General features: G+C 43.9%; 1 long non-coding RNA gene across 1 annotated transcript; it reads left to right on the top strand.

The window, feature by feature from the left end:
- The first annotated feature begins 40128 nt into the window (after positions 1 to 40128).
- Positions 40129 to 70102, top strand: LOC136329045 (uncharacterized). The gene is made up of 3 exons (XR_010730142.1): positions 40129 to 40332; positions 67388 to 67601; positions 69454 to 70102. It is a non-coding gene; the product is annotated as an uncharacterized lncRNA (long non-coding RNA).
- The last annotated feature ends 1987 nt before the right edge of the window (positions 70103 to 72089 follow it).

Below are 72089 nucleotides of genomic sequence, written 5' to 3'. Positions count from 1 at the left end.
GCCCTGCCGACTCCTTCTCCAGGCTGAAGCCTCCCCCTTCCGGATGCCCTGTGCTCTTGGGCTGCTTTCAGCCGGCCTCCTGTGACTCTTCTCCCACGAGGCCACAGCAAAACTGCATTCAGTGCCTCCTCTCTGCACCCTTATAACCCCCGACTGCCACTTCCCCCCGTTATCATGCTCCATTGTCATCTGCCTCTCTGTATCCATTGTTAAATAGTTGTGTTTTAGGAGTAGGTTTTGTACAATAGTTTTTATTCCCAATATCTGGCCTGTTTTGAATGAATGAACAATCTCACAGCTACTGAAGGGCAGAGATGAGATTAAAACCCAGGTCAGTATAATTCTCAAACTCACCATTTCTCACCATCCCAGTTGAAACTTATCTAAGACCAGGGAGTGTTGTATCCCTCCACCCCAATTCATTCCCTCCTGCTAGACCCCACAAAGTCTACAGCCCCTCTGTTAACCACGGGCTTACTTTCTGCCGGGAATTCATATCACCCTTTCAGGCGGAGGCTCTATTTGTATTGTGCAAAATTTTTATTTTCAAGGAAACACTCAACCCATTGATTTTGGTGTAGACACTTTGGAGTGACTGTGATAAGCAGGGGGTTTTCCTGGGCTCAGGACACTGGCTTCAGGGAGTGGCAAAGACCATATTGCAGCTTAATTCAAGAGAAAATTTCTGGAAATTTCAGCAAACTGGTTTGGTTCTTACTCATTAAAGTGCATTGAGCCAACCTCATTCTTTTGTCAATATTTGGGGACTGAAAACTTCACAGACTGCCTCCTTTGTTGGTCAAGATGTGGACACTGAATTTGTGGGCTAGAGACAAAATCCCCAGGAACAAAAAGGACTGGCTATATAACTTTTTCCTATTTGGGGAATTTCTATCATATGAGGGGAAGACCACGAATATCAGCTAAACATAGAAGACTCCCCCTTCCCCTCTCCCACCCAGAGCTATTTGAGTCCAGAACATGAAGGGACTTATATGTCATACTAAGGAGTTTGGACACTAATAATAATGATAATACCACTTATTGAGGACCTAAATTGTGGAAGACACATTTAATGAATTTGTCAAATTCTGAAAGCTAAAATGTATAACCATATTAGGAGTAATAATAAAGCTAAGAATTATATAACGATATAAATTTGGAAAATGATATAGGGAATTTATGACACGTGCCATTGTCACTCAGCTGCTAAGTGACAGAAAAGGGGTTCAAATCTGTCCTTTTTGTTCTGTCTTCCCTTGCCTCCCCCGGGCCAGCCACAGCCTCCTCTCTTTGGTTCTCCTAATGGTTCTCCCTGCTCCCTCTTTTAACCTCTCCCAATCCAGACTGATCATGTAAAAATGCACATCGGGTTATATTAACATCTTCTGCTTGACATCTTCCCACGGTAATAGGCCTTGTTGCCACTTCCCAACATCCCTCCTGCCCACCCATCATCCTGTGGTTTGGGGCGCATCCACCCCTGCTCCAGAAGTGAGCTTGCCTGGCAATCCCGGGAGTCCCACTGGCCGTGGCACAGGGGTTGGTAATCTGGGCATTGCCTTCTCTTGGTCGCAGAGCTGGGGCTGCAGAAATTCAGAGGGTTTGAGGATACATTATTAGTCTCAAGCTCAGAATTGAATATCTTTAGCAGTTGTGGGGAATGATTTTCTGCTCTCCTGTTTGCTCGCTCTCTCTCTCTCTCTTTATCTCAGATATGAGTGAAGGTAGGCACACACAGACTCTGTCTGTGGACAGCCACTTTGTGACCTTGAGGGAAACTAGTGTGAGGAAGGCGCTGGCCCATGGGGAGGAGAACAGAGCCGGGGGATCACAGAGACACAAAGCTGGAGTCCCAAACACACCACATCTGAAGCCTCTCTACCTTTCAACCTTTCAGTTATGGTGAACCAATAAACCCTCTTTACTGTGCAAGCCAGGATGGGTTAGGTTCTCTGTGACTGGCCACAGAAAGTCTCCTGGGATATTCAAATGCCTCCTGGTGCCCTTTGAGCTACAACCAGATGCCCTACCTTGGTATTAAAGGCCCACAAAACTGGAGATCAATGAGTGGTGAGGGCAAAGGCTAAACTTTTCTTTATGCTGGTATTGCCAGCCCCTCACATCAATCTAACATATAGCAGGCACTGTGTCTGTGTGTGTGTGTGTCTGTGTGTGTGTACTTTTTTTTTTTTTAAATAAAGGCTCCAAATCGCTCTCTCTCATATGTGATCCACTCTCCCCAAAGGCAGGGCAACCTGCTGGAGTCCTGCTGGAGTCTCACTGCCTCATCTGCTGGACTCATCTCTCTGCAAGTCAGCTGCATTTCGCTGAACATCAGTGTTGTTAGACATCCAGGAAGCCAATCCTATCCTGGGAGACCACTAATAGGGAGGGCTTGGCAGTTCTTAATGGGAGATGTGTCCAGCAGTCGATCTGATTTCCAGACCTCCCAGTAGGAGGCAGCGGCCCAGCAATGCCCAGAAAGAAAGCCTCTGGAACAGGCTGGAATTCGGTTCAAGTAAATGAGTAAATGCTGTGGGGACTCAGAGCCATTGTGATCTGACCGATGAATATGACCAGGGTGGCATGGGGAACATGCAGGTGTGGGTCTGAGGAACATTTTATTCCTTTTGTTTCTCTAACCAGCAGGGCCCTTCCTGCCTCAGGCACTCCATCAAGTGTTGGGATTCAGCCTGTTCTCACTGGTTCAGCAGAACGGATTCCTAATTTCTTATTGAATTTAACAAACCAGTGGTTAAAGTGGCACTTGTAATCAGGGTTCTCTCTAAGGTGGGCACCTGAGCAGCCAGCCAATGTGGAGATCACAGATTTACATTCCTTATTCTTTTTTAATGTTCAGCTGCACAATAGGATATTCTAAGCACTCGTAGCAATGTTCATTCTGTCCATAGGTGAAAATATTGCATGTGAGAATGTCAATTAAGAAGCAATATGGAAATATCTTAAATAACAGTTTTATTGTTTTTTGTAAGGTATTATTTAATATTTTTCATTAATATTTTAAAGCTCTTTCTTATAACATAATCTAAATTTGTGTACCCCTTTTATTGTTCTTATTGAAGTATTAAATGCATGAAATAATAAACTACTTTTCGGTATATCATTTTTTTATATTTAAAATGGTCGTTAGAGCAGAGAACCGATTGTTAAATTATTTGAATCCCACCACTGCCTTCATCTACACTGTTACGTCCTCTGCCTGACCGACCAGTTTCAACCACTGTCTTAATTCTCTGCAGTGTTTATGAACAACTGATTTTATTTACTTATGTGCTTGTTTTTCTCTGTTTCCTGATCTAAAGTACAAGCTCCGAGAGAGCAAAGACCTTGACCATCTGGCTTACCACCACATCTCTCCTATCCAGAAGCCCCCAATAAATGCATGAAATCAATGAACAGTGGCCCTGATCCCTCAGAGACCCACCCCACTTAAAGGGCCAGCTCAGTCTCACCAATGAGGTACCATCCACAAGTGACCTTCTCAGGGAGAACTCCACCCCCTCATGGAGAGTAACCTCTCCTCCCCAACCACTTTCTGTCAAGCCATAGGCTTATTTCCTTCATAGCCCTGATCGCAATATAAAATTATTTCATGTATTTGTGTTGGCTTGTTTGCTATCTGCTTCCTCAAAGGAAGATAAACTCTATAACATCCCCTATTGAATCTCCAAGGCGAGACTACTTTCAGACATTAAGCAGGTGCTCAGTAAACTTTTATGGAAGGATTGAAGGAATGAAGAAGGGGTTAGGAAGGGAATCTCCAGGGTTCTGGAACCAGTGAGCATGAAAAGATAAAAGGAAGAAAAAATCCAGGTTGATTTCAGAGTCACTCTGCGAGAGCAACAGCATGAGCTTTGCTCCATGAAGAAGATTATGTTAGCCATGTTGTCTCATAACAGCATGTCTTGCTGAAGTTCAGATTTTTAACCCAGGTTCCTCTGATTCATTTTCCAGTTTCCTTTCTAATGAATCATAGAGGTTTCCTATTGAAAATTCATCTACATACATGCTTAAAGATCAACAATCTCCCGTATTCACACCAGGCCAGATTCCCATGAGGCAGAGACTGGATGTTTGAGAAACCATAACTAAATCTCTTGGTTTGTTTGTCTTCACATGCTTCAATTAAGCCACTTTAATGAGGCACCAGCAGTCAATACCAGCCTGATATTTTTAAAGTCTCTCTGCGTCTTTGTGCTGCAGCCGGGCCTCTGGCTTCTCTTTCTCTCAATTATTACCTTAACCGTGCCCCGGAGACCTAAGGAGCCAGTTTATTTTGACTGGGAGATTGTTAAACTGCAGGAGGCAGACCTGAGACACTGCCAGGCTGTGATTTCCACTGCTCCACAGGGCCACGGGGTGCTGAGAATAGCCCAGGCTGCTTCCTGCTGGAGGAGGAAATGGCAGTTTCCGCAACTCCCGGAAACATTACTTCCTCTCTGGTGCCTAGCTCTGTGTTAACCAATTAGACAGCCTCTTCCCACCTCGTACCCCCAGAGACCTGGCTCCAGCCTGTAGAAGACATCCTGTTTCCCCTGAGGAAGTGGCCCGGCTTGAAGGAACCTCTGGAGTATTAGAGTGAGGGGTGAGTAGGTAGTGGGGCAGGAAGGGGATGACCAGTAGTAATAATAATAGTGTTATCCAGTGTCAGCTAAGTACTATGCCTCCACCCCCACCCCCTGGCTCTGACACTCAGAGATCTAAGTAAACTTGACCTAAACTCATAGTGGCCTTTGATAGTCCAAAATCATCCAAGATAGAAAACTCAGTCCTTTTCTTGTGTCTAAAAAAAAAAAAGCACACACCACACATTCTAGGAGTTTATAAACATTGCAGAGGATGTGAGTGGTCACAGAGCACCATCATATTTCCTGGCAAGTAGCTTCGTGGAGATGGCTCTGGAGCCGTACTTCCTGGGTTCAAATTCTGCCTCTTACGCCCTGTCCCCTATTAGGTATAAGTTATTGGGCAGATCAAGTTCTCCTGGCCTCAGTTTTCCCTCTCTTTCCCTCTGTTGAGGGGAATAATGGTACCTCCCCCATCAAGATGGAATGAAATAAAGCACTTGGCAAATAATTCAGTACTCAGTAAATGTCCATTATTGTTTTATTCTGCTTCCTCTTCCCTCTCAGAAGGAAAGGGGGGAAACTTTTCTTTTGAAGAATAATGATCCCTCTTCTGTGGAGCCTTGGCATCTGCCATTATCCACGCCCATGGAACTCCAGCTTCTATGGGAACAGGTCTTCTCGGGGTATGACTCTGTGTACTCTTTTTAAGCCAATTGAGTGAATAAACATTTCTCAATCTCATTATCATTTATTACAATTTATTAGCAACCACTCACCAAATGATTTTTATAGTATTATCTCATTAAAAAAATAAACTTTATATTTCAGAATAGTGATAGATTTAGAGAAACATTGCAAAGATTGAGTTCCCCATACATGTCATGCCCAGATCCCCAGTTCTTAATACTGTACATTTGTTATAATTAATGAGCCAATACTGACACCTATTATAAATCGAAGTCCATATTTACTTAGGGATCTTCCATTTTTACTTTATATCCTTTCTCTGTTTCAGAATCCCAACTCAAATAACACATTACATTTAGTTGTAGTGTCTCCTAGGCTCCTCTTGGCAGTGACAGTTTCTCAGGCTTTCCTTGTTTTTGATGACCCTAACAGTTTTAAGGAGCACCAGTCAGGTATTTTCTAGACCAGGTGTGGCCAACAGTTTTTGCCCCCAGGGCCAGATTAGAAAGAAAACTTTTTTCACGGGCCAGACGAAATACTAAAATTAAAAAATGTTAAATACACCTGACCAGGCGGTAGCACAGTGGATAGAGCACCGGACTGGGATGCAGAGGACCCAGGTTCGAGACCCCGAGGTTGCCAGCTTGAGCGCGGGCTCATCTGGTTTGAGCAAAAGCTCACCAGCTTGGAGCCAAGGTCATTGGCTCGAGCAAGGGGTTATTCAGCCTGCTGAAGGCCCACGGTCAAGACACATATGAGAAAGCAATCAATGAACAACTAAGGTGTTGCAACGAAAAACTGATGATTGATGCTTGTCATCTCTCTCCCTTCCAGTCTATCTGTTCCTATCATCCCTCTCTCTGACTCTCCCTCTCTCTCTGTAAAAAAAAAAAAAAAAGTTAAATACAAAAATGATTCGTTTAAGTAAACAAAATTTTATTATGTAATTTGTTTATGAGTAAATGTAAGTGAGTGAAAAAATTTTAATATACAATATTATTTTAATTAAAATATATTTTAATAAAAATATAATTACAGCCTGACCTGTGGTGGCGCAGTGGATAAAGCGTGACCTGGAAATGCTGAGGTCACCGGTTCGAAACCCTGGGCTTGCCTGGTCAAGACACATATGGGAGTTGATGCTTCCAGCTCCTCCCCCCCTTCTCTCTCTCTGTCTCTCTTCTCTCTCTCTCTCTCTCTCTGTCTCTCCCTCTCCTCTCTAAAATGAATAAATAAAAAATAAAATAAAAATATATATAATTACATATCATATAAATATCCAAACTGTATCACAATCAATCAAAATAATATTTAATTAATAGAATGAGCTTGAAGGGATTATATGCAAATAAAAAATTATTTCGTTTTACAAACAGCCTGGACACGTTTTCAGTTACCAACTGTAGCCATGCTACAATGCCACTTGATTCAGCACACTTGATCACAAAAATGATGAATTGTTTGACCTTGGGTGTGCACTGGCAAATTCCGCCTAAAAGAATGTGGGTTTCACATCACCGCTAAACGTCAAACAGTTCATATCACGTACAGATGAGTACAAAAGTTGTAAATCTTTATAATGGAATTTTTTTAAAAAATTAAAAAGTAGCCTGACCAGGCAGTGGCGCAGTGGATAGTGCGTCAAACTGGGATGCGGAAGGACCCAGGTTTGAGACCCCAAGGTCGCCAGCTTGAGTGCGGGCTCATCTGGTTTGAGCAAAAAGCTCACCAGCTTGGACCCAAGGTCGCTGGCTCGAGCAAGGGGTTACTTGGTCTGCTGAGGGCCTGCAGTCAAGGCACATATGAGAAAGCAATCAATGAACAACTAAGGTGTTGCAACGAAAAACTGATGATTGATGCTTCTCATCTCTCTCCATTCCTGTCTGTCTGTCCCTATCTATCCCTCTCTTTGACTCTCTCTCTCTGTCCCTGTAAAAAAATAAAATTTAAAAAATAAATAAATATATATATAAATAAAATAAAATAAATAAATAAAAAAGTATCGCAAATCCATCCGACCAATTATTGGAAGTTACCCCTAGATTAGTCACATGTGGAATTCTTTTTCCACGTATCACTATCTTCTTAAATATCTCGACTTTCAATAACAAAGATGCTTCCGCTTCTGAGTAGCTGAGATTTTAAAGTAGTGGAGAATATCAAAAATTTAATTGCAGGCCGCATAAACTCATTACGCGGGCTGTATCCAGCCCGCGGGCCGTATGTTGGCCATGCCTGTTCTAAACTGTCCCTCAGTTAGGTTTGGTCTGATATTTTTATTATTAAATAGACCAGGGTTTGGGAAGTAAGACCACAGAGGTAAAGTGCCACTTTGATCATATCATGTCAAAGATACACACCACCAATTTGACTTACCATTGTTGATGTTGACCTTGATCACCGGCTGAGCTAGTGTTTGTCCAGTTTCTTCACTATAAAGTCACTTGTTTTTCTCTCTTTCCATACAACAGTTTTTGGAAGGAAATCACTGCATGGAGAGAAATGCTTTACCTACTAAAAGGCAGAGATTCTACATCAATTATCTAGAATTCTGTTATATGAAAATCTGTATATTCTCTCCCATTGATTTATTTAATTAATCATTTGTTTATATCAGTATGCACATATGAATATTTATTTTTATATTTTGTATTATAATCCAATATTAGCTTTTTTACTTTTTGCTCAAATTGTTCCAGCTTTGGCCACTGGGAGCTCTTTCAGTTGGTTCCTCCATCCCTTTGACATACCCCACCAATGTTTTGTTTTTCTAGTGCATCTTTATTTTCTGGTACCATGAGATCCTCTAAGATTGTCTTACAAACTTCCTGTCCTGGATTCTCCTTAGAGAACTGGTTCCTTTTGTTGTAGAATGGTATTAGAAACCAAGATCTGGACACTAGGTGTGCTCCTTGTGACTGGAGTGTCATTGCTTCTAGGCTCTCTCAACTCTGATAGAGGAAGGAAATATAGGAGTGTACATTCACTGGTAATACATGTATGTTTCCATATCTGTGAATATTCTTACATGTAATCATCTCTCTGTATATTAAGCTAAGCATAGTTTATACTGATGTCTCCAACTCTAATTCATGACCACATGGATCATTCTAACTTCTTCCTCTGGCTCAATTATGCATTCTCATAACAATTGTAGAAAGCTGGCTCCTACCATCCATTTATTTATTGTTCAGTTCCAGCACAATTGTATAGCAGTATCCATCCCATCCTCAAATTCTTCACCTCTTAAATGATTTTTTAAATTTGCATACATTAGGATTCACTGTGCCACCAAATACTACGTGTTTTGATAAACGCATAATGTCATGTATCCATAGTTACAATATCATACAGAATAGTTTCACCACCTCACTTCCCAAAAGAAATCCTCCACACTTCACCTATTTAACACCCCCCTAACCTCTGGCAACTACTGATCTTTTTACCCCCACCATAGTTCTACCTTTTCTAAGATGGCATATAACTGGAATGATAGAGGAAAGGTTACAGACAACCTTTCCTCTCTTAGCAATAGTAGTTAATATTACACACATCTTTTCATGATTTAATAACTCTTTATTTTTCTATCGTGGAACAATATTATGTTATTTTACATATGTGCCACATTCTATCCACCTATTAAGGAACATCTTGGATGTGTGGGGAGAGGGGGCCCAGTTTAAGGTAATTATGAATAAAGTTTCTATGAACACTAGGTTTTTGTTTGGACATTAGTTTTCAAATCAGTTAGAGAAATACCTAGGACTGTAATTGCTAGATGATGTGAGACTGTTCTGAGATTTATAAGAAACTGTCAAGCTGTCTTTTAAAGTGGCCATGCCGTTTTGCATTCACATCAGCAAAAATGAGAGTTCCTGTTGCTCCACATCCTTGCCAGCATTTGATATTAAGAGTGTTTTGGATTCGGGTGATTTTTATAGGTGTGTAGTGATGCCTCAATGTTGCTTTAACTTACAATTCTCTAATGACAAATGATCACTTTTTCATGTGATTATTTTCCTTCTTTGTAATTGCTTTGGTAAAGTGTCTGTTTAGATATTTTCCTCATTTTTTTATTGTTGAGTTTTAAGTATTCTTGTTACGTTTTAAAAACAAGTCTTTAATCAGACATGTTTTTGTAAATATTTTTTTCCACTCTGTGATATATCTTTTGGACTATCTTAGTAGAGTCACAGAGCAGAAGTTTCTAATTTAAGTCTAAATTACCAACTTTTTCTTTCATGAGAGTCATGTCTTTGGTGTTATATCAAAAAACTCATCACCGCCTGACCAGGCAGTGGCGCAGTGGATAGAGCGTTGGACTGGGATGTGGAAGACCCAGGTTCAAGACCCTGAGGTCGCCAGCTTGAGTGTGGGCTCATCTGGTTCGAGCTAAAGCTTACCGGCTTGAGCCCAAGGTCACTGGCTCGAGCAAGGGGTTACTCGGTCTGCTGAAGGCCCGTGGTCAAGGCACATATGAGAAAGCAATCAATGAACAACTAAGGTGTTGCATCAAAAAACTGAAGATTGATGCGTCTCATCTCTCTGTTCCTGTCTATCCCTCTCTCTGACTCTCTCTCCGTCTCTGTAAAAAAAAAAAAAAAAAAAAAAAAAATTTAATAAAAAAAAAATTTAAAAACTCATCATCAAGCCTCAAATGATTTTAAAGATGTTCTCTTTTGTAGTCATGATACCACTGCTCTTAAGCAAGGTATGTTACATCCATTGTTACAGAAATAGCTTCTTGTCACATTTGTCTCTGAAGTCTTTAAACAAGGTAAGAGAGAGAGAGAGAGAGAGGGAGAGAAAATAGGTAAGCACTAAGAGAGGATGTATAGACAAAACAGGCTAAAAAAAATATTAAATATCTTCAAAGTTCCCTGTTCAACCTTTAGTCCTGAGTATATGACTGCCTCCCTCTCTACCTAGCTGGATTGTTTTAATATAAATATTATATTATTGTTATGGAGTGCACACACACAAACACTGCCAATTGTTGATAAAAAATAAGTGCTTCACTAGGAAATTGCTCATTTAGGGACTGGGTGACTGTGTATCCCCCTGCATTGTGACATGATCCTTCTAGGAATATTTGCACCTCAGCTTGAGGAGCAAATTGGACTAAAGAAAGGAGCAAAGTTTAGTACATTTGTTCAGCATCACACAGCTAGCAAGGGACAGATCCAGGATTTGCCTTCTGAGTGAGCAGTCTCCTAAATCAGTGCTCCTGGGGGTCGGCAGGGTACATGAGCCCAGCATCCTTGGCCAGGGCTACTGACATCCTCTTCATTTCAATGAGGGACCCTTCCTCCCTTCCCTGTCAACCGGGCCTTCCATGGCCTTCACCGCCTCCAAAATCATCCCATATAATTTAGACTTCCCTGTCCTTCCAACACATAAACTAGAGGAAGGGATAAAGCAACCCCAGAATGTGCCTAGCATAGACACATGTGAATATGGGGAGAGAACCGGCCCTTAGGGGATGATTAAAAACTTTTTAAATTACTGTTTTTCTCAATAGTAATAATAAAAAAAAAAACACTTTTTATGTCCAAACTTTTTTTTTTTTTTTTTTTTTTGCTGAAACAACAATGCATATAATAAAACGTGCTGAGGAAACTTATAATTATGCCAAATTAAACTGTATAGAAGCGGCTTGCTGGCCGTGAGAACCATTTCTTTCCCGGTGCAGTTGCATTCACTGGCTGAGGCTGGGGAGCCATGGCTCTGAAAGAAGCAGCCCTGCAGAGAAAGAAGTCATTCTCTCAGCGAAATGGCCTTTGCCCTCCAGAACTGCGATCCTATTGGCTCCTCGGGAAAGAGTGGGAGCTGCGGCATCTCCCTGGGAGACCGTTTTCAGAGTCCAGTGCTGGGCACAGGGGCACAGGAGCCCAGCTCCCCACCCCACTACCTGAACTTTATGCACTCAGCCACATTACTGTATGTAGGCAGGGGCCCCCAACACCAAGCTCCTCCTCAGGGTTCAGTGACCCTGAAAATTCCCTAGGAGAGTCCCTCTTTTCCCACATTCTGCCCTGGGCTCCCCGACCTGAATTTAAGTCTCTGGTACCCATGACTAACTCAGTGACCCAGCTTGACCTCTTGGGGCACTTCTCTCTTGGGCTGGGAGGGGTGCTTTACCTATGTGATGTGAAGGAGATTGCCATTGTAGCAGAAAAACTGACTAGGAGGTGGCCATCGCATCAAAACTGGCCTGCTAAGCTTTAGATCCTGTGGGTAGCAAACGTGTCTTCTCAAGTGTATGTAAAGCATTTAGCAAAGTATGCTAGCTCCGTCAGCCCGGCCCTTTCCTTCCCTTTTCTTGTAACACTTCAAAGAGCACCCACCCACTTTTGCACGCCTCACTGCCTGGGACAAGACAGTTGCGGCTCACACCCCCTTAGCTGTAAGGATCTTCACGGAGAGCTCCAGGGCCAGGGCTGCCACTCACCGTCAAAGGGGACTCCACTCCGAGCCCATCTCCATCAGCATGATTGAGGGATGCAGCTAGAGCAGGAGGGTTTGGGGGATTACCCGGCTCTCCCACAGAGAGGCCAGGCAACCTGTGTTACTAAATCCTCCTACTGGATTAAGCCTGGGCCCACAGCTCACCCACAACCTTGAACAGATGTGACACGATGGGACACTTTCTGGGCCTTGGTCCAATGAAGGAGCTAAAAGTAGCCAGCCCCGGGGCACACGGCACTTGTCACTCTCTCCCTTGTGTTTGTAGAGGCAGCAGGGTGTCTTGACATGAATATGAGCCAAAAGCCTTGGGTTGTCCCCAGCTCTACTACTTGCCAGCTGTGAGGTCTTGGATGGGTTACTTCCCTTCTCTGGGCCTCAGGTCCCTCAACAGTAAAACAGAGCTCATTGTATAGATTTCTCAGACTCTTTGAAGGATTCTGAGATAATAGATCAAAAATTCACCTCCTCAGAGAACAGGTGCATGACCCAGGGATGTGACTGCCCGTGCCTGGGAGGAAGGCCTGGCTCAAATGTCCTCCCACTCTTCCTCCTTCCTCTGTGCATCATGGCGCTTGCACGTCCTTCCATCTTTATCCACGTCTTCTCAGAAACAGGGGCCCTGTAATATTTATCTCAGCTTCCCCACACCTGGACACACATGGGCTCCTAGAAATGTATGTCAAACTAAGAACACTTTGTAACTGATGCCCCCCCCCCCCCCCGGAATCATTAACTAAGATTATCAATCAGTAAGTCCCATCTCCTAGGCTGTAGATGCTCTGAGAGTAAGGGCCAGATCTGATTCACCCGTGTATCTACCATGGCAGAAACCTGGACACACAGTGGGGGTCCAGTGAGCATGTGTGGCAACGCCTTATCCCCAACAACAGCAGCAGCAGACCCAGCCAGTCCTCCTACCCCCTCAGCCACCGGACAGATCCACATCTAACTCCTCCCTCTGACAGCCAGGTCCAGACCATTTTTTTTTTAGTCCTCCTGGCCAAAAGTGGTAAATTCACAAAGCCCAGCTATGGTTTGCCTTTCCAACAGGACTTCCCTGTGTGGTATTTAATGACTCAACCAGTCACCCTATAGTCCCTGTGGGGTGTCAAAGTTATGAAACACTTCATCCCGGGCTCCATCATGCAGGAAGATTCCCTGTATAATCTCTCCCTAAAGATGAATGGGGAGGATTTCCCTTGCATTCATTTACCCTGCTTGAACACAACCTGCTGCTCTCAACCTCTCTACCTTTGCCCGTGCTGCTTCCTTTTATCTGAAATGACTTTACCTGTCTTTCAAACTATTCCATCTCAATCCATGATTCTATAACACCATCCTTGTAACAGCCAATTTGTTTGGTTGACTTATACTTATCCTTCAAAATACAGCTCAAGTGTAACCTGATTAGCCGGGAGGCAGTCTGTGCAGCAGGCATGCAGAGCAGTCATTAGGAGCCCAGCTGTGTGAGTTGGACCTCAGCACTAGCATGTATGAGCTGTGCGGCTTTAAGAAAGTCACCTCCCATATCTGAGCTTGAGTTTGCTCATCGGTAAAGTGGAAATGATAACACTTTCTTCAGGAGTTTATTATGAATTGGTTAATAATCGTAAAGAGCTTGGCACAGAATTTGGCCCATGGAAAACCTCACTGAATAGCAGCGGTGGTGTATGAAGCGTCCCTTGGGCCCCGGATTGGATTAGGTGCCCCTCTTCCATATTCTTAAAGCACTCTGTGCTTACTGCTACGGTTGCTATTTGCTTTTGTTTTGATATCTGCTCATTACTTGTGGTCCTATGAGACTATGAGCAATTCATGATCAGAAACTCTGTCTTGGTATCCCTAGGATCCAACACTAGGTCTGTCTGTTCTATGAGTGAATGAATGGGTAAAACGAATGAAAGCATGACTATATAAAGTGAATGAATAGACCTTCAGGCTACATTAGCAGCAATGCCTGTTCTAAGCCCACCAGAGCTATTGCTGAGGCTGCCCAGAGGTGCTTAGGTCTGAGCCATGCCTAGGATGTCACATGATGATATAGAGCAAGGGGGACAAGGAGAAATCAGAGGTGGACTCCATATACTTTGTTACTGCTAAGTTTATTCCTCTCACCTACTCCCATGACCCACCAGATAGCTGACCACTAATAAATATTTGCTTGGAATGTATGCATTTATTTATTCATTCAACAAATATTTTTTGAACCAGACACTGTTCCAAGCAATAGGGTACAGCAGTGGATAACGTGAGCACATTTTCAAGAGAGACAAAGGAGAAATGATTTTTTAGAGAGATAACAGCCACCATCACCTATGGCTCTGGAAGTAGGCAGGAGAAGGAGTGCACAGGAGTCAAGAAGCCTCACTTCATATTTTTGCTACTGGCACAGTTTTCCCAGCCAAGTCACTTAGCTTCTCTCCTCCCCTGTGACATGTTACTTATCCTGGTAGCCATATCCGCCCTGCTCACCACAAGGTCAGGTATTCCTGCTGGGAATGATTCTAGTTGACAACTTGTAGGCAAAAGAGCCTGACTGTGATTCTAAGCACACGGTCCCCCTCTCCAAGGCTCTACTTCTTCAAGTCTAAATGGGGATACCAAGGCCTGGCCGGATAGCTCAATTGGTTGCAGGGGTAGTCAACCTTTTTATACCTACCGCCCACTTTTGTATCTCTGTTAGTAGTAAAATTTTCTAACTGCCCACCGGTTCCACAGTAATGGTGATTTATAAAGTAGGGAAGTAACTTTACTTTATAAAATTTATAAAGCAGAGTTACAGCAAGTTAAAGCATATAATAATAATTACTTACCAAGTACTTTATGTCGGATTTTCACTAAGTTCGGCAGAATAAATCTTTATAAAACAACTTACTATAGTTAAATCTATCTTTTTATTTATATTTTGGTTGCTCTGCTCCTGCCCACTATGAAAGCTAGAACGCTCACTAGTGGGCGGTAGGGACCAGGTTGACTACCACTGGGTTACAGCATTGTCCCTATATACCAAGGTTGCAAGTTCGATCCCCAGTTAGAGCACATACAAGAATTAACCAATAAATGCATAAATAAGTGGAACAAATTGATGTTTCTCTCTCTTTTTCCCTTCCTCCTTCTCTTCCTAAAAGCAATAAATTCTTACAAAAAATACATTTTTTAACAGATAGCAATACTCACTTGGCCTACCTTGCAGAGTCTTGTGGGTCTTACCCCAGACCACAACAGCAGGAAACACGGTGCGGTGCACTCTGCTGTAGGCCTGTACTAATCCACTCACACCTCAGTTTCAAGGCCTGGATTTCCCTCAGCTGGGCTAGTTAGCCTTTCTAACCTTCAGGGTCCTCATCTATAAAATGGGATAATAATTCCTGTCCAGCCCACCCTATAGTGTTGTGAGAATCTAATAAAATTATGGATATAAAAACCTTAGCAAATGTTGACAAGCTCTATAAATGATAAAATACTCTATGCATTTGAGAAATGACTATTCCTTTTGTCATCATGAGGGACTATGTTTGTTATAGTAGAATTGGGCTTGATCCCATGTCTACGACTCCACATCTAGAAAGAAAGAGAAGAACTATTGAGACAGTATCCACATATCCCAAACACATATGCAATTTCACTTTATTCTTAAGATAACTCCATGTGTTATATAGGGCAAATTTTTTTGCCATTATTAGAGAGGAAGATGGGAGAATAAAATGCTAGGTTGCCATGGTTACACTACTGTGTGACCCTGGGAGAGTAGCTTTCCCTCTCTGAATCTCATCCCCTTTCTTCCTATTTGTCAAATAAAGAGATCAGATTCTACTTAAGTTAAGATGCCTATGACTGCAAGAAAAAAAAAGTGATGATCAATAATGCTATCTGTTATCTCCCATAGCAAGAAGTCCAGATGTAGAGGTCCCAAGTTGTGTATTCCAGCACCTCAAAGGTGTCAGGGACACAAGCCAGTTTCTATGTGATTCTTTAACAGTGTCAAGATGGTTCCTGCAGCTCCCAGCTCCACACCCTCACTCAGTAATGCTCAAAGCCAAGAGGAGGTTGATGTTTGCCTTGGGCTTCTCCTTAAGAAAAGAATAAGGAAAATTCTCCCAGATGTGCCCCTTGTGTTTCACGAAGAGGGAGGAAGATTGGAGCCAGGAGGACAATTACATGCCCCTCACCTAAGCAAGTCAGTAAAAGGGAAAGAGAATTAGCATAATAAACAACAAAGTCAGTGTTCTGACAGGAGAACCAAAGTGGAAATGGCTGCTGGGCAGGCAGCTGCTGTCTGACTTTGACTCTGGTTCTCTAAAGTCCATTCAGGCCAAAGTGCAATGAGCTGAGATCAACCCAAGGTCATAAACTGCCTTGAGAGGAACTGAGACACCAGCCACCCCACCTCCCAGCCTCCCGCCTCCCCCTGCTCCTCTTGGATGGGGAGGCAGGGCTGGGGGGCGCCAGGAGTGAACCAGGACCTCACAGCCCTGAACTGTGCTCTGACCTGCGGGACACCCGTTCATCCGGGCTTCACCTCTGGCAGCATTTTGGATTCTTTTTCAAAAACAGCCTAACCCACCAGGCCCCAGCAATGACCCTTCTTCTCCTTCCTGCATCTTCTGATAAACAAACAGGAACTGATAAGAGTGACGTAAACAAAATAGAAGTCGATTTTTTTTCCCAAGTGAGAAGTCTAGAAATAAGCATTTCAGGGATCCACAGTCTTTATGAACCCAACTTTCTTCTGATTTTCTGTTCCTTTATCCTCAAAAAAGAGAGAAAAAGGAAAGAAAGGAAGAAAGAGAAAGAAAGAAAGAAAGAAAGAAAGAAAGAAAGAAAGAAAGAAAGAAAGAAAGAAAGAAAGAAAAAGAGAGAGGGGGGGGGAGGGAGGGAGGGAGGGAGGGAGGGAGGGAGGGAGGGAGGGAGGGAGGAAGGAAGGAAGAAAGGAAGAAAGGAAGAAAGGAAAGGAAGAAAGAAAGAAAGAAAGAAAGAAAGAAAGAAAGAAAGAAAGAAAGAAAGAAAGAAAGAAAGAAAGAAAAGAAAAAGAAAAAGAAAAAGACATCCACCCTCAAGGTTGTCTCAGGGTCCAAGGTCCATGATAGCTACAGCAACTCTATCATTATCATTATGTCACATTTTAAAAGAAAAAAGGAAAAGTTCAAGTAGAAGAAGGAGGAGGAGGAGAACACTTGTATCTGCCATACTCTCCTCCTTTTTAAGGATCTTTCCTCCACCTCCCCACTCCAAAACTTCTTTATCTCATTAGCCAGAATTTGGGCACAGGGCACAGTGCACACCTTACTACTAAGAAGGCTGTCAAATATGCTTTTTAAACAGGGTATAATGCAACCCCCAATCCACGTAAATTAGTAAGCAAGACAAAGAGCTTGGGTAGACAGCCAGCAATCTCTGCTGCAATTCCAGAGCTGATCATTAGAGTAGCATGGGTTCTGGGCAATAAATCTGGGAGGTTGATCATTGCAAAGTGTTGGGGGTCAGGGGACATTTGGTGGTGGTGGTGGTGGTGGTGGTTATTGTTGCTATGTTTAGTTTTGTTTTGCTGGCTTTCATCTAGCTATCTTTGGGACTTTGGGCCTGTCACTTCATCTCTCTGAATCTTCTTAGGTGTAACATGGAGGGTGGGACGACTAGGTCAACTGTGGTGAAATAAATCTACAGACAAGATTCATTCATTTATTTAACAAGAATCTACTGACTTATCTCCTGTATGCCAAGTTCTGTTCTCAGCATTGAGTATTTGGAGACCCTTAAAAACTCTGCTTCTGGGGGTTTATAGTCAATTGAAAAGAAAACAAGGAAAGCATTCATTATAATAGGTTGTGCATTAAGGATAAGTACAAAGAAATGGGAGGTTGGAAGAGAGGCACCTAATGCAAGCAGAGGTCCTCAAAGGCATCATCAGGAAGCTTAAAAGATGAACAGGAGCCTGACCAGGCGGTGGCGCAGTGGATAGAGCGTCAGACTGGGATGCAGAGGACCCAGGTTTGAGACCCCAAGGTCACCAGCTTGAGCGCAGGCTCATCTGGTTTGAGCAAAAGTTCACTAGCTTGGACCCAAGGTCGCTGGCTCGAGCAAGGGGTTACTCGGTCTGCTGAAGGCCCGTGGTCAAGGCACATATGAGAAAGCAATCAATGAACAACTAAGGTGTCGCAACGAAAAGATGAACAGGAGCTGCTGAGCAGAGTTTGGAAGGTAAGGAAGGAGGCCAGCCTGTGAATAGGTATGAACCCATGGAAGAGTGGACCCTGTTCCAGGAACATATTCCCACCTCACACTGACCCGCAGGTAAGGCTCTGGGCTCTGAGCTTTTCTCCCAGCTGGCATATTTTTTTTCTGCTCACCTGAATTCAAACAGGTCTGAGGGAATCTCAGCTCCACCACCTCCCAGTGTGAGCTCAGGCAAGGGGCTCTACCCTGCTCAGCTTTGGTGTCTTTGTCTGCAGCACCATCAACCACTGGTGGCATGGACCCAGCGAGCAATCATGTATAAACGTACCTAGCACGGTCTTGACATGCAGCAAGTTTGGTCCCCATTTCTCCCTTCCCTCCCTTTCACTATGGTTATGGGGTGAACCTGCTGGGTTGCAGGGAACTCAGCTCAGTTTATCCTCAGTACCCTGGGCCGACACTCAGACCAATCAAGCCACTGGCTGCGAGAGGGAAAGAGGGGGAGAAGGAGGAGAGGAAGGGGAAGAGAGGAGGTGGTCATTTCTCATGTGTGCCCTGACCAGAGAACAAACCCAGGACGTCTGCAAGCCGGGCCAGTGTTCTATCCACTGAGCCAACCAGCCAGGGCTCTTCTATTCTTTTTTATTCTGCTGTAGTCTCACCTCACTCAGACAAGGACCATCTGGTCTCCCACTTCTATATCATCACTTTCAGAGGGTCCTCCCTCTGTGCCCACCTCTCCCCATTCCAGATCTTGCCTCACTTTCATGCCTGAGTCAGGGCCACCTCATCTGTGTGTTCTGCCATGACAATTTCAGCCCCCTGAATGGGCCATGCCCTGGCTCACTTTCCCTGCCTTCATCCTCCAGGCCTAGGTTTAGAAGTCACCTCCTTTGGAAGCCTTCTTTTGCTTCTTGCCTCCAACCCTGCTCAGATTAGGTACTGCTACTATGAGTCCATTTTGCACTCTGGTTCCCCCGTGATTCCTCTTACCAGTGCTGAATTGAACTACTTTATGCCTTTATTCCCATCTGACAATAAACTGTATGAGAGCCGGGATTATGCCTCTTGTTTTTCAGAGCTTTAGTCTCAGTACCCAGCATAGTGTCTACCCAGGGCAGGTGCTTAAATGACCTACCAATAATTGCCTTACTCTCCACTGGTTGCTCTGAACTCATAACAGATGTGCAACCAGCGTCATCACTAAAATATTCAGTCCACCTACTCTGTGTCAGGCACTGGGCTAGATCCCAGGATAGAATGATAAATAAGACCATCCCTGCTCTCAAGAAGATCCAGACTACAGGAAGCAAGAGATCACTGCAGTGTAGGGTGATGAAGCCATAAGGAGAGGTACAACCCCATTATTGCAAAAGTACAGGGAATGAAATAAAAACTTCATCTGGGAGAGTCCAGGGAGGCTTCTCAGAGGAGATGGCAGTTGAAGAGGGGAGTGGAGGCAACTAAGCTTGAGTTGAAGGCAGAGCTCAACTGGGATGCAATAGAGCCCTGATCCTGCAGGCAGTGGGAAGCCATGCAGACGTGTTAGTCATGTGCCCAAGTCTGAGTTTTAGAGAGATGACTATGAGCACAGAACAGTCTCATTCCCTTCCCCTTCTCCCAAACTTTCACTCAAACTTCCATCCTCCTTTCCTTCTTTCAATAATTCTCAAAGAGTAGCTCTAAACCAGTAGCATCACGTCACCTAGGGGCTTGTTAAAAATAAAAAATTCTCGCCTGACCAGGCGGTGGCGCAGTGGATAGAGCGTCGGACTGGGATGCGGATGACCCGGGTTCGAGACCCCGAGGTCGCCAGCTTGAGCACGGGCTCATCTGGTTTGAGCAAAAAGCTCACCAGCTTGGAGCCAAGGGCGCTGGCTCGAGCAAGGGGTTACTAGGTCTGCTGAAGGCCTGCGGTCAAGGCACATATGAGAAAGCAATCAATGAACAACTAAGGTGTTGCAACGAAAAACTGATTGATGCTTCTCATCTCCCTCCGTTCCTGACTGTCTGTCCCTATCTATCCCTCTCTCTGACTCTCTCTCTGTCTCTGAAAAAAAAAAATATCTGGCCCCACCAGTCACCCATGGGATCAGAAACAGTGACGGTGTGGCAGGCGAGTTGTGCTTTAACAAGTCCTCCAGGTGATTCTAAAGCACTCTCGAGTTCAAGAACCTGTGCTCTAGACAAGCCTATCTTCTAGGAGGGGAAAGGACAAAATAGCAACATTCTTCCTTTAGCTTCAGAGTTCTCCAGGAACACACCATGGTGAAGGTCCCCATCACAGTATACTTATTCTTTCCTCCACAAACATCGCAGCACACCTAACTGCACCTTCAGAGGAAAGGCAGAAGGGTTCATCCCCTGGTTCATTCTGTAATTTATCTCCCAGATACTACTGAGCACATGCAATGTATGTTTTCAGCTCGAACTCAGACATATCTGAATGTAAGTTTCAGCTCTACCATTCATTGTCAAGAATGGAAACATGTTGGGGCAGGGACTCTGGGGGAGGAGTGAGACACAAGAGCTCAGGAGCTGGGTCCTGACTCTTCCAGCAGGAAGGGGGCAGCTCTAGAATGTATGGTTCCATCCCCTGTACAGGGGCTGCAGAAGGGGCTCCCAGCTGTGCAGGGAAGGGCAGGGGTGGGGCACTCCTGCAAACACCAATGACACGTGTTTCATATTATATGCAACATTCTTTGTGGGAGCCCCGGTGAAAAATACACATGATCAACCATCCCTTTCTCAGAAGGAGGGGGCCCCAGGAAAGGGGACTTGGGGCTGCTGGTTTTACCAAGAGTTAGAGACAACGTGAAGTCTCTGAGGTTGTTAGAAAAACAGTTTGTGCTTGTGCTTTTTGTTGGAAGGATCAGGAGATAGGTCTGGATAAGTGGAGACCTGAGGAGCCCACCTGGGTCTCTAGAGAAGATTACAAAGCACATGGGCATGGGCATCTCTCCTGGCCCTCGACTGCCTTGCTGTGTGGCACTTGGGGACCCACTGTCTGGCTGAGCTTCTGTTTCCCTGTATGGAATATGAGGACAGTAACACTTCATCTCACAGGGGAGCCCCTGTGAAGACCCTGTGAAATGGCCTTGGCAAGAGTGCTTGGTAAGACATACTGCATAAAAGGGATTCTTATTATTATTATATATAGACAACTCTGAAGGAAATATTGTCCAAAAATTTAGCTGACAGCATTATATAGTGGGAGAACTATGAATTTAAAGACATGCAGAATTGAATATAAATCTCACCTTTATCACTGACGGTGACCTCAAGCAAGTGACTTCACTTCTCTAAGCCTCAGCTTTGTAGTCTATGAAACTGAAGCAGAAGTACTCCCCCACCAGGTAGGGTTGCCAGAGGACTAACTCATACTCCCTTGGAAGGGCCCTGGCCTGCGGAAGGTGCTCCCTCCAGGTGAGCGCTGCAGCCCAGTGATGCCCACAGCAGCCCCACCCACTGAGCGAAGAGTCAGCTCTGCTTTGCCATCCCCTCCCTTGAGGGATGGAGGCTGCCTCCTTCCCCCAACACGCCTCAGAAAAGCTATTCTTCACCCTCACAGCTCTGGCAGCCGCCCCTCCTGCCTCGATCAAGTTACAGGCGCAGTTGTTTTCCCTTACAAAGCGCTGCAGTCTGCGCGCTCCTCCCCCTTCCCCTGCCGGGGGAGCGGGGCCAAGAGTTCAGCTCGGAGCAGCACAGCGCCAGCACTTCCCTGAAGGCACACAGAAATGTCAGCTGGCCCCGCGTTCATTCCCTTGTCTGTTTCTTCATCAATTTCCGGGCCGCTAGAATCCGTTCCCAGTGTCCACTCCTTTACAGCTAAGTTGCCTGGAGGGGAGAGGGATTCCGGTAAACCAATGCAAACCCAGCAGGCGTTGGTAAGGGGTCTGATCCAAAGCGGAGGGGTCGGCAAGGACTCTGGCAGACCATCTGCCAGACCCAGGCTCTTTTTAGGAACCTCAGATCTAATCAGGAGCATCACCTTTCTGGGGGCCCTCCTCGCCTGACCCCCCCAAGATTCGAGGAGTCTGGTCACATGCTCCCTTAGCAATGTGCATTTCTTCTGGCAGGGCTCAAGTATCTGTTAGATCGGGGTCCCCAAACTTTTTACACAGGGGGCCAGTTCACTGTCCCTCAGACCGTTGGAGGGCCGGACTATAAAAAAAACTATGAACAAATCCCTATGCACACTGCACATATCTTATTTTAAAGTAAAAAAACAAAATGGGAACAAATACAATATTTAAAATAAAGAACAAGTAAATTTAAATCAACAAACTGACCAGTATTTCAATGGGAACTATGCTCCTCTCACTGACCACCAATGAAAGAGGTGCCTCTTCCAGAAGTGCGGTGGGGGCCGGATAAATGGCCTCAGGGGGCCGCATGTGGCCCTCCGGCCAGCGGTATTTTAGGGACCCCTGTGTTAGATGTCTTTCTCTCCTAGGAAGCTTCAACCTGAGCACCATCAAGCCTATCTCATTCTCCAGTGTTTATTTAGCACCTGCCACAGTGCCTGCCTGGCACATAGTAGGTGCTTAACAGATAGCTAGTCAACGAGTGAATAAAACTTTGTGGCAATGCTGTAGGGTAAATATTACCATTTTTCTGATTTTGCAGAGAGGCAACTGAGGCTCAGGGAAGTGAAATGTCTTACCCAAGCTGACACAGACAGTGAATGTCTGATGTAAGATTCAGACCCACATTGTCACCAGGCCTCGCACATTTGATTTCTATTAGGATCAGGCAAAAAAATGTCAACAAAGGCAGTTTTTAAAGCTAAAGAAGCTGAAACTGTTTGCCCAGAATTCCCTCTCCACCCCCAACCCAGCATGATTTGCAGCGGAGAGAATGCTGAGAGCTTTGTGCAACCCACGCTAGGCACAAGGCAGAGGAAGGGAGGTAGAAGGGGGAGGGCTCCTGTCCCTCAGCTGCCAGGGACTGGATCCTCCCAGGGAGCCCCTCCCCAGCCTGTCCCCACCAGGGCAGGACTGGTGTAAAAAGTCTCAGGAGAACAAAGACTACATTTTCCCCTGTGAAACAGAGAGGCCAGGGCTGGGGAAACAATGGCCTTACTGGGATCAAAGAGAGCTGGGCCCTGATTGGGGACAAAAGCTGAGTCCCAGCTGGAAAGCTCTCCTCCTCCTTTTACAAAGGTCTCTGGAGAGCACACATGCAGGGTCCTGGGAGGCCCACCCCACCTTCCCACCTCACCGCCCAGCTCCTCCCCCTTCCCCCAACAAAGCACCAGGAAAGCATCCTAATGGCTCTTCCTCCAGCCCCCACATTCTCTTCCATTCTAGGCCTTTGCTCAAGAACATGCTGCTTCCCTCATTTCCTCTTAAGTGCACTTAGGCTTCAGCAGTTCAGCTCAAGATCTGCTTGCTCTCTGCCCTCCATGACCCTTTGATTCCTGCACCAATTGCACCCTGCTATGCACTTGTCCAGAAGCCAGGTCCCGCCTCTAGTTACAGCACTGATCACATTGAACTGTTAACCGCCAGTGTCAGTGCCTGAGACCCCCACTGTCCATATGGAGGCTGAGACAATTTCTCAACCATTTGCCTAGCACAAGAGGAGATAGTTGGGTAAGGCTTATGGAATGAATAAAGCAATTAATGGTGTAGGGTGAGCTCTTCTAAGTCCTGGAAATTCACTTGGGTATCTTGTCTTTTGAATAAATTAAAACCCTTCTGACTTCTTGATCTTTTTTCATTTAATTGTATTCAACTAATATTCTTATAGACCCTCCTCTGATCGAGGTACTTCTTAATGCTAAGAATAGAATGGTCAGCAAAACAAAATCCCTGCCCTCTTGGAATTATAGTCTAATGGTTAGGGATAGGGAGACAGACATTAATCAATGTATAATTTAAAATTATGGTAAGTGCTATGAAGGGAAAAGCACAGAGCAGAGCAATAAAAGAGACTATGAATTTGCACATCAATAATTGTTGAGAGCCCACTATATGCCAGGCAGAGATCTAGGCTCTGGAAGAAATACATCAGGGAATTAAGCATTTCTTTTGGAGCTAACCTGGCTTTTAAAAGGGGAGCCTGCCTGACCAGGTGGTGGTGCAGTGGATAGAGCATCGGACTGGGATGCAGAGGACCCAGGTTCAAAACCCCAAAGTTGCTGGCTTGAGCATGGGCTCACCAACTTGAGTGAGTGGTCACTGGCTTGAGCCCAAAGGTTGCTGCCTTGAAGCCCAAGTTTGCTAGCTTGAGTCCAAGGTCACTGGCTTGAGCAAAGGGTCACTCACTCTGCTGTAGTCCCCCGGTTAAGACACGTATGAAAAAGCAATCAATGAACAACTAAGGTGTTGCAATAAAAAATTGAAGTTTCTCATCTCTCTCCCTTCCTGTCTGTCTGTCCCTGTCATCTGTCCCTTTCTCTGTCTCTGTCACAAAAAAATGGGGGGGGGGGGGCTGACCAGGCAGTGGTGCAATGGATAGAGCATCAGACTGGGATGCAGAGGACCCAGGTTCAAAACCCTGAGGTCTCCAGTTTGAGTATGGGCCCATCCATTCAGCTTGAGTGCAGTCTCACCAGCTTGAGTGCAGGGTTGCTGGCTTGAGTGTGGGATCAGAGACATAAACCTGTGGTTGCTGGCTTGATCCCAAAAGTTGCTGGCTTGAAGCCCAGAGGTCACTGGCTTGGCTGGAGCCACCCGGTGAAGGCACATATGAGAAGCAATCAATGAACAGCTAAGGCACTGAGGTACTGCAATGAAGCATTGATGATTCTGATCTGTCTCATTCCTGTCTGTCAGTCCCTATCTGTCCCTCTCACACACACAAAAAAAGCAAAACAAACAAACAAACAAAAAACTTGGTCCAAGGCTTCCCTGAAGAGGTGACAGCTAAGGCAAGATCTAAGGAAGGGAGAAGAGCATTAAGGAGGTAAAAGGTAAAAGGTAGAAAGACAAGACTAAAAGTTTGCTATGATTGGCAACAGAATTTGGTTGCCTATAGGAAAATATAAGTATGTATACACTAAAATGCCTACACAAATTTGGTAGCAGAAGTTGGCAGAGCAATGCAGAATGTGTGAAGTTGAGACTCAAATGCCAAGAGAGACTTTGGCCTCCCCCCAAGGTCACCCCACACCTCTGTCAGCTAGAGAGGAATGGAGCCCTGGAGCCCTGGTTCCAAGTCTGTTGTCTCACAGTACCCTCCAACGGTGGGGCAGACTGGGGAGCTCCTTCTACAAGCCCAAAGATGGGCCTCTGCGATTGAAGACCAAAGCATCCTCAGGACGTATTCTTCTGGAATACCAAACTCAACCTGGAATTTTCTATAAAGAGATTGCCACTTACCATAGTGAAGATAAGAAGGGCTGGCTTTTGAGGCTGTGCTCATTCAACGACCATTTACAGTTTGCAGTGTACTTTCACATAAATGGTCTCATTTTTCCTAAGAGCAGTGGTCAAGCCTTAGGTTTCCCTGAGACTGCATTCTAATCACGTCTTCTTATTGACTGATTTTGGACAGGTTATTTCACCACTGGAAGCCTGCATTTTTTCATTTGTCACTTGAGACCAATGCTCTCAACTGGCCAGGCTATGTTTAAGATGGTATATTGTTAGTCTGCTTGAGCTGCCACAACAAAGTGCTATATATTGTGTGACTCTAGTAACAGAAATTTAATTTCTCACAGTTCTGGAGGCTAGAAGTCCAAGATCAAGGTGTCAGCAAGTTTGATTTCTTCTGAGGCCTCTCTCCTTGGCGTGTAGGTTATTGTCTCCTCCCTGTTTCTTCACGTCGTTGTTCCTATGTCTGATTTCTTCCTCTTATAAGGACATCAATCATATGGGATTAGTGTCCACCCTAATGACATTGCTTTAATTATCTACTTAAAGGCCCTGTCTCTAAGCAGAGTCCCATTGTGAAGTACTACTGGAGGTTAGGACTTCAACATATCAATCTGGGGGGAACACAGTTCAACTCATAACAGATGGAATATAATGCCATTAAATTTCTTCATGATAACTAGCACCCATCTTTGGCACTGGTGTCATGGGGAGAGGTGCTGTGGTAAATGACCACTAGTTCTCCATCATGTGCTATAATAAACTAATGAGGGCTACCAGGTACCGTAAGTCCTAGTCCTGCCTTACTATCTGGATGACCTTGGTAAGATCTTGGCACCTTCCTCTCAGTAACAGCAAAGGGGATGGACTCCCTAAGGTCCACATTTCTTTTCTTCTCACATAGTTCTATTATAAAAATTGAGAAAAATATAGTACTTCGCACTGGTCACTCCAACAGCAGGACAGGAAGGAGCCAAGCCTCTGTCATTTTCTGAAACAACCACACCAACACTCACAGAGGGCTCAGCTTCCTGCTGCTGCTCCGAACATGCAGTTGAAGCAACTCCAGAAAACACTCTCTTCCTTACCTTTCCCCCACTGCCTTCCCCAGCAAGTGGGAGATCATATTGTTTTCTGGAAGCAATCAGTTATAATATTATCAGGCACAGAAGACCTAACTTAGGAAGCTGTCCTGCTAAGACTCAGCTGTCCCCAGGTCGCCTGATGGCATCTTAGGCCAGATTCATTCATCAGCACCTGCCCTCCCCCTATCCTGCCCTGGCATGCCTGGGACAGCTAGCCCTCCAGGAGCAGGTGACAAGGCCAGATATCACCTTTCAGGTAACTTTCTCATCATGCTGTCTGTTTAGTGGGATGCTAAAAAGGTTGTTAGTTTGGGGGTTATTGTTTTTGTAAGGCTGTATCAGCATATCCGATTTGCAATATGAGCCCAGGCAGTTCCTAAAGACTGGCTTCAGTCTATTGTGTTTGCTTCCTCTTTGAACCCAGTCAGATCAAGATAGTGGTGCCAAAAGAGATGAGTGAGCAGAGGAGAGATGCTGAAATGACACTTTGGCACAACAGGGGGTGAAAAAAGGGTTTTGAAAAAGCATTCATTGATCTTTTGGCCAGTAAGGCCGTATTTGGAGATAGTTTTTTGTGCTCCATTCTGAACTCCATATTTTGCACCGATTCTCAAAGTGAACCATATTCATTGGAGAAGGTGTGGAAAACAGTAAAAGGTAAAGAAGCATGCAGACACACAATCCATAAGCCCATGATCTTACAGTAATTGTTGGGATAATTGTTATTAGTGTTTGGGATGTAGTTTATTCCAGTCTTATTTCTTGTGGAGTTGAGATCACGCTACAGATAAAGTTTTGTATCTTGCTTGGGCTTTTTTTTCTTAGCTGTATGAGGTATAGTTGATATATCTTGCTTACTATAGTTAGCATTTTTAATAGAAAAACTTTAATGTATAAATAATATTCTAATAAATTGAGGTACCATGAATACTTTGCCATTCTCCCATCGTGAATGTGGTAGTACCATTTCTTGTTTTATTGTAGAGGCTTTTATTTACTTTTATGGGTTGGGCTGTTACAAATAACGCTACCTTGGCTATCCATGTACTTTTATCCACCATTCTCTGAGGAAATATTACATCTGTAATTTCATATTCCGTATTCTTGAAACAATCCTCAGAATTGAGTAGCATTCGCATGGCATAGATAAGGATCCCAGAAGCCAAGTGGTAACACACAGCTGAATCCAGAATAGAGATGATTCCTGTTCAATATAAGGAGACAGTGTGGTGCTGTGGCTTGACATATGAGGCAGACAGACCTGACTAAGAATTCCTGATTTATTACTTACTGGTTGTGTGACCTTGGACAAATCTTATGTGATCTATGAAACTCAATTCTCATAAATTTAAACCATGTAAGATTGACGTGAGGATTAGGGGTAACGTGCATTAGGGGTATATGGTTTGGTACATGCCAGGGACTCAAAAAACAACTATTTTTAAAATTAGATTATGGCTTTTTCACCCTGGAATCAGCCATATTGGATGTTCAACCAGAGTTGGGACACCAATCTGTCTTATACATGGTGGAGGCAGCCAGAGGTTGAACTAGGCAATCTCTAAGTCACATTGTAGAAAAAATGTGATCCAGAGTTAGCCCTGGACACAGGACCTTGCTCCATTACTTAACAGCTGAGGCATAAGAACAAATGACTTATCCTTTCTGGACTTCAGTCACCTCGCTTGTAGAAGCCAGGGTGGCCTGACCTGTGGTGGCGCAGTGGTAAAGCATCAACCTGGAATGCTGAGGTCACTGGTTCAGAACCCTGGGCTTGCCTGGTCAAGGCACAGATGGGAAGCAACTACTATGAGTTGAGGTTTCCTGCTTCTCCCCACAGCCTCCTCCTCTCTCTAAAAACCAATAAATAAAATATTTTTTTTTTTAAAAATGGGAGTGATAAGAATGCCCTTCTCACTGGGTGACTGGGAAAAGAAAAAAGATTGTGGAGGTGCAAACACTCAGTATAACTCTAAAACACTCCACCCAAGTCCATGAATTTTATGGTTATCATTCCAACTCAGTGATGCGATGACTCTCTAAGGTTGCACAAAGGAAATAAATTATGCTTCTGGTAAAATTTCTGCCTTTCAGCCTCTACCACCCTTCACAGCAACCACTACATTTTATAATGTTATTTTTAAAGAGAGAGACTGCCAGGATGACCAGTGCATGCCTGGAGTTCAGAGGGGCTTAGGATGCTGTCTGTGAACCTGTCTTTCATCTCCCAGGAATGTCTTTGGTATTTACAGAGCCTGGGTTAGAGACTCTGAGGACACTTCCCCAGCCCCCTCACCTCTGGGTATGGGACACTCACACGTTTTAGACAGCTGACGCTTTGAGCTGGAATGCAGTGAGCTTGGCCTGACACATCTTCCGTCAATTTCTTTGGGGAAGAAATATCCCAGAGGCAGCCTGCATTCATTCATCTTACCTCAGCCAGCCCGGTGTCTTTGAGATTTTATCTCTTCATTGATCGCAACAACTAACTGGTGTCCTTTACTCAAATGCCCTTTACGTGAGGCCAGACATTCCTTGTCTTCCATGCTTAGACTTACATCTGTCATTTAGGAATGAACAGGAATTGCACTCAAAGGAAGAGGTGGCTAACAGCAGCTTCACCCCATAAATTTAGATTAGGTGTCTTAATAACCAACATTACCTTTTCTCTGTTGAAGACTCAAGATTTATATCAATCTTCCATCATTCTCCTTAAAGCAGACTTGGTCAATGAGAGCTGTGAGGCCCTGGCCGATTGCTCAATGGTTAGAGCACTGGCCTAACGTATGGATATCTCGGGTTCAATTCCAGGTCAGGGCACACAAGAGAAGCAACCATCTGCTTCTACTTGCTTTCATTTTCCCCTTCTCTCCCTCTTCACCTCCCACAGCCAGTGACTTGATTGGTTCAAATTTGGCCCCAGGAGCTGAAGATAGCCCCATTAAAGCACAACAGCCTCAGGCGCTAAAAATACCTAGATATTTGAGCATCAGACCTAGATGGGGTTGCTGGTTGGATCCTGGTCTGGGTGCATGCAGAAGTCTGCCTCTATTACCCCTCCTCTCACCAAAAAAAAAGAAAAAAGAAACAGAGAGAGAGAAAGAAGGAAGGAAGGAAGGAAGGAAGGAAGGAAGGAAGGAAGGAAGGAAGGAAGGAAGGAAGGGAGGGAAGAAGGGAGGGAGGGAGGGAAGGAGGGGGGAAGGAGGAAGAAAGAAAGAAAGAAAGAAAGAAAGAAAGAAAGAAAGAAAGAAAGAAAGAAAGAAAGAAAGGAGAGAGAGAGAAAGAAAGAAAGGGAAGGAAGGAAGGAAGGAAGGAAGGAAGGAAGGAAGGAAGGAAGGAAGGAAGGAAGGAAGGAAGGAAGGGGAAGAAAAGAGAGAGAGAAAGAAAGAATGAAGGAGAGAAAGAGAGAAAGAGAGAAAGAGAGAAAGAAAGAAAGAAAGAAAGAAAGAAAGAAAGAAAGAAAGAAAGAAAGAAAGAAAGAAAGAAAGAAAGAAAGAAAAGCTTTGCAAGTAGATATGATGATAAATACCAGTAGTTCTGGCATTTACTTGTAACATAAGGCAATGTGTTATGTAGATTAAATGCATTAGTGTATGTTAGACCTGTAGCCCACTGACTGGGTCATGATGAACACTGAAAGCTGGCTGTACTTAGCTTTATACAAGTTGCATAAGCTTGGGCCATTCACTTAGTTTTTCTGAGCTTCAGTTTCCTATCTGGAAAAATGGATCATCTGCAAAAGGTGGCTGAGAAGAAAGCAATAGATCTCACACTCAGAGCAGACAAGCTTCATTGCCTACTTCTTTCATTTTGAAACTGCTCACAAAAATTAGGGGATATTTCAAAATGAATATGAAGCAATAACATATCCCCAAATTTTTGTGAGCCGTATATTTCATCGACATGTTTAAAGGAACCTCAAAGCTTCAGGTACCTTTTTTATAACACATAAATAATAACTCATTTTTGAAGGGTTGCTGGGAGAATTATAGATATCTGAACATTTCTGGGCATGAAGAGCAACTACATTATTTCTGACGGCTGACTGGCAAAATAATTACCACATTCAGTTTGAACAGCAGCAATTTAAATTTAGTATAGAAGCCATGTTCAAAGAGTGGAACTGGGTAATCACCATCCAGCATCACAGCAAGCGGACACAGAGGTAGACACTGTGGGCACAGCTGATGGGCCACAGAAATTAAATGAGAACTAGGCTCAAATGACAGGGAGCCACTAAGTGCTTTATGTGTGTGTGGCAGGGGGCGACCTTATGTTTCCTTCCATCTGTCCATCCCAGACCTTCCCTGCTCTGGTTCAAGAGTGGAGTAGTCCTCTAGACCTGAATTCATAAAATAGCCAAAATGCAATAGATCCTTGGTATCTAGTCTTTATCCAATCCTCAACCCTCACAGTTACCCTGGTCACCCATCACCTAAAAGCGGCTTTGTCACATGACTCCCAGCTCAAAGACCTTCAGTGGATTTCTTAGTATTTCCCAAATAAAGTTCAAATCTAAAGCATAAAGTTAAGGTCGTCTGGAGTTTTCCACCACTTATCTTGAGGAGACCTCATTGTGTAGTAAGGTGGAGGGGGCTCCTTGCCATGGAGTGCCTAAGCTGTGTGGGGTATATTAACCAGAAGAAATGAATGAATATTATTACTTGGATACTACAAAGTTAGAGCTGGTGTTAGGAATTTCCATGTTATTTCAGTTAATTCTCACATTAACCACTGTGAAGTAGAGATTCTTAATTATTTCTATTTTGCAGATATGGGGACAGAGCCCAAGACCAAGCAACACAGGTAGCACCTCTGAGCTCACTTCCCTCTGTGTAAAATGGGACCCTAGGAATGCCTCTCAGGGGAATCACGGACTCCCCCAAACGCTATGAGGTGCAGGGCTTTTGCCAACACCACCTCAGCTTGGGCATTGGTATCCTTTCTGGCCTCATCAGCCTTTTGTCTAGATCTATAGCTAAGCTATACAGACCAGCATGATGTTTGCAACTAGTATAGATTTAAATAAAATCTGCAGATAGTTTCTGGAGCCTGGGTTTCTGTCATAAAGTAAGAAGCAAGCGATTCCCACCAGCCTCAACTAGAGCAGGCTTGCCTGTTATACATTTTCAAAATTCCACTGCATTTATTTATCTTATAGTTCTTATAACTCTGCATATTGGGAACATGGAGGCTGTAGAGTTCATGACAGTAAGAATTATGTGCTCACTGCCATATCTTGGGTGTAGTTGATTATCTAGGTCAGTGATAGTCAACCTGGTCCCTACCGCCCACTAGTGGGCATTCCAGCTTTCATGGTGGGTGGTAGCAGAGCAACCAAAGTATAAATAAAAAGATAGATTTAATTATAGTAAGTTGTTTTATAAAGATTTATTCCGCCAAACTTAGCGCAAATCCAACATAAAGTACTGGTAAGTAATTATTATAATATGCTTTAACTTGCTGTAACTCTGCCTTATAAATTTTATAAAGTAAAGTTACTTCCCTACTTTATAAATCACCATTACTGTGGAACTGGTGGGTGGTTAGAAAATTTTACTACTAACAGAGATAGAAAAGTGGGTGGTAGGTATAAAAAGGTTGACTACCGCTGGTCTAGGTACAGAATGAACAGGTGAATGAATAGGACTGTTTTACCTGGCACCACTGTGTGTGCAATGTGAATTGTAACAGGAAGGGACAGTTGAGAAAACTTCTGTGATTTTCTACTGATGTCATCAGAAACTACTGGCCAGGTGGGTTAAGTCATAACAGTGACAAGGAGACAAAGGTAAAGGTTAGTTATAAGCTCCCAAGAGAGCAAAGGTTTAGCCCTCAAGGTTCCACCTCTGCTCAAACTCACATCATGTGACCTGAAGAGTGCCATCTCCTTCCTGGGTTGTATCTTACTCACCTGAGATGTGAGGTGGCACTAGGAGAGCTCATGGCATGCTTCCAAGTGTGACAGTCAGACCTATCTGCTGGCTAATTTCTCTTGCTTCAACTTTTAAGGACATTTTGAAAATAGTTGAACTTGTGTTCTGAATATTAGGATATTAGAGGCAGATACTAAGCATAAACCACATCAAATACCCACCTCAGAACCATGCACTATTTAGGATATAGATAATTCAAAAGGGAAGAGAAGCCCCCAAGCTTAGAGTGAAGGTTTGTAGTACAATCAGAAAGGATTCTCAAGCCTCTCTCTCCCATTCTCTCTCTCCTTCTACCTTTCTATCTATCTATCTATCTATCTATCTATCTATCTATCTATCTATCTATTTATCTATCTATCTATCTCTGTCTTACACACACACACACACACACACACACACACACACACACACATCATGCTAATCCTGCAACCCTCTGGACACCACCCGCCCCCAAAAAAGACAAGGGGTTGGGAGAAGAAATTGCCAACTATTCTACTCACTCCCTCTTCTCCAGGTTTTTCTTTGTTCAAAGCTTAGAGCCACTGAACAGTATGGATCACCTCATCAAAATTACCTGCAGTGGGAAGTCCAAATCTGTTCAAGTGCATATTCCCAGGCCCCGCAAATTTCTTCCAAATCAGATGCTTTCCACATACTCCTCACTCCCCCACTTCTTGTGCTTACTAAGTTTTGAGGCTCACCATGTGAATGTTTAGCCCAGTTTGAGGACTATTCAAATACGTCAGGCACTTTACATAGTAGCTTGCAGCATAGGAAATTGCCAATGTTCAACTGTTTGTGACCTTCCAAAGGGGCACTTCTGTATAGTTCAACCAAAGCCCAGGGTGTGTTTGATTTAAACCTCCGTACAACCCTCCAGGTAAGAGTTATTCCTATTTGACTGTCCTCCCGGGCTCCACATCCTGCTGAAGGACACGCCGTCCATGGAAGGAAGAGGTGGACGTCAACACAGGTCTGTCTGCCTCCACAGCCCCTCCGTTCCTGAACTTTCCGCCGCCACTCCTCAGGACAGCTGAAACACTAGACAGATGTGCAGTGTCTCGGTCACAGTGTCCTAGGTTGGCGCCACCTCTGGCTCAAAACAAGGCCATGAGCCTGTCCCTCGAGGCCCGGGCTGTGTGCACAAGTTTTCAGAAAGTTTTGTTTCTTGTCAAAAATTAAACTGATGTTTTTCCTGGAATGGCTTTTGGAAGGGAGCATGATTGCTGATTAAATATGAAGTGGTTTGAAACCTAAGTGTCTCTCCGAATAACGTAATGTTTACTCCTGACCAGGAAAAGGTGCCAAGGGGCTGTCTCCTCGGGGTTATTTACGTGCCCTGGTCTCCAACGCCCACTTTGCAAGCTGCTGCAGTGACCCTCTCTGGGTTTGACGCCCTCCAAGGGATTGTGTCCTGAAGTGGCCTGAGGACTGGGAGGGAGTGTGACTGTCCCCAGAGCCATCAGCTCTGCTGGCTGAACCCCATGCCTGCCCGAAAACTGGCTGCAGTGCTGCATGCCCACAGGAGGGGGCAGAGACTTACGAACACACACCCTCCTGCCATCTCAGCTTGGGTCCAGGAACCCTAGCCCATGAGGCTGCGGAGGGAGTCTAGCGGAGGGGGGAAGAAGGAAGGGAAGCTTTGGCTAGTAGGACCTCTTATGAATTCTTCAAAGACTACTCAATATGGTCATTCCTGTTGCCTTTTTATAAATAAGAAAAACCAAGGCCCAGAAAAGGTAATATTTCTCTCAAGTTCATGCAGGATTTGAGCCCAGGGCTATCTGATTCCAAAGCCCCTGTTTATTTCAGAAAGGAAGGGAAAACAGGAGGGAAAGAGGACTTACTTTATCCCAAGCACTGAGTTAGGCAACTTCCTCTCCATCATCTTCTACCGCTCCTTCAAGGAAGCTACAATTAAGCCCATTTTACAGGTAAGGACATGGAGGTTCAGACTATCAGAGTGTTTGCCCTAGGCCACAGGCAGGGGATAAATACATAGTAGAGCCAGGCGATAGCCCCAGCTGGTTCTCACTTCCCACTCCCTCATGCCAAAGTCTGGAGATCTTCCTAACTTTGCCACTAATTGACATGTGATTTGGAACAAATCACTTGCCTCTCTTAACCTCAGTTTCCCCTTCTGTATCATGAAAAGGCCTCAAGGTTCTCCCAGGTTTATAAATGTGTGACAATGGAAGCCCAGCAGAGCAGTCTTTACCTGTTGGAAAGATGACCTTGCTCCTGGCTGGATTAAAAATAAATATTGTTGGCTCAGAGGTAGAGTGCCAGCCTGGGGTGTGGAAGTCCCGGGTTCAATTCCCAGTCAGGGCACACGGAGAAGCGACCATCTGCTTCTCCACCCCTCCCCCTTCTCTCTCTCTGTCTCTCTTTCTCTCTCTCTCCCTCCCTCCTCTCCACTCCTGCAGCCATGGCTCAAATGGTTCTAGCAATTTGACCCCAGGTACTGAGGATGGCTCCATGGCCTCGCCTCAGGTGCTGAAACACCTCGGCTGCTGAGCAACGGAGCAGCAGCCCCAGATGGGCAGAGCATTGCCCTGAAGGGGGTTTGCTGGGTAAATCCTGGTCAGGGCACATGCAGAAGTCTGTCTCCCTGCCCTCCTTCTTCCCTGAATCTTAATTAATTAATTAATTGAATAAATAAATAGATATTGCTTAAGAAGCTGGCCCTTGAGCTGTCTTTGTAGAGGGAAATATTTCAGAAAACACCAAAAGTTTATATCAGTGACAAGGGTGAGGTTGGAGGGTTATTATATTAGGGTATGGAGTGTTTGGGAGAAGCAAGAAGCTTCAAGCAATCCTTGGAAAGTCCCTGAAATAGCTCTTGTGGCCACCTCACTCAAGCAGAGCGGGAATAGTGTGTGTGATCTGGCACTTTGGGTGAAGTGATTCTGAACTTGCTTAGAAAGAGGGTGATATTTTCTGTCCACCTGCCTGCAGCTAATGGACTCCCAGGTCATCATCTCCAGTCGCTTCACCCTTTTGCACCCCTCCAGCTCCTGCTAGTGTGAGGGCTTTGTGGGCCCGTTGTGAACAGTCAGTCCTGGGGCCACCAATCATAGTAGAGGCTAAGATAGACTTACCCTGGGAAGGAAAAACACTACTCTGTTTTAATCAAACTGCATACTAGACAGATGTTCAATAATAAAAGTAACCAATAGCACAGTTCCTTTTACATAGTAGTTAGAATTAATACCAATAGGAAGGAGAATAAGGATAGTAAGAACAATAACCAGCACTTACAGAGCTCTTTGTGCCACTGTGTCAGTGCCTTTGCATGCTTCCTGTTAATCCTCACAACTCTATAAAATAATTACCATTACTGTGCCCATTTCACCACATAGCAGCTCCCCGAGGCTCAGAGAGGTTGAATAACTCATATTAAATGACACAGAAAGTAACTGACAGACTTCCCAGTCAGAACCCTGGTCAGTTTGGCCTGAACATTGTGGCTGCTCTTCCTTAAGCCAGGAAGCCTCCTGGAGGAATTGTATCAACTTCCCCTTCATCCCCCATATGAACGGTGTCATCTTGGTCAAGGCATTAATGAACCCTTCTGAGCCTCAGTTTCCTTATCTGTAGAATGGAGTTGTGTGAGGACTGAGAAGATGAGATCCATTCACGTATTTAGCCAGTGGTTCCACAACTATTTGGGGGCTTCTTTGGTGTATCAGGCACTGAGCTGGGTCTGGGGTCCAGAGCTCAACGGAACTCTACACGGACAAAGTACAAAAGACACAGATGTCGCAACTACTTCAAAGGGCAGCTTGCTAAGCATTATTACAGAACTGTTTGCACACCTGGAAGTACTGAATAAATGATCGGTGTTCTTACAAGCCTTATATAGGTTATCATTATTGTTATTTATTGAAACATCAAAGGCTAATGTCCCTTCTACATTGCACTTCCTGGGTTCTCTTGTTAGATCCCTCATCCTAGGTTTCAGAACTTGTGACACATTAAACTTTTTTTCTTTTTTTCTTTTCTTTCTTTCTCTCTCTCTCTCTCTCTCTTTCTTTCTTTTTAACCCTGCTGGAGCCTTCAGCCTGGAAAATCCCAAAGGTGAGTCAGTCATTGACTTTCAGGAAAAGTAACAAAGTCAATTCCTCTAAAGCTCCTGGATTCTACCACCTCTGCAGCCAGCCCCCTCCCAGAGCAGAGCTGCTGGAGCTGAATCACAGAGAACTCACTCCCTGCGGCAGCCGAAGGAGACAGTAGCCAGCTCGGCGTCTCAATATCCAGGTTCAATGTGTCTCTTAGCTCTGTGCCAATTGTGGATCCCTGGGCAAGTCCCCAAGCTCAGTGTCCTCATTTATAAAGTGAAAAAGAGTATCGACCTTTCTTTCTCCCAAGCTTGCTGTAAAAAATTAAATGGGAAAGTCCAGTATTGTGCAATGCTATTCCTGTAACATAAACTAGTTAATATTAACACTTAGTTTTACATATATTAATTTAGTTAAATCCATTCATTCGCTATTTATTGAGCATACACTTTACATCACAAACTGATCATAATACCAAACATCTACTGGGTACTATTTTCATATAACAAATCAACTTATAATTCCATATATTAACTTCTTTATATTAACTAAGTTAATATATGTGAAACTGGTCCTGGCCAGATAGCTCAGTTGATTGGAGCATCATCTGACATGCCAAGCTCGTAGGTTCGGTCACCAGTCAGGGCACACACAAGAATCAACCAATGAATGCATAATTAAGTGGAACAGTAAATTGATCTCTCTCTCTTTCTCCCCCTTCTTTTCTCTCTAATGTCATTAAATAAAAAAATTTAAATATATGTGAAATTAAGTACTACTATATACTAGTTAATATTAGCACTTAGTTTTACATATATGACTCTAGTTGATATATGGAAGTTAAAATGTGAAATTAGAAAAATAAATAGGTTTACGTATTTTTATTTAGTACTCACAACAACCCTATAGGTAGATATTTTCTATAGTCCCATTTTACAGATGGGGTGACATTCGTATAGAGGGTAAGTGATTTACTTAAGGCTGCACAGACACAACTGGCAAACGAGGAGCTGAAACAGGAAGCCAGAGTCACCTCTTAGCCTGTCTACTGCTCTGCCTTACTCCCCACGGGCAGGGTAAGGTTCCCGCCTTCAGGGATTCACTTCCGGTATAAAGAAAGACAAGGAAACAGACAACTACAGTGTGATATGATATATGCTGTATGGGGGAAATACATGAGGCCACTGAAGCCGGAAAAGGGGCTCTGACTGAGCCTCAGGGTATCAGGGAAGCCTTCTTGGAGGAAGTATGTATGGAGTAACAAATTTCTCTTGGCCAAAGCACCAGGTGTAGGACAGCTCTGAGGTGAGAAAGGGGCTGGAGCATGTGAACAGGGAGAGAAGTGCGACCACAGGACACGGGCGCGGAGCGGGCAGCCGGGGCAGAGTGGGCAGTCCTGGTATGCTGTGTCGGGCTCCGTCTCAGCAGGAAAGGGATGGCATACTCACCCGAATGATTCAAGAGAAGTTTAAGAAAGAAACTCTACTCCAAGTGTGGGCAGAGAGTAGGGAAGTTACAAGGGATGCATTGCAGGGTAGTAACCATTCCCATCCTGAAGCCTGGAAGGACCAGAGGAGGGAGGGTTTCAGGAGGAGTGTGACTGGAGAAGTGGTCTTTGGGGGAGGGACACAGCCCTCTCAGGGGACCTGGCAGGAGGGAAACAGAAAGTAAATGCCCTGACCATTCTCCTTCTCCTCTCCCATCTCCTGGGTCTTCACTGGCTAATCCTAACTGGAAATATGAACATAAATGGTCCCATTGACACAGTCACGATGAGTCATGGTCGTGGGGCCCAGAGCAGGATGGTAGACCTCCAGGGGGCAATCAGAAGAATCCTTGTCCAGGAAATTATTCTTCATTATGAGGACCATGGGGAGCCATTGTAGTGACACTATCACATCTCCATTTTAGAAGAATGGCTCTGATCATGATGTGAAGGAAAATGAAAGCAGCCCGTTAGACTAGAGGCAGGGAGACCGGCTACAAGGCTGTTTCAGACGTCCCAGGGGGATGGGTGTGGGCCTGGACCATGGCAGTAGGGTTTAAGTTAAAGAGACTTGGAAAGGTCATTAGGTAAGTCTCTCCCGAACCTCAGGAAAGTGCAAACCTTTCCTCTTCCTCCTCCTCTACCTCCACTGTAACACACCCTTACACACACTTGCACATGCAAATGCACACACACCACCACACCACCGACACCATCACCAATCCACATGACCTGGTGCTGTCACAGGCTGCATCCTCTGTTCTCCTGATTCGGGTTCAACACACACTTGAGCATCCCCAGTACAGCCAACACCCCACATGGTCTCCTTGATGAAGGGTCCTCAACAGACAGAGCTGGACATGAAGTCATCCCCCTACTGCCGCAGAAGCCTGGGGCATTGCCAGAGCTCTGCAGGCCTGCGGTCCCAATAGTGGCGGATCGGGTCCTCCCAGCCTCCTAACCAGAGGGTGACAATCACAGTAATGTTTTTTTCTTGTAGGGCATCTACTTTATGCTAGGAACTATTTCAAATACTTTACAATTAATAGTCACAAAATTCCATGTGGTATGTCCTAAGAGTATTCCCATTCTACAGATGAGAAAACTGAGGCAGAGAGTTTTAATAAATTACCTAAGGGCACAAAGAGAATGAGCAACAGGCTGGATCAGAACTCAGGCAGGGTCACTCTACATCTGTTCACTTAATCTGTTTTGTTTTGTTTTTTTGTCTGACTTGGAAAGCCCAAAGCTCATCCAATATGACTCCTCATTTTAAAAATTAAAAAAGGAGGCCCAGAGGGAAGGAGTGACTTGCCTAGATCAGTGGCAGCACCCAGACTAGAACCCCTGACTCCCAGTTCAGGGCTCCCCACCTCCCAGCACCACACCTCCTCCCTCCCAAAGCTCTGTGTGCCCCAGGATGAAAATAGGCTGTGTTTCCCACTAACAGCTCAGTCGTGGTGGGGTGAGCACTCCCCTCCAGAAAGCCAGTTTACTGGACGTTAAAGTCTCTTGCTAATGACCTATATTCCTCACATCCCAACTGGAGCTTGGCCAGGTACTCCAAGCAACTCCTTGCAGGAGTCGAGAAGCTTTGGGCTGGGGATTACCCAAGGCCAAATATTTCCAGAGGCAGGAAAACCCCAAGGGTCCCATTCATCAGCTCCTCCTCAGCCCATAGAAAATTGCTGTGCAGCCAATGGGAGCTATTTTTCTTTCTTCCCAAGACACTCATGAGTGACACCTGGTTAACCTGAGGTTTCCATCACCTCCTAATCACCTTCACCCCATATGTATTCTATAGATAAAAAACTTTAGGATGGGAAATGTCTTGATCCAATGTTGAAACATTGGGGAAACTGAGGCCAGCAAGGAGGCTGGGCCAACTTCACTGTCACCCAGCAGGGCCAGCAAAGGGAGGCTGAAAGCCCAACCTGTCCACTCTGAGTCCTACTTCTTTTTCTACCACACTTTGTAGGGTCTTCCAAGCACTTTGTTTGACCAGAGCAAACATTTACTAAAAGAGTTTTATATTATTTTTGAAATCCTAAACAGTTGTAGATGTCCTTTCAAAAGTATTTTTGTAGAAATAAAGAAAAAGAGTTCAGGGAATAACTTGTCTCCCTCTTCCCTTACTTAATCTGTTTATGCCAGGATTACTGTGTTACCGAGCTGTCCCCTCCCCTCCCCTCAGGGGCCTGGAGGAGGTAAATTTAGGGCATGTCAGCGAGTCCAATGAAGTAATGTTTGTGAAGTGCTTTCGTTCACACCGTGTTTTCATGTTATATTTACAGCAGCCTTGCGAGGTAAACACATGCCTGTTGCGAGAGAGGCCACGTGACCTGGCCACATCTCCGCTGCACAATGAAGCGAGGCAAATCCAGGGCTGGATCCCAGCCCCAACACACACACAAGCTGCGTGAGCTCAGCCCAGTTATTTATCTTCTTGAAGCCTCCAATTTTCTCATTTATAAAACGAGCATCATCCGCGCTCAAAGGTTTGTTGGGAAGACTGAATGAGGTAAGGCACCAAGCACATTGTAGCACTTAGTAAATGTTAGTGTTGGTTATCTTTGTACTGTCCTCTGCCAGGGACCATATTACCAAAAAGGTAGTTAACCCTGGGGTTTGTTATTCCAATACAGGCAGAAAATATAAATAAGCATTCCCAGGGTTTGATAAATTCCAGATGACAAATCCATAGTGGGAGCGAGATGGGTTCAGGACTGGCATATTGCTCTCGTGAATCTAATCAGAGTGAATCCAGATCTTCTGTGGGGGATACTAGGAGATGCACTAATTTTTCCTGTTGGATGTGAACACAGAGAATGCAGGCCTGGGGGTGCTGGCCGCCATCTTGCCGCTATGTGGAAACACAGTGAAGCCAGTATGAAGAGGCCTGAGAAAAAAAGAGAGCCCAGATCCTGATGACATACCATATTTGCCCATGTATAAGACGCTTCCATGTATAAGACGTGCATTAATTTGGGGGCCCGAAATTTGAAAAAAGGAAAAAAAATGTACTACATAAAGTTATTGAACTCAAGTTTTATTCACCATAAAATTCATACAACTCCTCAACAAGTGCTTAAAAGTGAGAAATGCAAGTAGAAAAACCTACAACCCCTGTATAAGACGCACCCAGTTTTTAGACTCTAAATTTTTCGAAAAAGGGTGTGTTTTATACATGGGGAAATAAGGTAATTTGTGTTTCCACCTTCAGCAAGTTCTATCCCAGGACATTTAAATTGTATGAACCATTACATGATTTTCTGGATAGGGTAGAGCGTCTGTCACTCATAAATGAATGAGCCCTACCGAGTCGCCCACAGGCCTTGAGGGTTGTTGAAAGATCAAGAGACACTAACCTGCTGAGTGGGAAGGATTGGGTGATGCGCTCAGCATGAGATACACAAGGCAGTTCTGGGAATTTTGGAAATGTTCTATAATACTTCTTAAACTGGATGGTGGGTATACAGGTGTTTCTTATGCTACCCTTTGTGTTTTGCATGCATGAAATATCTCACAATATATTTGTTTAATTCTGCTAAAGATTGGAACAATTTTTTAGAGACAATTTGGCAATACATAGCAATTACAATGCCCAAATTGATTTCTCAATTTAATTAATTAGATTACCATTTTAAAATACACAAGTCTTTTATCCCTAAAATTTCTCTTCTCATTCTAAGAAAATTTTTAAATATGAACAAAGATTTATGTGCCATACTATTTAAAGTTTTTCAAAGATTGCAAAGTATTTATGATTTTTATTAAGATGGAATTGAATAAATTATGGTAAAGCCTTACAACGGAATATTTATGTAGTCATGAAAAAGAATAGAGTAGATTTTTTATACATTGACAGGGAAAAATATCCTTAATATGAAGTTAAGTAGAAGGAGTGGGAGGTAGTAATTTCTATCATTTAGAAAATGTATCCATCCCTAGTGAGTTGGCACAGTCCTGGGTTGGATTCCCAGTCAGGGAACACAGGAGAAGCAACCACCTTTTCCTCTCCCCCTCTCCCTCTTCTACAGCCAGTGGCTCGATTGGTCCAAGCATCGGTCTCAGGCACTGAGTATGGCTCAGATGGTCTGAGCATGTCAGCCTCAGGTGCTAAAATTAGCTCAGTTGATTGGAGCTCAGCCCCAGACAGGGGTTGCTGGATGGATCCCAGTTGGGACACATGCAGAAGTCTGTCTCACTATCTCCCCTTCTCTCACTTAAAGAAAGAAAGAAATATATTCCAGTGTCAGTTACAGAAGACCCCATCACAGTGGCTTAAAACTACAGAATTATTCTCCAATGTTAAAGCAGAAATGAAGAAAGGTAATCAGGCTGATGTGGCTATACCTTTAAGTTGTTAGTGACGCTGATACCATTCTTTTGGTCTGCAATGTGTGGCTTCCATGCTCAGGGTCCCATCATGGCCTACGATGATGACTGCTGGAACTTTACATTCACATCTATTTTGTTAGTCAGAAGAGGACAGACAAAAGACTGGAAAGACATACTTCCTGTGTGAATTAGCCTCTTTTAGGCAATCTTCTTAGTGCTATAGAACCTGTCTGCATGTATGTTATTTGCCAGAACTTAGCCACAAGCACACACCTCAGTGGAATAAAACCTGGGAAATGTAGTCTTTATCCCAGGTGGCAATGTGTGAAGCTAAACATCAAGATTCTTCACTAAGTTGTGTGTGTGTGTGTGTGTGTGTGCGTGCTCGCGCACCTAGAATGCAATATATATGTTTATATGAGTACAGAATAAAGGCTGGAAGCATATACACACACAAAAAGAAATGGTCATAGCTGGGAAGACAAATTAGAGAATATATTTTCACTAACTACTTCACATTACCCAGAAATTAATGAAATGATTTTCAACCAACTTATGTTATTTTTAGAATCAGAAAAACAAACAGATATCTCAATTTTGAAGGAAAAAAGAGACAATGGTGTTAAAGTCCTATAACGCAAACTTCAGAGTACATTGTGTAATTAGCAACAATATTTCATGCCAGGCTTTAGCATATGCGTTTCTACTCAGGCAGTTACCAAGCATTCTTAGAGCCTCTACTACACTTAGAGTGTAATAGACATTGAATGAGGGAAAAGCCAAACACAGTAGACTTGGAACTTCTTCTCTAATGTAAAGAAATTACAAACTACTGACGATACTCTTACCATGATTCAACAAAGACTTCCTTTTACAAACATATCATCTTCCCATGAGATTCAGCCAATAAACATTAAATAACTGCCTAGCAATCGCCAGGCAATTTATTAGGCCCTTTCAACCTTTTATCATTGAATCCTTAACAAAAACTATCTGGCAGATACTATTATCCCATTTTATAGGTGAGGAAACCACGGCTCAGGCCACAGGTAGCTCAACACTAGGTCTGACATCAAAGCTCATCTCTTTCTACTCCAATGGGGGATGGCTTCAAGTTGAATCATCTCCAGCCGCTCCTCTGGAGGCCAGCGGATGGTACATGACAACCAATGCTCACCCAAGGGTTTCTGTCTTGTACTTAGGAGCCTCGGAGTCTGGGGCTTTCTAAAATTAGGTCAGTGTCTTCCTTCCTCACTCCCAGCCAGTTTTAAATAAAGACTCTCCCATCTATCTTCTTTATTCACGGATGTTTCCTCTGCACTTCATGGACCATCAAACCCCAGCAGTATTTTTCCGATTGCCCTCTTCGTTTCCTGCGGGAGTCTGATTTGTTACTCATTTTGGATCCAGTGTCTTGTGAACTTGTTCATGGTCCTCCTTACCTCTCAGCTGACACAAGTAAGGAAGAGCCCCAGTGATCTAGGCACCCCTTAGGGACAGGCTCTGGATGTCATGTGTCCCCTTCAGAGCAGCCTTGAGTGCATTTTCTGGAGGCAGTGTGTGTGATGGAGAGAATGCGGGCTTTGGAACCAGGCAGAATTGGGTTTGAATCTTAGCTGGGGGCTATTTCTGAGTCATGGTTTCCTTATTTCTAAAACTCAGGTGATAATACATCTTTTTTTAGGCTGCATGTGAGGATTAATTAAGATAATATAATTATTTTAATCACCTGGCACCTAGAAATTGTGTAATAACTTTTATTTCTTTTCCTTCCAGTTTTCTTGACTGAAAATGCCCAACCTTCTCATTCTATAGCTAGAGAATATCTATTATATTCTATTATTATTATATTATATTAATTATAATTAATATCTATTATAATTATGCCAGCAATTACATATCATAATAGTTGAAAACACAGGCTCTAGAATAGGGTGCCTGAGTCTGAATCTCAGCTCTGCAACTTCGCAGCTATGTGATTTGGACATTTACTTCAATCCTCTGAATCTCGATTTTCTCCACTGCAAAATGAGTTTTATGATCACATCTACCTCATGGGGTTAAATGACTTAGAAAATGCCTTGGCCGGCCCTGGCCTGTTGGTTCTAGTGTGCAGGAGTCCCGGGTTCGATTCCCAGCCAGGGCACACAGGAGAAGCGCGCCTCTGCTTCTCCACCCCTCCCCCTCTCCTTCCTCTCTGTCTCTCTCTTCCCCTCACGCAGCCGAGGCTCCATTGGAGCAAAAGATGGCCCGGGCGCTGAGGATGGCTCCATGGCCTCTGCCTCAGGCGCTAGAATGGCCTTGGTTGCAACAGAGCAATGCCCCAGATGGGCAGAGCATCGCCCCCTGGTGGGCATGCTGGGTGGATCCCAATTCCAGCTTCAGAAAAATACAAAAAAAGAAAAAAAAAGAAAGAAAATAAAATGCCTTGCCCATTGCAAACACTCAATTTGTGTAAGCTATTATCATCGTCACCATGCACTGAGCTCTTGCTAAACACCAGGCTCTCCATCAAACCCTCATGTAGTCTCTCTCATTTGCACAATGACATGGATCATAGTATTCCCATCTTTGTACTCGGGAAACTGAGACTCGCAGTGGGAAAATGACTTACCCCATTCCCACAGCTGGTAGGTGGCACAGGATGGAAGTCAACGCCAGAGCCGTTTTCCACCCCACTACTAGGTTATCTCTCTCTGACTTCCAGCTCATTCTCCAAGGAGCCCCCTTGGCTCCTTTGCAACTTCCTATCCTGATATCTCAGGGACATTTCCACATTAATCTTGGCTTCCTTTGCTATTTATGTTCTGTGACTTTGCCCATGCTGTATCACAAGGGTTGATTAATCAGAAGTTGTGTCTCAGTGGTTATGACTCGAAAGGAAATGTTCCAGAACCCTCGGCCCGTCTCTGATCTCAGCTCATGAGTGATAAGCTGTTTATCAGCGGACAGAAAACAGCCTATTGTTGGGATGTAAAGGGAAAATGACCAGGTTAGAGGGCCCGGAACAAGATGACAGTCTCTGCTGCTGAGTAAGTGGGCATGCATGTGGTCCTCGGTAAACAGGATGGTGTCGGCCCAGACTGGATTGCTGACAGTCAGCTCCAGTGCGCTGTGCAGTCAGTCACCCAGGAGCAGGACTGCATCACCAGCATCATGCATCCACCTCACAACCAGTAGAAATTAAAATCAGAGTAATTATATCTGATCGAGTGCTTCCAATGTGCTAAGAAGGAGGTTTATATATATATATCTCTCTTGGGTATCAGGGCTCACCCATCCCTGCCTTGCTCTTGAAGCTTCGAAAACTCCAAGCAACCCAGCCCTCCACAGGCACCATGCTAATTCTTGCATCCATGCCTTCAGCCATTCATGCCTCCATACAACAAATACATTTTGACTATCAACGATGTGTCTTTCATGAGTTGAATTGTATCCCCTTTCCCCAAACCGTTATCTTGAAGTCCGAACACCTAGTGTCTCTGTATGTGATTCTGTTTGGAAACAGGGTCATTGCATGCAATAAGTTGAGATGAGGTCATCTTGGCTGTTGAAACAGACCATGTTCTAGGCCACAATTCAGCTGGCCTGAATTGGTGAAGTAGCTGGCTGGGCGGTCACCAGTTAGATCCTAGTTTCTTGGAAGTGCGTAGCATTTTACAAATCACAGGTTGACATTTCCATTTGATCCTCACAACAGCCTGAAGGTATGCAAACAGGATAATTGTCTTCATTTGACAGGTAGGGAGATCTTGATTCAGGAAGGTTAACTGAATAGCCTGGGCTTTCTCAGTTGACAAGAAGAGCCAGGACTCCTGAGCCACTGCTTTTGCCATTCATGCTTCTGCCTCCACAACTAACTGGCCCTCAGAACCACATCTTAGATTCTCAGACTTGAGAATCTCATCTACCACTTCCTTTAGTCCAAACACCTGCAGACCAGGAGGAAGTGATTCTGGGCGGCCATGCTCCGCATCTTCGTCCCCAGGCTCGCCACCACTCACTTGCTCCAAAGAAATACCGGAGAGATGCTGCTCTGTCCAAAGATAATAGGAAACACCTGCCCTTTAAAACAAAATAAATAAAAGGCAAACCAAAGAAAGAAAGAAAAAAGAAAACCATTATCTAGACCTAACCCTTAAATCTATATTTTCCCTAAGAATTGCACTTTCTCCTTCAAAGCCCCTCTCATTTTAAGACCATCAGCTTTTCTAGAGGATTGAGTTGAAGGAGGACAGAGTGATGATAATTCCACCAATCACAGCAGCCCCTTCCATAAGCCTTTAATGAGAAACAAGTGGAGATAGATGGACCGAAGGCAAGGATGGACAGCATTCAAGAAGTTTCTCCCTGTCTGGTGTGGATGGGCTTTGCTATGTATCTGATAGCCCAGGGTTGCTAGCAGGAAATGGCAGCAGTCAGAAGTCCTGCCAAAACCAGCAGACTACAGGTCAGCAAAGGTACACAATGGCCTCCTCCCCAGTTAAGAATTGCTGTGACTTCAATCCTGGCTGTCCTCATTGCAAAACCACCCTCTGTTCTGTTCTGGGTGCCCAAGTCAAGGGTGTGGATTCAACCCAGAGAGGTCAAGGTCAAATCCAGAAGCTGCAGTCAGCCCCAACCCCCAAGTGAAGATATCTTTTAAGCTTAAGGAACATTTTGGGATAAAGTATCTCAAAACTGATCTAAAATCAAAGGTTCTTGCCTGACCAGGTGGTGGCGCAGTGGATAGAGCATCGGACTGGGATGCGGAAGGACCCAGGTTCGAGACCCTGAGGTCGCCAGCTTGAGTGCGGGCTCATCTGGCATGAGCAAAGAGCTCACCAGCTTGGACCCAAGGTCGCTGGCTCCAGCAGGGGGTTACTTGGTCTGCTGAAGGCCCACGGTCAAGGCACATGTGAGAAAGCAATCAATGAACAACTAAGAAGTCGCAACGTGCAAAGAGAAACTGATGATTGATGCTTCTCATCTCTCTCCATTCCTGTCTGTCTGTCCCTGTCTATCTCTGCCTCTGTAAAAAAAAAAAAAAAAAAAAAAAAAAAAGGTTCTTGCTCACCCCTGCAAGCCTACTTCTATGTCTGTGTTCTAAATAGATGCCAATATTCAGTATAACTCAGCGGCAAAAAACAAAAACAAAAACTCAGTATCTTAATTCTATCTCTGTTTCCGCCATTTCCATAATCAAATGGTGAGTAAAGGCAGCTGACTCTACTTGAGAACTGTCTCCCCACTTTCACTTCCTGGAGCACCTGCCCTAGGTCAGACCTCATTGCTTCTCTCTCGGCTTTTTGATTGCAGCCCTCCCTCCCCCTGCCAACCCACCTGACCTGTTGGTGTGATCTTCCTGCACAATTAACCAGCCCGGGTCAGTCCTCTTCTCCAACTGTTGCACCCTATACCCCTTGAGATATGTCTAAATCTTTTATCAGAAAGCACGAGGCCTTGTATAACCCAGCCTCATCTCCTCATCTACCACTCTCCCTTCCACTTTTCTTTCCAGCAGGTTGAACTACTTGGAGTTATAACCACGTCACACCATTTATCATCTCCATTCATTTCTTTCTGTTATTCCCCTCTCCTGCATGCTTCCCTTCCCTCACCACCTCCCACCCACAGTGCCCTGCCTAATTGCTACTCGTTCTTTGAGGTGACCACAGGTATCATCTCCTGAGGAAGTTTTGCCAGATCTCCCTGCCCCTATCCCAGCCTTACCCCTGGGTACACAGCTTCTCCATGATCCCACAGCAGTCTCTTACTATGTTATGCACCCAGAGTGACAGCCACATGTTTGTGTGCCCTTCTTCTCACTTGACTGTGAGCTACACGAGGGCCAGGGCTCTGCTCTATTTATCTCTACACGACCAAAGCCCTAGCAAAAAGTAAGAACTAAATAAATGAATGGTTGATAGACCTGATGTGACTTATGAGGGAAAGTAAGAAGTCTAGGATAATTCCAGGTTTGAGGATACCAGTGGCTGGATATCAGTGCTTTTTGTAAGTATAGGAAACACAGAACAAATGAAGGATTAGGCAGCAGATGGCTGCCCCCATCGAGTAGACACTTCCATAGGCAGTTGGATCTATGTACACATCTGGAATTCAGGAAAGAAGTTATCTGGATAAAAGGTACTATTTGGAGAGCCACTACACTGGGAAAAGACTTCAAAGAAGGGTCTAGAATGAGAAAAACAGTAAAGGGAACAATGAAGAACATTGATTGGTATTACAAGGTGGACAGAGATAGACAATCCCATGCAAATGACAGACAGGGAGTGACCACAAAGGTAGGCCCTTGCTCCATCAGAATGTGATATCACCCAAACCAAGGGAGGATTGCATTGCAAGAAGAGTGACCAGTGTTGTCACAGGCAGTAGTCATGGCTACCCTTCTTAAATGATGGGCAAGGTCTCATTTATAATTTAGCCCTGGCCTATATTTTTCACCTCTTCCTCTTGCACTGTCAGTTCTAGCCCATCTGCGTAGCTTAGGGTTCCCTGATATTTCATGCCATTTCACCCTCCCACACCTTTGTTTAGCCATTCCTTCTACCTGTCAAGCCCACATCCACCCACCCCATCATTAATCAAATGCCACCTTGAGCTTTTCCTCCTACAAAGCCTTCCCAACCTGGCCCCACCCAGTGGAATGAGTTGACCACTCCCTCTTTAGGCCTCTACTCTGCTGTGGCTCTAACTCATCACCTATAACGCTATGTTTTTATCCCCATGCCTATTTGCTCTGCAACATTAAGTTGTTGGGGGCTATAGGCTGTTATTTACCTCTATAATGCCAATACCAGATACAGGGTCTGGCATAAAGTCAGAAGCCTGTGCATTTTATTGAATGAGAAAAAAATGAATGGACTTTGCACCCAGAGAACAAATCATTAAAAGTGCAAAAATAAGTATCTGGTTAATTGAAAGTTCTTCTTTTTTAGGTTTTGGTTAACTGAGATTCCCCTGGAAATGTGTGGGTTAATGTTATATGAGGCACCTGAAGTGAAGTTTTCCCTGGTCTGTAAGAGCTCCTCAATGTAGTTGTAAATAAAATAATCTACGTGGGAAGCCACACCTTTGTGGGGTTATATAGAAACATCCACTTGTGTTTGAGGATACCAAACTGCCTTTCCCTCGCCTCTACTGCACTGAGGGTGTCTCATAAATGTTAAATAATCATAATGACCATGCTCAAGGGGATGTAAGTGGTCATAAAAACTAGCTTTTATGGATGCTTCCCTGTGTCTCCTGGTGGGTGGTTAGAAATTGAGCAAGCCTGATGGCCAGAGGTCTCCATACAAGCTGCATCTGAGAGACCTATAAGCTTGGGTGGCAGGAAGGGGGTCCAATCATAAGCCAGGACACCCAGTCATTGATTGATTGAGGAAGGCCACCCACACTGAGCCTTCTGGAATCCATTGGTGAGTCATGAGCCAAAGGATTATGTCTTCAATATGGGCCATCGGGCCTGATACGAAGGCATTTCCTGCTTACAGCTTAGGGGAGCCGTCCTTAATGAGAGTGATGACCTGCAGGTCTAAGAAATAACCAGATGAGAGAAAAATCCTAGTCTCATTTATACCTTATGGAACATGGCTTCCTAAGCCTTTTCTGTTTGATTCTATATACTCCAGAAGACTTCAGTTTACATGCATTCCATCATTTATGTTACATTTATTAATTCCGTGGGCATTAATTGGGCTAGATGTTAGAAGTACAGAGGTAAATAAGACATGGTTCTCACCTTATTGGGTCAACTGTAGGCAGATAAGTAAGATACCAATTTTCATGTAGTATGTTAAGAATATATAGCCATGGAGGTATGTACAAAGGAAAGAAAAGGGAATCATAGAGGTGACATTTTTACTGAGTTTAAAAAAATGAATAGAAGTCGACCAGGCAGGTAAAAATGAGGAAAAGAGCACATCAGGTATCCAAGGGAGTAAAGAAGGCATTTTTAACAATGAGATACATAGAGTGAGAGGAGTGCTGAATTGGGGATTAGGAACAGGACTTCTGCTTTACATAATTCCCCCGGTACCACTCATATCAGACTCTACTGAGTCATGGAATGCAAAACCTGATGGTTATATACCTTCTGTGGCCCCAGTCAAGAAACAGGTTCAGCCCTGGCTAGATAGCTCGGTTGGTTAGCGCTTCGTCCTGAAGCACAGAGGTAGCCCGTTAGATCCCTGGTCAGCACACATACAAGAACAGATCAGTGTTCCTGTCTCTCTCAAATCAATAAAATAAACATTAAAAAAAAAAAAAAAAAGAAACAGGTTCAAGTCCTGGATCTGCTATCTACTAGCTCTTGGACCGTGTTCTTCCTGTCTCTCAGTTCCTTCAAATGTAGAATAAAGGAGCTATACTGGATGGCTTCCAAATATCCTCTTTTCTCTAAAGTCCTCTATGAGTCTATAAGACCAGGCTGAGAGGAAATGATATAGGAGTTAAAGCTTGTCATTTCTGGACTAAATTAGGCACTGTCCTTGGAAATGAGACTTTAATCTTCTCCCAACCCTTGACTTCTGTACAATTTTTACATAAGTTGGTTAAACATTGGTGCATAGAATATTAGCACCAGAAGGGAAATTCAAAATCATTTAATCCAAGTGGTTCAATTCTGAGAAGGTAAGACTGGAACCCAGAGACAGTAAATGATCCACCAAAAGTCATCCCACAGGTGGAGTCAGAACCAAGACTCAGGCCCAAATAGAAATAGTCTCTGCCCCAACCCAAGTATGACCAAGTTACCAAATTCGATGTCAACTCCCTCCAGGACATTGTAAACTCCTTGGACCAAGTTTCAAGTTTAAAAATAATAACAGGAAGAAAAAAGAGGAAATGAGCATCTTATTAAGAAGTGCGGGCGATAGTGATACAGGAGAGACAAGATGGCGCTGGAGTAGGCTAACGTACCAGCATCTACCTCCCAGAACCAATGTGGATTACAAACTAATTTTATGAACTATTAACTGGAAAAACCAACTTTGGACTAAACTAAAAGGACTCTTCAACCCAGGAACGCTGAAGAAGCCACCCAGAGACTGGTAGGAAAAGCGGAAACGCGGAGAGGGCTGCCCAGCTTCTCGGAGCGAACGGCAGCAGGGAGAGACTCGCGTGGCGGGAAGTGAGTTTAGCAGAGGGGAAAGGGCCCTGAGCCCCAGGAACAAAGCCCCAGCCTGCAGCCCCAGAGCCCAGAAGAAGCATAAGGACAGTATTTAGCTGGAAACAAGTCAGGATACTGTTTGTGAGAGAGTCTGATTTCTCAGACCCAGGATCCTTCTTAAAGGGACCACGCAGAACATCTCTCTCACAAACACTCACCCGGGGCTCCTGGAGACGGAGGGAGAGGGGAGAGAACCACAGTAACAGGAAGAGAGTGCAATCTAGGAGGCATAGGGAGAAACATTTTTGGGAGATAGCCACTCTAACCCCTGGGACGAGTCACTCCCCAAAGCTGAAGTGAATATTTCCCCCGGAAACAGCAATACCAGCAAAGGGAAGCAGGAGAGCAGCCAAACAAGCTCCCCCGCAGCATTCAGAGCAGAGTCGCACAGAAGGAGGGAGCTTTCGGGTCTACGGTAGTGAGTCTTAGGGTCCGAGCTACAACTCCCCCACCCACACGGGTGAGGGCCCACCGGGGAGCGGGCGGCAGCGGGAGACAAAAGCGCGGTTCTGCTGGCAGGGGCGGAAGCCGGCTGGCCACCAGTGGGCTCAGGTGTGAGCTCAATCTTGCCCGGCTAGGGAGAAGGGGGCGTGCAAAAGCGGCTAAGCTCAGCTGCCGGCAGCCAGTAATCCAGCCTCCGGGAGAAGGGCGGGAAACCCAGAAAGGGTAGAAACCAGCCCCGGAGCAAGGGCAGAGGAGCACATCCCTGCCCCGCCTGTGCAACCCAGGCTTGTGGTCTGACTTGGTAGCAGGCTCCTCCCGCGGGGGTGGAGCCAAAAGCCCAGAAGAGGCGGAGTTCCGCTACGAAGCTGAGCTTGGGCACGCAGCCTTTCCTGGTGGTAGAGCCAAGGCTAGCAGCTGTTCCTTGAGTGGGATCATCCTGCAAAGGCAGGGCGAAAGCTCGGAAACAGGCGGAGACCCGCAGCTGAGCAAAGGTGCTTGCCAGTGCCCTCAGGACCGAGCATAACATCACACACGGGGGCAGGGCAAAGGCCAAGGCCACCAACCCTTGTGCACCCGAGCACGTGATCACAGCCACTCTCGTGAAGAGAAAATGCGGAGGCAGAGAAATACAACACAAATAAACCAAGAGAAATCCCCAGAAAAGGACCTAAGTGAATCAGATATAACCAAATTACCAGATGCAGAGTTTAAAATAACGATTGTTAGGATGCTCAAAGATATTAGAACCACCATAGATGGCCATTACGAAAACCTAAATAAAGAGATAACAAATATAAAAAAGGACATTGAAATAATAAAAAAGAATCAGACAGAAATGACAAATACAATATCTGAAATAAAGAATACAATGGAAGGAATTAAAAGCAGGATGGATGAAGCAGAGAATCGAATCAGTGAGTTAGAGGACACAATAAATAAAGGCATGGAAGCAGAGCAGAAAAAAGAAAAGAGACTCAAAAAGTCTGAGGAAACTCTAAGAGAGCTCTGTGACAACATAAAGAGAAATAACATCCGCATCATAGGGGTTCCTGAAGAAGAAGAGAAAGAACAAGGGATAGAGACTTTGTTCAAACATATTATAGTGGAAAACTTCCCCCAATTAAGGCAGGAAAATATTTCACATGTTCAGGAAGCACAGAGAACTCCATTAAGGAGAAATCCAAAGAAACCAAGACACATCATAATTAAATTACCAAAGCTAAATGATAAAGAGAAAATATTAAAAGCTGCTAGAGAAAAAAAGACAATCACCTACAAAGGAGCCCCCATAAGGATGACTTCTGACTTCTCAACAGAAACACTTGAGGCCAGAAGGGAATGGCAAGAAATATTCAAAGTAATGCAGAACAAGAACCTACAACCAAGACTACTTTATCCAGCAAGGCTATCATTTAAAATTGAAGGAGAAATAAAAAGCTTTACAGACAAAAAAAAACTAAAGGATTTCACTACAACCAAACCAAGGCTGCAAGAAATGCTAAGGGACCTGTTGTAAACAGATCAAAGGAAAAAAAGAATATAGCAAAAGAGAAAAACAGTTTTAAAGAAAAAAAATGGCAATAAACAATTACATATCAGTAATAACCTTAAATGTTAATGGATTAAATGATCTGATCAAGAGACATAGGGTAGCTGCGTGGATAAGAAAACAGGACCCATACATATGCTGTCTACAAGAGACACACCTTAAATCAAAAGATGCACACAGACTGAAGATAAAAGGATGGAAAAAAATATTTCACGCAAATGGAAATGAAAAAAAAGCTGGGGTAGCAATACTTATATCAGACAAAATGGACTTTAGAACAAAGACCATAGTTAGAGATAAAGAAGGTCACTACATAATGATAAAGGGAGCAATACAAAAGGAAGATATAACCATTATAAATATCTACGCACCTAATATAGGAGCACCTAAATATATAAAGCAGACTTTGATAGACTTAAAGGGCGAGATCAACAGCAATACTATAATAGTAGGAGATTTCAATACCCCATTAACATCATTAGATAGGTCCTCAAGAAAGAAAATTAACAAAGAAACAGCAGACTTAAAGGACATATTAGATGAACTTGATTTAATAGATATCTTCAGAACCTTTCACCCTAAAAGAGCAGAATATACATTCTTTTCAAGCGCTCATGGGACATTCTCTAGAATAGACCACATGTTAGGGCACAAAAGCGGGCTCAACAAATTTAAGAAGATTGAAATCATATCAAACACTTTCTCTGATCACAATGGCATCAAACTAGAAATCAACCACAATAGAAAAACTGAAAAACAATCAAACACTTGGAAACTAAATAGCAAGTTATTAAACAATGAATGGGTTAACATTGAGATCAAAGAAGAAATTAAAAAATTCCTAGAAACAAACGATAATGAGCATACATCAACTCAAAATTTATGGGACACAGCAAAAGCAGTCCTGAGAGGGAAGTTTATAGCATTACAGGCATACCTCAAGAAGCTAGAAAAAGCTCAAATTAACAACTTAACCCTGCATCTAAAAGAACTAGAAAAAGAACAGCAAGTAAAGCCCAGAGCTAGTAGAAGGAAGGAAATAATAAAGATCAGAGCAGAAATAAGTGACATAGAGGCTAAAGAAACAATACAGAGGATCAATGAAACCAGGAGCTGGTTCTTTGAAAAGGTAAACAAGATCGATGAACCTTTAACAAGACTCACCAAGAAAAAAAGAGAGAGGACTCAAATAAATAAAATTAGAAACGAGAGTGGAGAAATAACAACTGACACAACAGAAATACAAAATATTGTAAGAAAATACTATGAAGAACTCTACACCAAAAAACTAGACAACCTAGATGAAATGGACAAATTCCTTGAACCATATAATCTTCCAAAAATCAATCTGGAAGAATCAGAAAACCTAAACAGACCAATTACAACAAATGAGATTGAAACAGCTATCAAAAAACTCCCAAAAAAGAAAAGTCCTGGGCCTGATGGCTTCACAAGTGAATTCTACCAAATATTCAAAGAAGAACTAACTCCTATCCTTCTCAAGCTATTTCAAAAAATTCAAGAGGAAGGAAGACTTCCAAACTCCTTTTATGAGGCGAGCATAATTCTGATTCCAAAACCAGGCAAAGACAACACAAAAAAAGAAAATTATAGGCCAATATCCCTGATGAACTTAGATGCAAAAATCCTCAATAAAATATTAGCACACCGGATCCAGCAATATATGGAAAAAATCATACATCATGATCAAGTAGGATTTATTCTTGGGAGGCAAGGCTGGTACAATATTCGCAAATCAATCAATGTGATTCATCACATAAACAAAAGGAAGGAGAAAAACCACATGATAATTTCAATAGATGCAGAAAAAGCATTTGATAAAGTCCAGCACCCATTCATGATCAAAACTCTCAGCAAAGTGGGAATACAGGGAACATACCTCAACATGATAAAGGCCATCTATGACAAACCCACAGCCAACATAATACTCAATGGGCAAAAATTAAAAGCTATCCCCTTAAGATCAGGAACAAGGCAGGGTTGCCCCCTTTCACCACTCTTATTCAACATAGTTCTGGAAGTCCTCGCCACAGCAATCAGACAAGAAAAAGAAATAAAAGGCATCCAAATTGGAAAAGAAGAAGTAAAACTATCATTATTTGCAGATGACATGATATTGTATATAGAAAACCCTAAAGTTTCAGTCAAAAAACTACTAGACCTGATAAAAGAATTTGGCAAGGTGGCAGGATATAAAATCAATACTCAGAAATCAGAGGCATTTTTATACACTAACAATGAACTGTCAGAAAGAGAAATCAGGGAATCAATCCCCTTTACCATTGCAACCAAAAAAATAAAGTACCTAGGAATAAATCTAACCAAGGAGATTAAAGACTTGTACTCAGAAAATTATAAAACATTGATAAAAGAAATCAGGGAAGATACGAATAAGTGGAGGCATATACCATGCTCATGGTTAGGAAGAATAAACATCATTAAAATGTCTATATTACCCAAAGCAATTTATAAATTCAATGCAATACCAATGAAAATACCAATGACTTACTTCAAAGACATAGAACACATATTCCAAAAATTCATATGGAACCAAAAAAGAACACGAATAGCCTCAGCAATCCTGAAAAGGAAGAAAAAAGCGGGAGGTATCACACTTCCAGATATCAAGTTATATTATAAGGCCATTGTACTCAAAACAGCATGGTACTGGCATAAGAACAGGCACATAGATCAATGGAACAGAACAGAGAACTCAGAAATAAACCCACAGCTCTATGGACAACTGATATTTGACAAAGGAGGTAAGACAATACAATGGAGTAAAGACAGCCTCTTCAACAAATGGTGTTGGGAAAACTGGACAGCTACCTGCAAAAAAATGAAACTAGACCACCAACTTACACCACTCACAAAAATAAACTCAAAATGGATAAAAGACTTGAATGTAAGCCATGAAACCATAAGCATTTTAGAAGAAAACATAGGCAGTAAGCTCTCTGACATCTCTCGCAGCAATATATTTGCTGATTTGTCTCCACAGGCAAGTGAAATAAAAGACAGGATAAACAAATGGGACTTTATCAAACTAAAAAGCTTCTGCACAGCTAAAGACAATAAGAACAGAATAAAAAGACAAACTACACAATGGGAGAATATATTTGACATAGCGTCTGATAAGGGGTTAATAAACAAAATTTATAAAGAACTTGTAAAACTTAATACCAGGAAGACAAACAATCCAATCCAAAAATGGGCAAAAGAAATGAATAGACATTTCTCCAAAGAGGACACACAGATGGCCAATAGGCATATGAAAAAATGTTCAACATCATTAATGATTAGAGAAATGCAAATTAAAACCACAATGAGATATCACCTCACACCAGTCAGAATGGCGCTCATCAATAAAACAACACAGAATAAGTGCTGGCGAGGATGTGGAGAAAAGGGAACCCTCCTGCACTGCTGGTGGGAATGCAGACTGGTGCAGCCACTGTGGAAAACAGTATGGAGATACCTCAAGAAATTAAAAATCGAACTGCCTTTTGACCCAGCTATACCACTGTTAGGAATATACCCCAAGAACACCATAGCACTGTTTGAAAAGAAGAAATGCAACCCCATGTTTATGGCAGCATTGTTCACAATAGCAAAGATTTGGAAACAACCCAAGTGTCCATCAGAGGATGAGTGGATTAAAAAGCTTTGGTATATATATACTATGGAATACTACTCAGCCATAAGAAATGATGACATAGGATCTTTTACAACAACATGGATGGGCCTTGATAACATTATACTGAGTGAAAGAAGTAAATCAGAAAAAACTAAGAACTATGTTTCCACACATAGGTGGGACATAAAGATGAGACTCAGAGACATGAACAACAGTGTTGGGGTTACAGGGTGGGGGGAGGAGAGGGAGGGGGTTGGGGGAGGGGAGGGGCACAAAGATCATGGCTTTTCAGCATTGGCCATATTCCCCCCTTAATCTATAGACAGACAGCAAATATTTACGTATGGTGTTCCCACTATAAAGACTGCTGTCTTAGGGACAAATGCTGACAAACTATTTCAGCAGTTCCTCCTTCTTCAAAGACTTATATGTAAACATAGAGCTCCATGTTTCATAGGACATACTCAAGCTCACTCCATGCTTCCTGGTGCTTTAGCACAAGGGAATGCCCCCTTTTTTTTTTTTTTTTTTTTGTATTTTTTCTTTTATTTATTTATTTTTTGTATATTTCTGAGGATGGGGATGGGGAGGCAAGCAGACAGACTCCTGCATGCACCTGACTGGGATCCACCTGGCATGCCTACCGGGGGGAATGCTCTGCCCATCTGGGATGTTGCTGTTACAACCGGAGTCATTCTAGCAACTGGGGCGGAGGCCATGGGGCCATACTTAGTGCCCAGGGTGGATTTGCTCCGGTGGAGCCTTGGCTGTGGGCGGGAGGAGAGGGACCGGGAGGGGGGAGAGGGGGAGGGGTGGAGAGGTAGATGGGCGCTTCTCCTGTGTGCTCTGGCCGGGAATCGAACCCGGGAATCCTGCACACCAGGCCAATGACTCCGACGGGTCTACCATATCATGCTTTTTACTTAAAAAAAAAAAAATTTACATTTCTTTTGAAAGCTGATGAACAGGAGACACCAAATCTACCTTCTTTATTAGATCTAGCTAATAACACTGTTCTGTCTTTTTTCCAAATAGCTCCAGATATATGGAAAAGATTTATATAGGCGGATGGGGATCCTCAAACCCCTCAGCGAGATCTTCTGAGAATGGCTTTTAAGATACCTAGAGGCAGAAAAAGCCCAATAGAGATCAGGGGAACTACCAGCTTTTAGGATACACCCTTAAAGGCTCCAGCACCCCAAAGGGGTCTCATAGGATGCCATCTGGGTCCTGCTTCAATAGTGGAAAGGAAGGTCATTGAGCTAAAGCCTGCCAGGCTTACACACCTCTGCTGTGAGGAAACAGGGACACTGGAAGGTGGGCTTCCCCCTCGCTCCTCTAAGGGAGGGTTCAGTCTCTTCCAGGCCTGCTCCAGCCACCTATGACCTAACCTTGCCCAGAATGCTGGGGTTTGCCACTGAAGGCTGAAGGTGCCCAGGGCCGTCGACCCCATCTACGACACTGTGGACGAGCCTAGGGTATTTCTTCCAAGAAGCAGGTAAACTGATCTCATTTGCACAAGGGCCACTTAACTATGTTTTGCCTGAATAGTCAGGTTCTTTATTCTTCCCTCAAAGATCTCTGTTGTGGGTGTTGATAGTCCTATTTTCTGCTGCTTTGCTTAATATATAGTGTTTCCTTTATTCCTCCTACCTCAATGCCCCACTCATATTTCAGGCTGGGACCTACTCTTAATTTAGAGCTCTCTTTCCTCCTTTTGCCAACTTGTATTATGAATTTACCTTTGCCACCCAGCTTAGTGTATCCCAAGGTTCTCTTTACCAGGCCACAGTCACAGAGCTCCAGGGAAAAGCAACCTGGTCTCAACTCTCCAGGCAGAGGAGAACAGAAGCTCCATATCCACGCATGCTGCAAATGGCTTTTTCCAGTCTACCTGAATCATTACCAGCTAGAAGCAGCGGTCATTGGGACTTGGACATGAGCTGCAAAGTATAGAATGGTGACAATTCCAGAGCCATACGGACTTTTCCTGTGGGGAACTTTCCTGGACTCCTGCTCCCTGTGACAGATCCTAACAGACTGAACTGTGGTTGGGTTGCATTTTTCAGCGATTTGGCATGGTGAGGGGGCCAACTTGGACTTGGGGAACATGTTAAGGACACTACTCATTTATGGATTCTTGCTGTATTGGCCAAGAGTTTGCTTAAAGGCTTTTAATCACTGTAAAAAAAAATAGAGGACTAGATGAAGAAGATGGGGCACATATACACCATGATATATTATTCAGATAGGAGAAATGGTGACATTGGATCACTTATAGCGGAATGGTGGAGTCTTGGTAGCATTGTGCGGAGTGAAATAAGCGAATCAGAAAAAAACAGGAACTGCAGGATTCCATACATTAGTGGGACATAAAAGCGAGACTGAGAGGCATGAACAGGAGTGTGGTGGCTATGGGGGGTGGGGGGAGGGAAGGAGGGAAAGGGGGAGGGGAGGGGGAGGGGTACAGAGAGAACTGGATAGAGGGTGGCAGAGGACGATCTCTCTTTGGGTGATGGGTATGCAACATAACTAAATGACAAGATAACCTGGAAATGTTTTCTTTGAATGTATGTACCCTGATTTATTGATGTCACCCCATTAAAATAAAAATTTATTTATATATAAAATAAAATAAAATAAAATAAATAAAAAAAAAGAAGTGCGATGTTGGTGCCGAAGCCTGCCAGCAAGCCTTCTCCCACGCCCTCCAGACACCATCTTCCCACTCTGCTGATTCCCAGATGGTAGAGCAGGCAGTTAACCTGCAGCTCTAGAACACTTATACACAGTGCCTGATACTTCTTTGAAATATAAAAATTCCAAAACCTGTTTCGCACATGTAAATTAAATCTATGGTTTATATTCAAGTCACTCTAGACATGATGAGAATATTCCCAGTATGTTTACCCAGGCACCAAAGGAGAAACCCATGTGTGGTTCTAGCTCCTCCTTCTCTGATCCCCATGGTCCCATTCCAGTTTTGAAACACACTCCTCTCTCCATCCCCACTTACTAAGTTCAGAGCCACACCCTTTGTTTCCTAGGTTATTGCATTAGTTGTTGAACTAGTCCTCCTCCCTACCATCTATCTTTCTCCTTCATGCTGCCACTATGTTGGTTTTAACAAACCAAGGGCACTCCTCCACCACCTATCAGATAAAACCCAAAGTCTTTCACCTGCCATACAATACCTTTTGTGATGTCCTCCCCATCACCTGTCCTTACTTAGTCCTGCCTTTATACTCCACAAGAGTGCACAAGTATTATTTACAGTTCTACTGATCTTTTTGTGTTCTTTTGAGTCTCTACACCAGGGGTCCCCAAACTACGGCCCGCCCGCGGGCCACTTGTGGCCCCCTGAGGCCATTTATCCGGCCCCCACCGCACTTCCGGAAGGGGCACCTCTTTCATTGGTGGTCAGTGAGAGGAGCACATTGACCATCTCATTAGCCAAAAGCAGGCCCGTAGTTCCCACTGAAATGCTGGTCAGTTTGTTGATTTAAATTTACTTGTTCTTTATTTTAAATATTGTATTTGTTCCCGTTTTGTTTTTTTACTTTAAAATAAGATATGTGCAGTGTGCATAGGGATTTGTTCATAGTTTTTTTTATAGTCCGGCCCTCCAACGGTCTGAGGGACAGTGAACTGGCCCCTTGTGTAAAAAGTTTGAAGACCCCTGCTCTACACATTTACTTGGACAGTTTCCTATGCCTGGAATGCTTCTCATTCTCAAATCCATCAGTCTTGGACATCCCTCCTGTACTAGTCTGCTCAGACTAACGAAATACCACAGAGTAGGTGACTTCAACAACAAAAATTTTCTCACAGTTCTGAAGGTTAGAAGTTCAAGTTCAAGGTGTCAGCGAGAGCTTCAGTTCCTGGTGAGAGCTCTTCTGGCTTATAGACAGCTGCCTTATCCCTGTGTCCTCACATGACCTTTCTTTCCTTTGCATAGCGAAGAACCCCTCTCCCTCTTTCTATAAGAACATCAATCCCATGGGATTAAAATCCCATCCTTATGACCTCATTTAACCTTAATTACCCCCTTAAAGGCTCTCTTGTATCTCCAAATACAGTCACATTGAAGGCTGGGGCTTCAACATATGGATTTGGGGAAAGGGACACAATTCAGGCCATAACATCTCCATTGTAGCTCTTATCTCTGTGTATTTTTATGATTTGTCTTCATGTCTGTGTCCTCCACTGGCTTCTGAGTGCTCAAGGGAACTTAGAATCATCTCTGAATCTTTATATCAATGAGGACTTGTCCAAGTTTTGTGAGGCCTGAGGTTTATAAAATGTGCTAGCCCCTCACTAAGAAGAGAATAAAACATTAGGTATGAAGTGAATTAGAAAAGGCTCATTCAAGTGAGGGGCCCTGAAACTTAAGCTTTATAGTTTCACAGTTTATCTGTTTCTGGGCTCATAAAAAATGTCTTAGTGTAGGCCCTGAGGAAGAAGATCCATTTGATGTGAACCCCAACAAGGACTTTATCTGAGGAAAAGGGCTTGGTCAACCAAGGACCCACATTTTAGAAATAATAAGAGTCTAGTGGTCATTTGCTGACAAGGGCTCCTCATATCTTCTGTATACCAGGGGGAAACATCGACTGAACTCTTGGCTTCATACACTATGGTCGGCTTGGTTACACTGTCTCAATCAACCACTGCAGGGAATCCTTGCTTTTGTCTTTTGATCAATGGACTGAGACCTGCCCAGTCCAATCAGAACTACACAATAATATTCTCATTTGCATCTATACCAAACAGAATTGTTTGATAATAATCAATCAGAATCCATGATACCAATCAATAAACAGCACGATTCAGCCCAATCAGAACTATACAAATTTGGAAACTTCATTTGTATAAAATTGAACCAATTGGGAACGAACCTGGGCAGGAACTTTCTTTGCGAAAGGAGGGATCTCCTTTGTCTTGGTGAAGTGTACTTTCAGTTTCCACCGAGGCCTTGGCTCTCCTGTTTGTAAACTGTTTCACCTGAATAAAGTCTCTCTCCTTTTCCATACCTCTGGGAATTTGGGGTTACATTAGGCACTAGAAAGACCTCAGGCTGGGCTGCACTGGAACTTTTCATCTCATTTTGGACAGATAACATCACTACCTGAAGCTCAGTGCTTCTGCATGTAGAATATGAGTTGTTCTGAAGATATACTTAGATATCTTGAAAATATGTTACATAGTTGTTTACTTGTGCCTGACCAGGCAGTGGCACAGTGGATAGAGTGTTGGACTGGGATGAGGAGGACCCAGGTTCGAGACCCCGAGGTGGCCAGCTTGAGCGCGAGCTCATCTGGTTTGAGCAAAGCTCACCAGCTTGAACCCAAGTTCGCTGGCTTGAGCAAGGGGTTACTCGGTCTGCTGTAGCCCCATGGTCAAGGCACATATGAGAAAGCAATCAATGAACAACTAAGATGTCACAATGAAAAAATGATGATTGCTGCTTCTCATCTCTCTCCATTCCTGTCTGTCTCTCCCTATCTAGCCTTCTCTTCTGACTCTCTGTCTCTGTAATAAAAAAAAAAAAAGAATAGTTGTTTACTTGCTAATTGTATGTGTTTCCCACTACAATGTAAATTCCATGAAGAAAGAGACAGCCTTGGTTTCTGCTGAACCCCCAGTATTTCATGATGGTACCTGGAAATTGCTGAATGCTTAATAAATATTTGCTGATTGACAGAACATAGTACCTTGCAGTACCTGACAGAATAGTGCTTGCAGAAAGTATCCAGCAAAAAGCTATTGCAATTGTAACTATTGCTATTGTTAATGAATCTTAGTCAAATTAATAATAAACAGAAAATACAAATGATTCAAAGACATAAAATCACTTTTAACTAGACTCTGAAGAGCATTATAATTCAAAACGTTTGATTGTCCTAAATGTTTTTAAACCTAGAATAATAAAGTGTGTAGGAGGAAGAGAGAGAGGGAGGGAAAAGGAAGGAAATAAGGGGGCCTGGCTGGTTGGCTCAACAGTAGAGCGTCAGCCCAGTGTGTGGAAGTCCCAGGTTTGATTTCCAATCAGGGCACACAGGAGAAGTGACCACCTGCTTCTCCACCCCTCCACCCTTCTCCCTCTCTCCCTCTCTCTCTCTTCCCCTCTCACAGCCATGGCTCATATGGTTTGAGCAAAGTTGGCTCCAAGGACTGAGGATGGCTCCATAACCTCGGCCTCAGGCACTAAAATAGCTCGGTTGCTGAGCAATGGAGCAGCAGCCCCAGAGGGGCAGAGCATCACCTTGTAGGGGCTTGCCAGGTGGATCCTGGTCTGGGCGCATGCAGGAGTCTGTCTCTGCCTTCCTGCCTCTCACTTAATAAAATAATAAAAATAGAGGAGGGAGTGAGGAAGACAAGAGGGCAAAGAAAGAGAGAAGGAGAGACAAACAGACAAGAAAGAAAGAAAGAAGGAAGGAAGGGAAGGAGGCAGAGAAGGAGGGAGGGAGGAAGGGAGGGAGGGAGGGAGGGAGGGAGGGAGGAAGGAAGGAAGGAAGGAAGGAAGGAAGAAAGAAAGAAAGAAAGAAAGAAAGAAAGAAAGAAAGAAAGAAAGAAAGAAAGAAAAAGAAAAGAAAACCCAAAACCCTCCAGGCAGTGGGAAAAGTTAAAATAGGAAAGCCCCAGAAATTTGACATCATTTCTTTAGTAACCAAAACAGCATATTTATTCATTACTCCAGGGAGCAGAGAGTAATCCTGGGTGCTGAATGCTCTTCAGTCAGCTGTTTAAGAGAGGACAGGAACAGCCACAATGAGATAACCTCAAATTATGTCAGGCCCCAATCTCTTCTAGCTTGGAGCTGAAAAGCCAATCCCCAACTTAGCTCTGAACTCTTCACCCCAATCAATTAAGAGAAATCCCATCAAAAATCCCAAATAAGCATGCTTGGCCTGACCGTGAGGATTCCAGCAAAAGAGATATTGCTCCTCCTGGAAGAATCTATCATTTTTAAATAGCTCACACTGATGGTTAAGAAAAACAGGGAAAGTTAGATTGAGTCAACACTCACAGAAGTCAACCTTCATTACAGAGAAGGAAACTGAGGCTCAGAGACATGAAATGACCTTATTGAGCTTTACTATTGCCATTATTCAAAGAAATCTCTTGATCTAGGTTCCTCCACAGTCCATTTAATTCTCACACTTGACTATGTCAGTAACTCTGACCCATGGTTCAAGAACAAAAGTGTGGCCTTGGCTTCAAAGACCTTGTTTCAGTTTCTCTTTCTGTTCCGTATGCACTGTGGGAACTTGGACAAGTGACTTCACCTTTCGATTTCTCCTCTGCAAGACAGGATATAACATTTATCTCACGTGTGTGTTCTCAAGATTGAGACAGCATTTACTTAAAAACTTGTACTTTTAATGCAAATAAATGCTGATTTCCCACCTTCTTCCCACCTCCCTCTTTCTTATCCTTTTTTCCCTCCTTTCCTCCACACCTTCTTTCTCAACTTTGCTGTGTGTGTGTGTGTGTGTGTGTGTGTGTGTGTGTGTGTGTGTGTGTGACAGAAACAGAGAGACAGAGAGAGGGACAGATAAGGACAGACAGACCAGAAGGGAGAAAGATGAGAAGCATCAATTCTTTATTGCAGCACCTTAGTTGTTCATTGATTGCTTTCTCATCTGTGCCTTGACCCGGGGGTTTATAGCAGAGCCAGTGACCCCTTACTCTCAAGCCAGCACCCTTGGGCTCAAGCCAATGACCTTGGGCTTCAAGCCAGCGACTTTTGGGCTCAAGCTGGTGAGTCCATCCTCCAGCCAGCGGCCTTGAGCTTTCGAACCTGGGTCCTCTGTGTCCCAGTCCAATGTTTTATCCACTGTGCCACCACCTGGTCAGGCTCCTTTGCTCTTATTAGGTACCAAGATGAATACAATGACTAACAAAGGATTAAAGGAAATTCATCTCCAACCAGGCTTCGGTTTTCACATCCATAAAATGTAAAGGTGGAAAGAGTGGTTTCTGGAAACTCATGCTCCCCTGACCTATTTTTCATCATCACATAGTTGGTATGTATTTAGCACAGACTGCCAATCACTCCTCATGGCCAGGTCCTGGGATCATTGCAGCGCTACCCACGGGTATATCCCCTGTCCTCAAGGAGCTCATAGAAAACTTGAGCTGAAGACAAGGGAAGAAAACTCCACAGTAAGCATGAGATTACATAAACATTTTCAAGAGTTAAGAAGTCATGTAGAAGAAAGAGGGAAATAGTCATGTCAGGGTCCAGCAACGAGATTGTCAGAGGGGGAAACCCAAGAAATACTGTAGTTCTCCTATAAGTCTAAAAAGAAAAAAAAGGCAAGCAAAAAAAATGTCAAAAGGAAGTAGAAGTTCACTAGTTGGGGCAGACTATATCTGGGCATTTTCCAAAGAGAATCTAGTAACAACCAACTACTATATTTATTCAGTCTTCAGGGTCCTGTGATTATTAAGCCTGGTAGAAGACAATATAAAATCATTTGTGTTGGTCAAATAAGTTTGTAAATATGATATATATGTTTGCTCGCTTATAGTTTGCATTGGGTGTGGGGGGCAGGCTGTAAGCAGGCAGGGTCGTTATAGCCTAAGGCTTAGTTTTAAGACTAAACTTTTCCCCACACCCTTGACTACTGCATGATAGTGGGTGGTACACTCTTATAAGGAATCCCATTATGCCTCAGATAAGTGGCTTTGTATCAGAGACCTCTTTATTTGTATATTGGCTTAAAGGCTTTAATTTTCTACACTATAAAATGGGGCAGAGGAGCCCATGCTGGAGGAGAGCAGAGAAAGGCCCCGTGGAGGAAAGGAGAAGCAGCTAAGATGGTGGAGTGCTGAAGGAGAAGCCAATTTGTGCAGAATTAGAACAGAGAGAAGGAGATGGGGAACAGAGGTGAATATAAGGCTGGTGAGCTAGAAACTTTTGATTCTAGGAAACTCGGATAAGTCATTGGCTTTGGGAGCCCTGAATGGAAAGGGAAGTGTTTTCCCACTATGTGTATTTCTTGCCCACCCGGTACAAGCTAGGATTAAAGCTAATGGCCCACCAGTTCTTGGCTCCATTGTTTCATTACCGTCTGTCCAAATCAAACTCAAACCTGCATGGGCCAGGCAGCTGTGATAGTGGCCATGGCTACTGGCTTTATAATATGACACTGAAAAAAAAAAGAAAGAAAGAAAAAATGAAAAGAGAAGAGCAAAGAGGGAAGAAGAGGAAATTATACTTTTACATACTAAGTTCCACATCAGGTCCCTTCATTTATTCACTCCAGAGTGAAATAAAGGAGAAGGGATAAATAGTGGAGGAAGGGAGAAGGAAAAGGAAGGAAAAAAAGGGAGAATGGGAGAGGAAGGGAGGAGGAGGAGGAGGAGAGTTCAAAAGAAGGGTGAAAGAACCCTGTGAGATTATCTTGTTTTTAAACTAAGGAAACTCAAGCCAGGAGAGATATGCCTTACCCAAGGTATCTCAGTAATATGAATCAGAACAAGGCTTGAATACCAGCCAAAGCTCATACTCATTTCAGAGTATCCTGATCCCCAGAGCAGAAGTCTACTTTATCCCCAATGGTGGCATAAGTGGTAAGGTACCGTCTGAAGAGCCAGGACATCATGAGAGTAGGACTATAAAGAACATGGACAAAAGCCCCTTCAGGCTCCCCGTGAATTCTACCACTCCTGTGATTATCAACATAAGATTAGCTTCTCCTTTTGCTATTGACTTAGTTCACCCTGAGCAAACCAACTTAACTTCTCTGGGTTCCCAGTTGCCTGACCTGTAAAATGGGTCCATAATATTTTTATCATTTGGTGAATGAGATTGGATTAGCTAAACTCATGAGCTCCTGTCTAGCTTGAAGTCCTTAGATGCTAATAACTTCATGGAATTTCATATATAGAGAGAAGTATAGAAATTAGTGCTTCTCAAACTTGAGAAATGGTTAGATTCTTGTGACAGAGATTTCCATGTGGTTCTTTTATCCATTCTCTTTTTTGCATAATAATAGAAGTTTCAGTTGGTCACAAGACCACCCAGCTAATAGATTTCTGACCCTCCCTTGCAGCTATGTGTGGCCATATAACCAAATTATGGGTGGCAAAATGTGAGAAAAAAATTGTGTGCAACATTTTGCCCCTAAAAGAAAATAATAGGTTTCTCCCTTTCCTCCTTCCTGGTGGATGAAATGCAGACTTAATACTAAGAACTGGGGCCGCCATCTTGGATCACAAAATGGAAGGCCCATGTTGAGGACTACAGAGCAACATGATAGAAAGAGCTGGGGTCCTGATGTTTGTGGAGCCATCATTCTAGCCCTGGATCACCCACCTAGACTTGATATATGAGAGAGAAATAAATCCTTATCTTGTCTATACCACTGTCTTCTAACAAATACATCCCTTAAAAAATTTTACAGATTTTGCCTGACCAGGCAGTGGCACAATGGATAGAGTGTCGAACTGGGATGTGGAGGACCCAGGTTCCAGACCTGTAAAGCCAGCAGCCAGGGCCACTACTATCAAAGCAGCCTGGCCCATGCAGGTTCGCATTGGATTCGGACAGTCGGTAAAGAAACAACAGAGCCAAGAACTGATGGGCTGTCATCTTTAATTCTAGCTTGCACCCGGCAGGCAAGTAAAAACACACACTGGGCTCCAAAACCCACTCACATTCAGTGCTCACAAAGCTACTGACTTATCTGAGTTTCCTAGAATCAAAGGTTTCTAGCTCACCAGACTTATTCACCTCTGTTCCCCATCTCCTTCCTTCTCTAGCGTCAAACTGCACAACCTGGCCTCTCACTCAGCACTCCGCCATCTTGGCTGCTTCTCCTGGCCTACCCCACGTGGCCTCCTTCTGCTCTCTGCTCTCCTCTCTCCTCTAATGATAATCTCAGGAACCAAAAGAGCAAGCTCCTGTTCTGCCCCCATTTTATATTGTAGCTTCACAACCTCTAATCCAATATACAAAATAGGGAAGTCTCTAATACAAAGTCACTTCTCTGAGGCATGATTGGATTGTACCACCCCACATCAAAAAGGGTGGGAAAGGCTTAATCCCAAAACCAAGCCCCAGGCTACAAGGATTCTCAACACACATTAATATCACCTGGGCGACGGCCTCACGTGGGCAGTGCCATTTTTAACAAAGTGAGCATAATACATTTTATCTGCCCAACAAGACCCCAAGATCGCCAGCTTGAGCTTGGCTTCATCTGGTTTGGGCTCACCAGCTTGGGCCCAAGGTCACTGGCTTGAGCAAGGGGTTACTTGGTCTGCTGTAGCCCCCAGTCAAGGCACATGTGAGAAAGCAACTAGTAAACAACTAAGGTGCCACAATGAAGAATTGATGCTTCTCATCTATCTCCCTTTCTGTCCCTATCTCTCTCTCTCTCTCTGATTCTCTCTGTCTCTGTTAAAAAAAAAAAAAAGATTTTACAGATTTTGCAGTTTTGAAAACACACTGCATGAAAAGTAAAATGGGAAATATTTCAAATATTTTCATGGTGTTATCACAGTCATAAATACAAATTCAAATGAGGCACTGAAATCTCATGTCTATACCAGGAAATCAGGAAGAGGGGGAGAAAGGTCATCTAGATAATTCAGATTATGTTAAAATTATCACAGAATTTTTCAGCTGTCTTCATTCCCTACCCTGAGCCCAGGAGTCAGAGGAGACCAATCAGAGAAAAGAAATTTATCCAATCATTTCAAACTCAATTCTACTATGACTCCAGTGCTATCTCTGGTAGTGGCAGAAATCCTGAGAGTAGGAGGCAAGACAAGGGGAGTCAAAATAAGTAAAATTCCAGACCCTAACCTTTGCCTTAACTGCAGCATCACTGCTTTTATCTGGCTTGTATATCAGAGTTTCACAGAAAAAGTTGTGGTTTTTTTAGAGAGATGGACAAATAAGACATACAGGGACAGACAGGAAGGGAGAGAGATAAGAATCATCAACTCATAATTGTGGCACCTTAGTTGTTCATCGATTGCTTTCTCATATGTGCCTTGACTCGGGACGCTCCAGCCGAGCCAGTGACCCCTTGTTCAAGTCAGTGACCTTGGGCTTAAGCCAGCAAACTTGGGCTTCAAGCCAGTGACCTTGGGGTCAAGTCTATGATCCCACGCTCAAGCTGATGAACCTGTGCTCAAGCTGGCGACCTTAGGGTTTCCAACCTGGGTCCTCAGCGTCCCAGGCTGATGCTCTGGTCAGGCTTCATAGAAATATTAAAAGAGCTCTGTTGCTCAAGGTTGAATAAATCCAACTTCCTGGTTAAAGGAGGAAGAAACTAGTCCAGAAAGGAGAAGTGACTTGCCCACAGTGAGGTAAAGGCCAAGTTCCCAAGCATAGGAACCAGCCTCTCTGACTGACTAGGCCACACAGCTTCTAACCTGGGGACAACCTGACAAGGCCTCCTGGAATCCCTCAGACCTCTTTACCCCAGAAACGGAGCTTCCATTTTGTTTATCATTTTAGGTGATTCTCTCGTCTTCATTGGTAATTTAACCAGAAGAGAAAAAGCCTTTGATCACAACAGGTCTCGTAGCCTGAGGACAAGCTGGAGAGAGCCTGTACTACGCAGCTCCTAGGAAGTCACAAGCCATTTAGCCTGCTCAGCTAACCCAAAAAGGAATGGACTTCTTCCTGGTCAGGATGGGCCCTGATGGCAAAAGCAAGCATCACAGTCCCTGTATCATGGTGATCGTAGCCAAAGGTGTACCGCCTGGTGGCTAGACAATCATATACTTCACCAGAAGTTCCCAGAAATCAATATTCCCTTCTGATACCTTAATAGACACTGGAGCCCCATCATGATCTCACTAGAATGTAAATTCCTTAAGGGCAGGGGATTGTATCAATTTTGTTCACTATTGTTTCCCTAGTGTTTATATAGCACTAAACTTGGAATAAATATTTGCTCAATGAGTGAATAATAAATAGCCTCTATCAATCTTCCCATCCTCCTCTTTCTTTAATTTCTCCAATACACCACTCACTCTAGTCACACTGAAACAAATGCAGGAACCCAAGTGAAAAAAGCTCTTTCCCAAGCTTGCAGGTTTTGTACATGCTCATTCCTCAGCCTGAAATGGACTCTTTGACCTTTGCCTTCCACTAGACCAGTGGTTCTCAAAGAGTGCGTCAGAGCGCACTGGTGCGCCCTAGAAGATTTTCAGATATGCCCTATGGCAGTGGTCCCCAACCTTTTTTGGGCCACGGACCAGTTTAATGTCAGAAAATATTTTCACAGACCAGTCTTTAGGGTGGGACAGATAAATGTATCACGTGACTGAGACAAGCATCAAGAGTGAGTCTTAGACGGATGTAACAGAGGGAATCTGGTCATTTTTTTATTTTTTTTTATTCATTTTGGAGAGGAGAGAGAAAGGGAGAGAGAGAGACAGAGAGGGAGAGAGAGAGGAGAGAGAGACAGAGAGAGAAGGTGGGGAGGAGCTGGAAGCATCAACTCCCATATGTGCCTTGACCAGACAAGCCCAGGGTTTCGAACCAGCAACCTCAGCATTTCCAGGTCGACGCTTTATCCACTGCGCCACCACAGGTCAGGCCTAGTCATTTTTTTAAAAAAATAAAACATCGTTCAGACTTAAATATAAATAAAACGGAAATAATGTAAGCTATTTATTCTTTCTCTGCGGACCGTTACCAAATGGCCCACAGACCGGTACCAGTCCGCGGCCCGGGGGTTGGGGACCACTGCCCTATGATATTCCAGAGAAATATGTGCCTGTTGGGGACCAGAAAACCAACAGTGTTTTTGGAGTTTAGATTTTGGGGGGACAGAGGTGTGGGGAATTGGCTGCAAGCTGACAGTGCCCAACCCCCCCACCTCACTTGCCTAACTAGGTTACAAAAGGCTGCAAAGCTGGCCCTGGCCGGTTGGCTCAGTGGTAGAGTATCGGCCTGGTGTGCAGAAGTCCCACGTTTGATTACCGGCCAGGGCACACAAGAGAGGCACCCATCTGCTTCTCCACCCCTCCCCCCTCCTTCCTCTCTGTCTCTCTCTTCCCCTCCCACAGCCAAGGCTCCATTGAAGCAAAGATGGCCCGGGCGCTGGGGATGGCTCTGTGGCCTCTGCCTCAGGCGCTAGAATGGCTCTGGTCGTGACAGAGCGACGCCCTGGATGGGCAGAGCATCACCCCCTGGTGGGCATGCCGGGTGGATCCCGGTCGGGCGCATGTGGGAGTCTGTCTGACTGCCTTCCCCCCCCCCCCCCCCCCCCCCCCGTCTCCCAGAAAAACTGGAGGCAAGTTTCTTCTATCCTTTGTTTGGTGTAAAGTTAAGATGATATGTATGGTGGGGGTTTTGGATTGATGATTAAACATAAGGAATTGATTCTTGAAGCCTTGTGGATTTCTATAAAAAAAAAAGACTATGTGGCAATATCTAAAAAGGCTTTGAAGATTTTACTACATCCTATTTATGTGAATTAGGATTTTCTACCCTCAATACAATTAAGAGTAAAAAAAGAGGAATTCTTCAATGTATTGACAAGGAAATGAGAGTTTGCCTTTCAAATATATGCCCAAACATTGAAGAAATCGGTAGGATACACAAGGCTCATGTTTCTCATAAACACAAGAACAAAAAATCTTAACACATTCGCCCCAGGACCTGCCGAGTTTACTAAATCTTACTAAGAATGTATCTATATATTGATATATATAAAAAGATAACTTTTTTGTTGTTTTTTAACCCCTCTTTTTTATGATTTTTCAAAAGCATAACTCAGAAAATGTAACATAAAAAATGCTTTTTTTGTTTGTTTGTTTTCATTTTTCCAAAACTGGAAACGGGGAGGCAGTCAGACAGACTCCCACATGTGCCCGACCGGGATCCACCCGGCATGCCCACCAGGGGGCGATGCTCTGCCCCTCTGGGGCGTTGCTCTGTTGCAACCAGAGCCACTCTAGCGCCTGAGGCAGAGGCCACAGAGCCATCCTCAGTGCCCGGGCCAACTTTGCTCCAATGGAGCCTTGGCTGGGGGAGAGGAAGAAAGAGACAGAGAGGAAGGAGAGGGGGAGGGGTGGAGAAGCAATGGGCGCTTCTCCTGTGTGCCCTGGCCGGGAATCGAACCCGGAACTCCTGCACGC

Source organism: Saccopteryx bilineata, chromosome 3 (genome assembly GCF_036850765.1).
Source record: "Saccopteryx bilineata isolate mSacBil1 chromosome 3, mSacBil1_pri_phased_curated, whole genome shotgun sequence".
In the NCBI taxonomy this organism is placed as follows: Eukaryota; Metazoa; Chordata; class Mammalia; order Chiroptera; family Emballonuridae; genus Saccopteryx; species Saccopteryx bilineata.
The sequence above is the reverse complement of the archived record's forward strand: the minus strand, read 5'-3'. Positions and strand labels throughout refer to the sequence as shown.